The sequence below is a fragment of the Leptidea sinapis genome, chromosome 34 (genome assembly GCF_905404315.1).
Source record: "Leptidea sinapis chromosome 34, ilLepSina1.1, whole genome shotgun sequence".
Taxonomy (NCBI): domain Eukaryota; kingdom Metazoa; phylum Arthropoda; class Insecta; order Lepidoptera; family Pieridae; genus Leptidea; species Leptidea sinapis.
The window spans coordinates 11,112,771-11,180,061 of record NC_066298.1 but is presented as its reverse complement, the minus strand read 5'-3'; the positions used below and the strand labels follow the sequence as shown (position 1 = coordinate 11,180,061).

The window sequence follows — 67,291 nt, the reverse complement described above, 5'->3', positions numbered from 1 at the left end:
CTTATTGCGAACAAATTCCTTAATCTCTGGGAGGTTGGTGCGCAGGCCGCACGTATTGAATGAGACAAGTGATACGCCCTGAGGCTTCACTCGACCCGTGTTCTGTGATGAAGCGTTACGCGTTTGGGACATTAATACATACAGTTCACCAAGTCTTGGTGCTCTATCATCGCAATAAGGCGCTCGTGTGGAGACCTAGCTGCGTTGTACTTATTAGCTAGAATGTTGAATTCTCTAATGTCGAATTCTCCATTCGTCAAGAAACTCAGGGGGTTATGCACTCCTGAGTCTGGTTGAGGAGGTGTTGCCCACCTGCAGCCACTCAGGGTGACTTGCACGGGGCGGGAGTTGACATTAGATGTCTGGGAGACCGGGGCTGCTTGTCTCCAAGAAGTGGAGAGTAAAGGCCCGGTTGTCCTGTTCCTCAGTTGAGGAAATTTTGCGCCAGTGGCCGGAGGTGGCCCTGGTTTTGAAGACTGCAGTCTTCGTTATTGAGGGACGAGGGGCGTGGGGGCATCCGCGGTAGTTCGCGGGATGTCCTTCTTGCCCACAAAGGACGCAAGCGGGAGGAGTCTCCGCATCGCGGGTGCGTTTGCACTCCTTGGTGGTGTGAGGCTCTAGGCACTTGACGCACCTAGGCGGGGCTGAGCAGTTAGCCGCTGCGTGGCCATAAAGCTGGCAGCGATGGCACTGACCTGGGAAGCCCCGCTTGTGTGGAGCTTCCACCCTGATGTTTGAGAGCCCACATACGGTGAGCTCTCTTTTGAAAATATCCCTCGACTCGGGAACATTAGTTAGAATGACCAGTACCAAAGGGTATTTCCTGCCGGATCCGCTGTACATTTTGTGTACAGCCTCGGCCTTGTACCCTTGACTGGTCAGGTCCTCCAGTATGACCTCGCTGCTCGCTCATCCAGGAGCGCATAAGTATGATATGCGACACTCTTGTGAGTGAGGAGGCGAGTGAGGACTCGGAAGTCCTCCGTAGTCGGGACGACTACGCGGATAGCTTCACCCGTGTTGGTAGCACGGGTGTATTGCACCTTTTTGTCGGCGCAGAGTTGTGCGACATAAGTCCACTTCGCCTTATCTCGGATGAAGATAGGCGGTGGGGGCTTATCGCTGGGAGGATAGGCGTGCAGCGTGTGGCTGGTTTCATTGATGAGGTGACAGACCCCGGGGGCAAACTTATGTCGAGGGACATTAGAGGGACTGGGGCTGAGGCGGAGAGTACGTTCTCCGTGGAGGTGGCTGAGCGCTTGGACTGGCGCTTCTTCCTGGATTAAACCAGTTGGAATGGTTCACCAGAGGGACTACGGAAGGTGTTGACGATGGAGCCGGTAACAGTTACGTTGTCTGAGTCCTCAGAGGAGGACTGCACTGGCCGTTTTTGGCCGCGGGAGGCGGAGTCGGAGATTTCCATGTCCTCGGGAGTAGCGATGTGAGCGGAGGGCTCATCGGGGGACGCGGGGGAGTCAGCGAGGGGCCGACTTGGGGTGTTGCACGTGGAGGTGAGAACAGCGAGATGTGACGCCTCGAGTTGGACGTTAGCGGCTTTAATCAAAGCCACAAGCTGGGCTAATAGCGTGTTGATAGGATCCGCTGATGGAGCCATGCTGAGGGAGCCTCCCCGCCGAGGGCAGGGAGCAACGGGGGTCGGAAGTGACGCGGCTATCCCTAATGGTTATAGCCGCGAACCGTCATCCTTGGGAAAGCCCAAGTGCAATGGGATCGGGTCGTCCGGTTTCTCTCAGGTCAGGAGGCCTGAGAAACGCACCGGGTCAACGTTAGCCGAGTTAGTTGTCACCGTTAGGTATCCTTTAGCTCAACCGCGATGACACGCAACTCACTTATTACAATAAAAATTGCTGTAAACAAGCTGCGGGCCGGAACGAATTCGACGTAACCAGTCGAACTTGGCGTAGAATGACTTGTACCACACGTAGCGGAGCTGCGTAGCGTAGCACTGGGCGTAGCTTGGCGGCGTAGCGGGGCGTGAGCACAGGCGCGTGTAGTAGTCTGCTCAGCGCGGGGCCCAGACAAGAATGCATGAACGATATATTTTACTTCAGTTATATGATATATATACAAAATCCTTAAAACTAGTTAACCAATTACAATTGTTACTTAAAAAATATTTACAAGTTTAGAAAATACACACCAATACTTAAGCTTACATTTTGACCAATAGTAAAACGTTTCATTCAATAAGAATTGAGAATAATATTATGTGTTCTATCTCGCTCTAAAACTAGTGCTATCGCAGTAAACCGGCCAGCGAGCTTGTGTAAACTCAGGCTATGTAATAAAACCCACCTCTTACGAAGAAGCCAGTGGGAGGCTCTTTTGCACAGCATGCCGGCTAGATTATGGGTACCACAACGGCGCCTATTTCTGCCGTGAAGCAGTAATATGTAAGCATTACTGTGTTTCGGTCTGAAGGGCGCCGCAGCTAGTGAAATTACTGGGCAAATGAGACTTAACATCTTGTCTCAAGGTGACGAGCGCATTTGTAGTGCCGCTCAAAATTTTTGGGGTTTCAAGATCGGCAATCCTGAGCGGCACTGCATTGTAATGGACAGGGCGTATCAGTTGCCATCAGCTGAACGTCCTGCTCGTCTTGTCCTAAATTTTCATAAAAAAAAAAGGCTTCACTCCAAGAAGGCCCCGGGGCCCGACTCTATAAACAATAGGGTTCTTAAAATCCTACCCACGACTCTTATCACTTTATTGGTTACCATGTTTAATATTCTATTGTCTAATAGCGCGTTCCCCGAACAATGGAAGGATTCCATTGTTATCGGTATCCCAAAACCTAAAGCTAATCCGAGTAGCTATAGGCCTTATTAGCTTAATTAACTAGATCGGGAAACTTTATGAAAGATTAATTCTCGCGCGTCTTAATCATTACATCGCGGAGCTTAACCTGATACCCGACATACAGTTCGGATTCAGAACCACTCACTCGTGTCCCCAGCAGGCTCACCGACTCACCGAGTACATTCTCATACGGCGTCAATTTCACGCCACCACGGCAGCCGTGTTTTTCAATGTCGCGATGGCCTTCGACAAAGTATGGTACAACGGCTTAGTATTCAAGCTCTATCAACTGGGAGTGCCAGACAGGCTCGTACGCATCATACGAGCCTACCTTACTGATCGCTCCTTCCGATATCGAGTAAAGGGCACCCTATCCTCACCCAGACCCATCAGGTCTAGCGTGCCACAGGGTTTAGTCCTCTCTCCCACTCTTTTCTCGGTCTTCACGAGCGACATTCCCAAGTTTCCGAGTGTCCAGCTCGCTCAGTACGCTGACGACACGGCACTCTACTTTGGCTCCAACCGCTCAACCTTGAGCAAGAACATTAAAGTGCTTCAAGCCGCCGTCGATGAACTAGGCAACTGGTTCAGAAAATGGGAGATTAAAGTGTACCCCACCAAGAGTGCAGTTGTACTCTTCGGTAACGCGAATAGCATCCGCGCTAAAAAACAACCTACCGACGTTATTAAACTATATGAATCACCCATACCGTGGGTGAAGGATTACAAATACTTAGGAGTAACGTTCAACAGCAATATGAACTTCAAGAAACATATTGATACGGTATGTAATGGAGCCCGAATTGTCCTCAGTCGCCTTTATCCACTTGTGTGTGGGCGAAGCAAACTTCTGTGTCGCAACACAAAGTGACGCTGTACAAAATCACGTACGGCCCATACTGTCATACGCAAGCGTAGTTTTGGCGCACACCCGACCGAGCTACTTACGTCGTTTGCAAGTAGTTCAAAATAAATTCACGCGCATGGCAACCGGAGCCCCGTGGTTCATCCGAAACGTAGACCTTCACGGCGACCTAGAGCTTCCGACGATAGCTCAACACTTTAAAGAGATCTCGCGACGCTTCTTTGACAAGGCACCTAACCATCCCAACATCTTGGTTAGAAAGGCATGTGGGTACACCCCCCTTCACCATAGTCTCAACCCAATAAGACGTCCCAGGCACGTCACGGTAGACCCTGATGACGACATCACTATCGCGAACGCGACACCCACACAAACACCGACACTGACACGCACACACCGCCTTCGCAGGTGTAGGCGCGGTCAACCGCCGCAAACCACTGGCATTCGTCACTCTGACGATGGCCAGCGGCCCGCACCCTAGATACACCACACATTGTTTAGATACCCGACGAGACGTTAGTCCTCGACCTGTAATCGTTTCACTACACTCACTCACGGACTGACTTTTTTTTTTTATGGAATAGGAGGACAAACGAGCGTACGGGTCACCTGGTGTTAAGTGATCACCACCGCCCACATTCTCTTGCAACACCAGAGGAATCACAAGAGCGTTGCCGGCCTTTAAGGAAGGTGTACGCGCTTTTTTTGAAGGTACCCATGTCGTATCGTCCCGGAAACACCGCACAAGGAAGCTCATTCCACAGCTTTGTAGTACGAGGGAGAAAGCTTCTTGAAAACCGCACTGTGGAGGACCGCCACACATCCAGATGGTGGGGATGATATCCTAACTTGTGGCGTGTCGTGCGATGGTGAAATTCGGCGGCAGGAATCAGGTTAAACAGCTCTTCGGAACACTCCCCGTGATAAATGTGGTAGAAGACACACAATGAAGCGACGTCTCTACGCAACGCCAAGTGATCCAGCCGATCACAGAGCACTGAGTCCCCGACAATTCGAGCTGCTCTACGTTGTCAAATGGATCGAGCAGATACTGGGGTGCACCAGACCAGAGATGACAGCAATACTCCATGTGTGGCCGGACCTGCGCTTTGTAGAGCGCTAGAATGTGGGCCGGCTTGAAGTATTGCCGTGCTCTATTGATGACGCCCAGCTTCTTCGAAGCCAATTTGGCTTTGCCCTCCAGATGGCCACGGAATTGGCAATCGCTCGAGATTTCGAGACCCAGTATTCCGATACTAGGCGCGGCTTTAAGAGAAGTGTTCTCGAAGAGCGGTGATACGACAAATGGGGTTTTTTTAGTGGTAAACGCGCAAACTTGAGTCTTCTGGGGGTTAAATTGGACAAGGTTCAATTTACTCCATTCCGCGACCTTCTCGAGAGAGGACTCGATAGAAGACACAAGTTTCTCCCGGCACTGGTCGACGATTTCCCGAGAGAGACCTGCATGGCCCGTGTATACGGCATCACCAGTGCTGTCATCTGCATAGCAATGCATGTTGGAGGTGTCCAACATATCATTGGTATGCAGAAGAAACAGCGTAGGAGATAGCACACAGCCTTGGGGCACTCCAGCATTCACGGGCTTCGGGTTCGAGCAATATCCGTCGACAACGACCTGTATGCTACGCCCAGTGAGGAAGCTGGAGGTTCACTTGCACAAGCTTTCGGGAAGCCCAAATGATGGAAGTTTTGAGAGGAGCGCCTTGTGCCATACACGATAAAAGGCCTTCGCTATATCCAGGCTAACTGCCAGGCCTTCCCCCTTGCTTTCAATAGCCGCCGCCCATCTATGTGTTAGGTATACCAGAAGATCACCTGCCGACCGTCCATGGCGAAAGCCGTAATGTCGGTCGTTGATCAACTGGTGACCCTCTAGGTATACTAAAAGCTGGTGGCTAATTATGCTCTCCATGATTTTGGAGAGCAGGGAGGTGATAGCAATAGGCCTGTAGTTCGCCGGATCCGAACTGTCTCCTTTTTTTTGGATCGGATGGACAAGAGCTGACTTCCTTGAGTCAGAGACTACGTCTTTGGAATAAGAGTTCCGGAATAAACGCGATAGCACCGGCGTCAACTCAGGGGCACACGTTCTAAGCACGATTGGAGAAATGCCATCCGGCCCGCTCGACTTCCTGACGTCCAATGAAAACAGAACTCGCCTAACAGTTTTCTGTCTGAACTGTACTTCAGGCATAGAGCTCTGACACCGCGGGATGGTCGGCGGTGTTTTTCCGTTGTCGTCAAGAGTAGAGTTGGAGGCGAAAAGAGCGCACAGGAGCTCGGCTTTCTCTTTTGCCGTATGGGCCAGGGTGTCATTCCTCATGTGCAACGGCGGACTGACGGACTGACATACACCACTTACACAATCACAAACACACTCCACAAACAGATACAAACACAAACATACATGCACACAAACATTTACACTACTTACATACATACAAACATACATACATAAATCATAAACTCATACATACACACATACATACATTACACAAAACATCATCACACTCACACATCACATCACACACATATTCATTTCATCTTCATCTTCATTCTCTCTCCTTCCCACAAGCACACAGCCGGTCCGAGGTTCGAGTCTCCTTAGGAGACCCCCCGCGACTGTTGTTGCTTAGTCTTTGCGGCCTCCACGACCCACGTCCTACTTCGCTGTAAAAGCCAGGGCTAACAGCATAGAGGAGGTTTTAGTCGGTATGGGGTGTCCGCTTACGCGGACACTCGAGTCCGACTTATTATGCCCCGTTCCGGGGCGTAAATACGTAAATGTATTTCCTCCGTAGGTATTACGTTACAAGTTAGATATTAGACATTTGCATTAATTGATATTATTGGTTGTAGGTACAGCTACATATGTAAGTCTGATCGGACACAGGCGTAAGCGCCGCCGAACTAACATACGGTTATAACCTTCGTCTACCAAGTGATTTCTTCGACATAAACACACCAACATTATGTACCTCATTGGATCATACCTACGTTAATAAATTACGTACCCATATCGCAGCTAATAAACCACACTCACCTACTTCACATCGTAATAACAAACACATATTTCTGTATGTATATAATATAATTTAAATGCAAACACGCATAACAGATACCTACACAGATATATCGGAGAGGAGTTTGTGGTAGGGCGATAATCTCACTATTTTTAGGCCCAAATGGGTTACAAAATGAAAGATCATATTGAATTTCACGGAAAATTATATTATTGTCACCAAACGGGTTATATTTTATAACATTTTTTCCTCATTATAATCACACTAGAAATCGTATGTATATCGTCTGACGATGATTTCAAATGGGTGGAGTACACAATAGCACTGTTTTACATGAAAGCGATATTTAAACATATATATATAAAAACATTGCTTGCGTGTAGCGTATTACTTTGGTGTGCGGCCTGTCTTAAAGAACGAATTCGTAAAGGGAAGTATCAATACGTCAAGCTTACATAATTTAAACACAGAGCAGCAAAGACACATTTTGTGTCTTCTCTTTGATTGTGCTGTTGCCGAATCTAGCATTTTGATATTATCTTCACCGTATTTTGACTTAACGGAAGAGAAAAGGCAATATTTGATTTAATTATCAACAACTTTCTTGTTCTGTTTTCATATTATACCAAGTATAACCATCCTCAATATAGTACTGGAATAGAGTTGTTATTAAACATTTTTATTTGTAATACCGTTAGTATTTGAGGTTAATATAAACAAGTAAAAAAAAATATTTTTTTATTTATACATAAAATTGTTTGTATACCAGAAATAAAACAAAACTAAAAAAAATATTTTTTAGATTATAATGTAATAATTTTTAATTAACGATGTAAATAAATTATACATACCGACAATTAACCTCAAATCTATAAATGCACTCAAAACAGTTTATTCAAATCAGTTCTATCACTAATATTCAATATATATAGATATAATAATAAATTATTAGTAAATACTATCACCGTCGTATATGAAATTGATTTAATAAAAACACCAAAATAATATTTATTTATTTACACTTTTTAATTGTACTGTTACGAGACACGTGTTCCAAATATAAAAATACTAGAATATACAACTTGAACATAGTTATCGATTTTCATGCCACCTAGAACTAACTTCGCGATGTAGAATTCAGGTGTCGGTGTGCGCGCGCATCGTAAAAATTCACTCTCATCATTTGTCACCATTGCGCCAAAAGAAGTATAACTTCAAAAATAATTAGCTGACCGTGTAGCCTGTTCTCGAGTTATAAATAGAATAAATACTTCAATTTTAGATATTCAATCACATCAGTAACTTCCACAAATTAATAGTGAAGAATTCGACACAATAGAAGGGAACCAATAGGAAAAGGATTTTCCTATTGGTTCCCTTCTTTGGGATTTTCGTAAGTTTCTTGTTAAAAAGCAACTCTACATGTAATACACTTGCACTGGAAAGTCAGGGCTTAAACGAAGAATTTTAACATTATTTATCACAGACAGATGTGCACCTAAAGTAGGATCCTATACTTTACTGGCATGAACCAAAGAACTCTATTTATCACCATGTTCAATCAATAGCCGTGATGTATTGTGGGATCATCTGTTCCTTGTGGGAACCTTTTTTCAATTACCGGCAACATCGCAAGTGAAATAGACTTGACAGACTTTAAAAGTTATTTTTAAAAAGCTTAGATATAAAGCATTGGGAACTATAAGCTATATTATCTATTTTCTTAACTTTTTAATGTAACAAATACATTTAGAAAAAAATGTCTTCTTTTATACCTGATCTGATATTTTGATATGGTAATAAAAATAATTGTTATTATCGAATTTCCTGAACTGAAAAATCCCTCATTTTACTGATAAGTGATCCCAGAGATTATTTATTATGGTTTAGACCTCGATTCTTTTTATGAATCGATTCATCAAGATACGATTCGAATTGATTTATCTTTTTTGGAAAGAATCGCCATCCCTATTGTGATCTGTCATCCCTGTCTGAGTATTAGGTACTTTAGATTATTGACATCTAGCAGTATAAAATCGAAATTTGATAGATGCTTGTCAAATGTCACTCATTTTGATGAACTAGGTCACAGCCTACGAGTAGCCTACTATTTATAATGGGTTAAAATTGCCGACTTGAACTGAAAAATTTAAACTCATGTTTTTTTTAAATAAACATATTTATTTAATCAAAATAATTATCATTATTTTCACAATACATTGCTGCCGTCTAATACGTAATTGACAGTTGGAGTGACAGTTCTTACTTCCCAGTTAACTTGATTTTAAAATTATTTAAAACAACTAAACCATTAAAAAACTTGTAAATATTGTGAATAGTTATGGGATCTAAGTCCTGAAGTGTTATCTTTTTAAAATACTGTGTTTTTGTGAAATAAAAAGTAAATAAAGAAAATAGCAGTCGATCAGCTGATTGATACAAGTGGTCAAGTACCCTCAAGGTTTGAAAATTTAATTTCAATTAATTTAACTTCTATAAAATTTTAAAGTGTTTATCCTGGGAACTTTATTTTGTGCAAATTCATTTTGAAATATCTTTAAAAAATACAAACGAAATATTATTACTTTGATAAATTAATAATAGTGAAGTTTGCTACGTACTGCCATCTATTGAATTCTTTGCAAACTGTTTGAAATTGAATCGAGTGCTTATTCGCTTCTAATAATTAAATATAATATACATAATGACGAACAAATGCAACACGTGTGGCAAATTCTTCGCCAGCACAGATGGCGCTAGGTGTAGGAAGTGTAATGTAACGTATCACAAACAATGCAATAAATTAAGCCCAGATGCAAAAACCAATAAGCAGTGGATGTGCAAGACGTGTAAGCCCAAGCCTTGCAGACCGGTAGAAGTTGACGTGGACATCTACTTGGATACAGAGCAGCGGGAACCATCCTCGCTAGTACGAGAAATTAGACTCCTACGTACCGAAATATCGAGTTTCAGAGACGATATGACTCGACTGTCGGCAATAGTCAGTGAATTCGGTTCGAGACTCGAAAGTATCGAGGACCGTGTTACTAAACTAGAGGAGAATTCCCCCGCAATACGAGTGCAAGAATATATTGTACAGAATGAAGAGCTCACAAGTACGATAAACGAACTCAAGAAAAAAATAAATGAATCTGAGCAAGACAAATTATACGACACCGAGATAACAGGTATACCGGAGAGCAATAATGAAAATGTTACGCATATTGTTATCACCCTGGCGTAGAAAGTTGGCTTGACTTTATCTGACTGCGATATTGTTAACGCGGCGCGGCGCGGCCCTCGGCGCCCGGTGGAGGAGGGGGGCACTGCGCGATCTCGTCCGATTGTGGTCAGCCTCACTCGCCGTCACATACGAGACGAGCTGCGAGAGTGCGGAGGGGTGCTGACACGTCCGGGACCGCAATTGCAGGCCAAACGCGACGGTTTTATATTAAGGCGAGGTTTTCCCAACACTTTAGGTACAAAACACTCGAACGTATTTATCTATAGCTCTAGATATATACGTTCGACAAGGGCATGGCTGAGACACTAGCCGAGCGAAGCGGGTCAACGATCCCACCCCGGAAGGACCGCGTAATATTTTATAAAAATGGTTGCGCAAGAGTACGAAATGTTGTGATATTTTTATGCATTTTGAAGTGAAACTTCTTTAGGCGCATGAGGGTAATTTTTTTACAAATGAAACGGAAAAGAACGTTACAGAAATTTGAGACGTGTTTTTCAAGGGAGAGAGCGATTGACACCGATTGAGGAAGAGTATTTCTTACTCTCGAGCTTCCCTACTAGCCTTGTATCGTGCAGGTTTAGCGCACGGCCGCTAGTAAGTAGAACATCTTCCCTACTAGCCGTGAATCGTGCAGGTTTCGTTTTTAATTCCAAGATCGCCGCCGCGCAAAATTATGATCACAACATTACGGGGATCGTATCCGAGGTTCTGGAGGGTGCAGAGAACGATTTTGTGAACATTTTGAAATCAAAGATGGCCGACGCTCAAAATTATGATGACAAAATTATGGGTATCGTATCCGAGGTTCTGGAGGGTGCAGAGAACGATTTTGTGATCATTTTTGAAATCCAAGATGACCGCCGCTCAAAATTTTGATTACAACATTATGGGTATCGTATCCGAGGTTCTCGAGGGTGCAGAGAAGGATTTCGTGATCATTTTTGAAATCCAAGATCGCCGCCGCGCAAAATTATGATTACAACATTATGGGGATTGTATCCGAGTTTCTGGAGGGTGCAGAGAACAATTTTGTGATAATTTTTGAAATCAAAGATGGCCGACGCTCAAAATTATGATGACAACATTATGGGGATTGTATCCGAGGTTCTGGAGGGTGCAGAGAACGGTTCTGTGATTATTTTTGAAATCCAAGATGGCCGCCGCTCATAATTATGATTTCAGCAATATGGAAATCGTGTCCGAGGTTCTCGAGGGTGCAGAGAACGATTCTGGGATCATTTTTGAAATCCAAGTTGGCCGCCGCTCATAATTATGATTTCAGCAATATAGATATCGTATCCGAAGTCCTCGAGGATGCAGAAAACGAATTTGGGATCATTGTTTAAATCAAAGATGGCCGCCGCGCAAAAGTATGATTTCAGCAATATGGATATCGTGTCCGAGGTACTCGAGGGTGCAGAGAACGATTTTGTGATCAGTTTTGAAATCCAAGATGGCCGCCGCTCATAATAATGATTTCAGCAATATGATTATCGTGTCCGAGGTTCTCGAGGGTGTAGAGAACGATTCTGTGATCATTTTTGAAATCCAAGATGGCCGCCGCTCATAATTATGATTTCAGCAATATGGATATCGTGTCCGAGGTTCTCGAGGGTACAGAGAACGATTTTGGGATCATTTTTGAAATCCAAGTTGGCCGCCGCTCATAATTATGATTTCAGCAATATAGATATCGTATCCGAAATCCTCGATGATGCAGAAAACGAATTTGGGATCATTGTTTAAATCAAAGATGGCCGCCGCGCAAAAGTATGATTTCAGCAATATGGATATCGTGTCCGAGGTACTCGAGGGTGCAGAGAACGATTTTGTGATCAGTTTTGAAATCCAAGATGGCCGCCGCTCATAATAATGATTTCAGCAATATGATTATCGTGTCCGAGGTTCTCGAGGGTGCAGAGAACGATTCTGTGATCATTTTCGAAATCCAAGATGGCCGCCACTCATAATTATGATTTCAGCAATATGGATATCGTGTCCGAGGTTCTCGAGGGTGCAGAGAACGATTCTGGGATCATTTTTGAAATCCAAGTTGGCCGCCGCTCATAATTATGATTTCAGCAATATAGATATCGTGTCCGAGGTCCTCGAGAATGCAGAAAACGATTTTGGGATCATTGTTTAAATCCAAGATGGCCGCCGCGCAAAATTATGATTTCAGCAATATGGATATCGTATCCGAGGTACTCAAGGGTGCAGAGAACGATTTTGTGATCAGTTTTGAAATCCGAGATGGCCGCCGCTCATAATTATGATTTCAACAATATGGCTATCGTGTCCGAGGTTCTCAAGGGTGCAGAGAACGAATTCGGGATAATTTTTGGAATCGGAGATGGCCTCCGCGCAAAATTATGATTACAACATTATGGGTATCGTATCCGAGGTTCTCGAAGATGCAGAGAACGATTCTCAAAATTCGTCCTCGACACCCTCGCGCAAAATTATGATTACAGCCTTATGGGTATCGAATCCAAGGTTCTCGAGGTTCTCGAGGGCGTCGAGGACGAATTATGAGCGGTGGCCATCTTGGATTCCAAAAATGATCCCAAATTCGTTCTCTGCACCCTCGAGAACCTGTGACACGATATCGATATTGCTGAAATCATAATTAAGAGTGGCGGCCATCTTGGATTTCAAAACTGATCACAAAATCGTTCTCTGCACCCTCGAGTACCTCGGACACGATATCCATATTGCTGAAATCATAATTTTGCGCGGCGGCCATCTTGGATTTAAACAATGATCCCAAAATCGTTTTCTGCATCCTCGAGGACCTCGGACACGATATCTATATTGTTGAAATCATAATTATGAGCAGCGGCCAACTTGGATTTCAAAAATGATCCCAGAATCGTTCTCTGCACCCTCGAGAACCTCGGACACGATATCCATATTGCTGAAATCATAATTATGAGCGGCGGCCATCTTGGATTTCGAAAATGATCACAGAATCGTTCTCTGCACCCTCGAGAACCTCGGACACGATATCCATATTGCTGAAATCATAATTATGAGCGGCGGCCACCTTGGATTTAAACAATGATCCCAAAATCGTTTTCTGCATCCTCGAGGACCTCGGACACGATATCTATATTGCTGAAATCATAATTATGAGCGGCGGCCAACTTGGATTTCAAAAATGATCCCAGAATCGTTCTCTGCACCCTCGAGAACCTCGGACACGATTTCCATATTGCTGAAATCATAATTATGAGCGGCGGCCAAATTGGATTTCAAAAATGATCACAGAATTGTTCTCTGCACCCTCGAGAACCTCGGACACGATATCCATATTGCTGAAATCATAATTATGAGCGGCGGCCATCTTGGATTTAAACAATTATCCCAAAATCGTTTTCTGCATCCTCGAGGACCTTGGACACGATATCTATATTGCTGAAATCATAATTATGAGCGGCGGCCAACTTGGATTTCAAAAATGATCCCAGAATCGTTCTCTGCACCCTCGAGAACCTCGGACACGATTTCCATATTGCTGAAATCATAATTATGAGCGGCGGCCAACTTGGATTTCAAAAATGATCACAGAATCGTTCTCTGCACCCTCGAGAACCTCGGACACGATATCCACATTGCTGAAATCATAATTATGAGCGGCGGCCATCTTGGATTTAAACAATTATCTCAAAATCGTTTTCTGCATCCTCGAGGACCTCGGACACGATATCTATATTGCTGAAATCATAATTATGAGCGGCGGCCAACTTGGATTTCAAAAATGATCACAGAATCGTTCTCTGCACCCTCGAGAACCTCGGACACGATATCCATATTGCTGAAATCATAATTATGAGCGGCGGCCATCTTGGATTTAAACAATGATCCCAAAATCGTTTTCTGCATCCTCGAGGACCTTGGACACGATATCTATATTGCTGAAATCATAATTATGATCGGCGGCCATCTTGGATTTCAAAAATGATCACAGAATCGTTCTCTGCACCCTCAAGAACCTCGGATTCGAAACCCATAATGCTATAACCATAATTTTGCGCGGCGGCCATCTTGGATTTCAAAAATGATCCCAAAATCGTTATCTGCACCCTCGAGAACCTCGGACACGATATCCATATTGCTGAAATCATAATTTTGTGCTTCGGCCATCTTGGATTTCAAAAATGGTCACAGAATCGTTCTCTGTACCCTCGAGAACCTCGGATTCGATACCCATAATGCTGTAATCATAATTTTGCGCGGCGGCCATCTTGGATTTCAAAAATGATTACAAAATCGTTCTCTGCACCTTCGAGAACCTCGGATACGATACCCATAATGTTGTAATCATAATTTTGCGCGGCGGCCATCTTGGATTTCTAACTTCCCTAAAGTACATACATACAAATATCCCGCGTGGCATAATATTCAAAATAATATTCTGTAAATTTTATTTTAGTACTTTCCGACTTCCATTTACCTATATATTTCAACAAACACGCTGTCGCATGATCATTATTTTTTTACTATGATTCCCGCTTTGTACTTGTTTGCTAAAATCTTACGTAATGTGAGCCCGACAGACACGAACACAGTACCTTCCTTGACAGTGGTCACGGGCGTACTGCTTGTATGAGCGTGCATGCAACCAAGGCGTCGCGTTTGGTTTATAACGAAAAAAATTAATATAAAATAATCCACAAAGCGTATTGATAAAACCCACAAGGAAAATTTATTAATACTAATAAAGTATCGAATAAAATAAGTTTTGTGTTTATAGCTATCATAGTTTTATGATAATATAAACAATTCAAATAAAAAAGACTATTTTTCAAAAAATAAATCTATCGAGATTTTTTTTCGTAATCGTGTTTTCGAAACTGAGATAATTTAGATAAAGAAATGAAGATAAAAATGTCAAAAAATTGGAATCGTAGTATTTGTAGAAGTATTTAAAGTAGATTTTCAAAAAAGTTACTTTTTAGGACTATAGCGCCTTAATGAACATTTAACCTACGACAACCGCAAGCTATTCCATCTTGCGCGTGAGCAACTAGGTCGTAATAAAAAATGGCGTTTCCTTTGGACAAAGGGTGGACGAATTTTTGCTAGACGAGATAGCTCATCCAAACCGTACCTGATTCAGACTGAACAGGACTTAAAAAAGAATTTTGTCTAGTTACATTATTGGACTTTGGAAATATACTGTGTCATAAATTGTTTTTAAAAACTATTTTGTTTAGATATATATACCAACCTAATTTTTCGTATTGTAATTTTGTGAAAATCTGTTTTGTAATTGTAATTAATTTGTTTTGGTTTACTTATTTTATTTGTTTTTTCTATCGGCTAAGATGTTTGTTTGTTGACTGTTTACGATACTCTTATTTTTTTCGGTATTCTTATATATCATCACGCGGAACCAATCCGTGTAGCAATAGGACTCATTCTTATAAATGTTGTAAAATCACAAAAATATGTTATTTTACCTGTATACATCACTGCACACGTATATATATATATATATTCATAAAATGTGGCACTTATTTATTGAAAAGTATTTTATTTTAGGTTTTTCGGGATGATTATTCCTAAATGCGGCAAAATGTTCCTTTAACCTAATTTCGAGATTTCGACCTATATATACCCCGTTACAAGTGTCACAACTTAGTTTATAAACGCCGGATTTTTCGGAATTATTTAATCGATATTTGCCATTACATATTCGATTGACATTGTGATTCATTCGGAAGGACACATTATTATTGTTTTTCCTAAATATTTTAGTTATTTTATCTGATATTGGACCAATATATGTCAAACTACCCACATATTTGGTATTTGATTGTGGTGGGACGGGATAAAGTTCTGAATTAATTAAATGTTTTTGTTTATTTTTAATTAATTTGTTCACTAACTGTTTTGTATAGCCGTTGGAAACCGCGATTTGGTATATTGTATTAAGTTCTTTCGCGAAGTTGTCACGGGACAGTGGGACTGACATTAATCTGTGAACATAGCTGCTAGTTTATGTTAATGATAATCAAATAGGAACTTTTTTTTTACAAAAAAATAATATCTTAACGGAATGTCAACATGGCTTCCAGAAAAATAAAAGCACCAACACCTTATTATCAAATTTTACAGACGAAATTAATACACATATGGAAAATAAAAAAAATATTGTAGCTATTTTTTGTGATTTTAGAAAGGCTTTTGATACCCTACAGACTGAAACCCTCTTAAATGGAATGGAGGAGTGCGGCATGGGGCAGCCGCTGAACCCTTGGTTCAGCGACTATTTCAGGGCGCGCTCTTACCGTCTTAAAGTCGGCGACACGTTTAGCGAGGAGAAACAAGTAAACTGCGGCGTCCCCCAGGGTTCCGTGTGTGGGCCCGTGTGCTACCTGATGCACGTAAATAGCCTCTGTGGAGTATTACTCTGTGGAGTACACTAGTACCGACCTCGCGGAAATGTGTCGCCGGGTTCAAGAGGATGTGGATGCCGTAGTTAAATGGTCACATGATAACGGCATCATAATAAACGCTGACAAAACAAAGATGATAATTATTCACTCCCCGTATTTATGATCTATTGATAATCCACCTCCTCTGATTGCACACGGCTTTGATTGCTTCCATAATAAGAAAATTTACTGCACATGTAATCCTATCGAAAAAATTAACTGTGTCAATTACCTAGGAAAAAAAATAGATACCTCTTTTTCCTGGGATTCCCACATAGAATACGTATGTAAAAATTAAGAATATTACTAGAAAAGTTTTATCATTTAAGTATTAAAGTCCCCTTACCAATACTAAAATGTTTATATTTTGCACTAGTGGATTCTATAATAAGTTACGCTCTTGATTGCTATGGATTAACATTTAAAACATATATAGATAAAATAGAATCATTGCAAACAAGATTTTTAAATTTACTCGTAAATAAAAAGACAAAGAATCAATGTAAAGGAGATTACTCTAAACTATATAAAATATGTAAAATTTTACCGGCTAGCCTGAAAGATAAATATCTTCTACTTGTAAACAGGATCGTTTCACTAATTTGGTGCAACATAAGACTGGCACAAGGTCATTGTCTAAAGGTAAATTCGAAATACCCATGGTACAAAATTACTATGGAGATAGAACATTAAAAAAACGAGTTCCATACTTACTCAACAGTTTACCCGAGGACATAAGACGTGAGCCTACACTTGTTAAATTTAAAAGTTTACTAAAAAATACTTGTTAAGTACGTTATAACCATTTATGTAAATTAATTGCATCAATAACTTACTTAATAATTTATAAGCTATGTTTATGTAAAGCGAATTACCTGCAGTCAAACTGCGTAAGCAGTTTTGCGGGGCATGGTAAAAAATAAACTGTAACTTTCATGAATAAATATATTACATACATACATAGCAGCGGAAGGCTGCTAGTTTATGTTGTACGGTGTGGCAAGATGAGGCGGGAATAGCAATATCTGTATATGACGGCTTCCTATAGATTTGGAATTCTAATTTATTATAATGTTAAATTCAAAATATTTAGAGATTGGTTTGATTCGAATTCCAATTTAAACTTTATTTTAGGGTGGATCTCATTAATTTTATTAATGAAAAGATCGATTTGACGTTCGGTGCCTGTCCAGCAAATTATTATTTCGTCAACGTATCGGTAATAAAACAGGATATGTGGGTCTCTCACCACGTAATTACACTCAAAATTATCCATAAAAATCCCATTGCTAATCCTTCCTTTTGGCGATAGAATTGATTTTTGAATTTAAAATAATTTTGTTTCATAAATAAGCTAGTAAGATTGATGATGTCATCCTTTTCACCGGGATGTATCCTCTGTTTTTCAAAGAGGTCATCAAAGATAATTAAACTTTGATCATTTGGATCATTGGTAAATAAACTATCTACATCGAGAGACAATAATTTGGCATTTGGTGGAAGGTTGGTATTTTTTACTTTATTTATCAAATCTAGACTATTTTTCAAACTATACTGAGGATTGAATAAAGATTTGTTTTTTATTATTACATTAAGTTTTTTGGCAAGGTCGTACGTCGGGGCACCGATATAAGAAATTACTGACAGAACTAAGAAACGGACGGACAGGATTATTTTCTTTGTGAATTTTAGGTAAACCGTAAAAGATGGGGGGTCGCGGGTTCATGGGAATTACGTCTTTTAATGTACTTGGAGAAATAAATGACGAATTTTTTTTGATGGACTCGTTTAATTCTGTTAGTTCTAAGTTTTTAGTGGGGTCCGAGTTCAGACGTTCGAAATCATCGGTTTGTATTATATCATTTACTTTCTGTTCATAATCGTTTTTATTTAGAACAAGTAAAAGGAGTCCTTTTTTATGAAATAAAAAAATGCGCGGTATGAATGAAATTTTATTATTATTTTCGATTAATTACACATGATCTTGCTTACTTACAAAACAGAGTAATCTTGAAATACTGGCTGTTTATAAGGTTTCAATATGATATTGACAGACATACACAGTTACGATACAGTCTGTCAATCAATTTAAAACTTTCTGATAAACTATATTTTTTATTTTGTTTTGTGGTGCGGTTAGGTTCAGAAATTTTATTTTTTGACAAAACTTAAGATTATTCAAGCTACATAATAATAATCTGATAGAAAGTTAACAACTGTACTTAATCTACCTACTATAGTTACCTAAAAAAAGTTTATTTTTACCTCCTGAGAAAGTTAGAATATAAAAATTCTAATTAGTTATTTATTTTAAACTATTGTTTTAATTTGATTTCTGAATGACGGGAGACACATCAAAGGAAAATCAAAATCGTTGTTTTTATTTCATTTATTCACCTTTTAAACCTTTTCTGGACTTCCACAATTAATTTAAGACCAAAATTAGCCAAATCGGTCCAGCCGTTCTAGTGCGAGACTATCGAACAGCAATTCATTTTTATATATATAGATAACAATGCAATTACCTATATCGGCCTTTGAAATGACTAAATTTTCTTTGAAGTATTTTGGTTATATGTGGTACACGATGGTTTTATCAAGAGTCGAAATTTGATATCTAAAACACTTAACAAAACTCAAATCATTTGTATAATTATGGATTTCAATAAAAGCATACTTCAATAAAAGTATGCTGATTTGTAAAATTGTATTGGTATCATTCGTATATTGGTCTTTATATTATATATTTTTTTTAATTTATATATCTCTCCAACACTTTTGAGGATCGCTATAATAATTATTTATGCTGGTGATAATGGTTTGAGAGAAACTTATATTATTTCCATGTACATATTTATACCAAAACAAACATTCCTACTTTTGGGTCTAATCTTGTAAAACATAGCTCTTTTGTCTATTTTACTATGATTCCCGTTATTATAAAATTCACTATGCAATTGAAACATTTGATGTGTCTTTTTTATCGTTTCTGGACAATCATTAAATGTAATGAAGCACGGGATGTTATATTGCCCTCGTTGCGTGAACACAATATTATTCTTGCATAAGATTTAGTGGAAGTAATTGTCGTCTAAAATGTCTCAAATAAAAAACAAAATGATTCCTCATAATTTATTATCTACAACTGTTTAATATAAAGTAAAACATCAGAAAAGTAATTGTAAACGAACCTTAAGCCATGATTTAAAACAATTATCAAATGTTATACTTATCTAATGTTCTACTTAATCATCTAACAAGCAAAGTAACTTGTGTTACAATTTTAACATAAAATTACATTGGGAACGCCATTTTTCAATTTCAACTACACATTTTCGTAAAATAACATGATTATTAAATTAACAAGACCTGTCAATGTGAATGTTAGCTTGTCATCTAAATGTTATTATTATGTATAAATGACAATTGAAATCCTTAAAGCAAGATGGCTTCTTGGTTCCAATTTTGGCCACGTTCAGTGTTCATCCACAGAGAATGTACATAGTGTCTTGTGTAATAATGTCAATATTATAAGGGTGATGATATTGGTTGATTGGGTGGTGATACACAATTAGTGTAGTTGAATCATGGAAATGAGTTTATTCCGTCATCCAGTAGAAACGAGAACCGAAGCGTGCCGGTTTCTTCTCATAGTCATCTGGCAATGCTGGTGTTGCGTCGGGGTAAACTGCTTTTGGTTCTACCGGTGGCTTGGGTCTGAAACAAAAATAATAAAACTGATAAGATCTTAATTACAAGAAATGCAATTGTGTAGTTTTATGAAACTAGGATGCTAGTGAAACTTTGTTCCACAAAATAATATTTAATATCAGCATAATAACTGAAAGAAAAAAACACGAATGCTATACTTCTATATATAAAATTAAATATAATGTGATAAAAACAGTGGTTATCAGGGGTGCGGGGTTCGAGCCTTTTTTCCCTCCCGGAACCAGCGCTTAAATTTGGCGCCATACAACTTCACCCCTACTACAATTGTAGTGCGACATGAGATAGATGGGACAAAATTTTTGAGGCGATATAATAAAAACTACAGATTTCATAAGAGAGTTTACTCCCGCAGACGCCAAACCTGACGCGGCCACTTGAGATGCTATAGCCCATAGTGTTTACATTAGCCGATGTATCATTTTGCGGTTTATTTTAAGGGTTGAAAGATAAACAACCTTGGTTATTGTAAACAAAAAAAGTGATTTGTGATAGATTCATGCTGTGATAGCGCTGCTGTTTAGAGCTGTACGAGAAATTGTGACTATTTTGCTTGAACGCGTCAAAATAAAAATATTGCAATTGAATTCTTTGTATTATTTTTACTTTAGTGGACACGTTATAATATGATATTATGATATCTTTCAAAAACATATTTTTTTTTAAAGTGTTGCGCTTTGTTTTATGGCTTAAGAACCATGATCAATTATTAATAATACACCTCTGCTGTTTTTGTCTACGGATAAGTAGATATTTACAGTTTTTTGACGGCTGTCTGGCCGTGTCCACTTGTACACAGGAGAACATGGGAGGAGCAGACTTTAATTGATTTTGCGGAGTGCATCTTCTGTACCTTTACTATGATGTATTGTGTTATTACTTATAAGTCACAGTCAGATTTTATAGGACTGACAGGACTCAATAGAATATACAAGTTTCGTCCAGCTCTGGTAGAAGATTTCGGGAGAGAGACCTGGGTGGCTGGTGTATATAGCATCTCCAGTCATCTGCACAATAATCATTGTTTGAGGCATCTACCATACCATTGATACGTAGAATGAAAAGTGTACATTCGAGCAATATCTGTCAACAACGACATGTACGATGCACCCAGTCATGAAACTGGTGGTCTACTTGCATACTTGCAACTCTTGGGAAGTCCAAATGTTTCGAGATAGTCGGCTTTCTCTTTTGCTGTATGGGTCAGGGACATGTCATTTCCCATGAGAAGCGGCAGGGACCGCTCGGCGTAGAAGCCAGTCACTTGGTAACTTAAGTTACCAAAGGCACCTTTCGAGAACGCCTAGAACTTGCATTTTCCATACGGGTGACTTGAAAGCTGCTGCTGATTTTGATGACGTGCTTAGATATCGCAGGTTTAACGTCTGGAAGACGCGAAGACATCAAATAACAGTTTTTTGTCAATGACTTTTTTTTCGGAAATGGTTTCTCAAATAATCAATTCATTTGTACCGAACAGTTGCATCCCATGGTTTAAATAATTTCAATCAAGGGAGTGCCCTTGTGATCCAAAAAAAATGTCGCACGGTTTATGCACCCGTATGTGTGAAATTATATGACCACTGGTTGAGTAGTTTGGCGTGAAAGTATAACAAATAAATAATCTCAAATTAATAATACAAGCTAGGATTGTAAGTACCTATCAGCCTGCATATATATATAAGTGAACTTAACCAATACACAAGACTCTTAAGAGTACTGTGAAACAAAAAATATATTAAGATTTCTTAAGACAATAAATACATATAATACAGTAATACCTGGTAGTGGCATGAACTCTTGCTTCACAGAAGTATCCGAAGGGTGGTCGTTCCAAATTAAGTTTCTCGAGCATACAACCATCAAAAACACCTTGAGTTGTCCGGCAACTGGAAAAATAATTAAATAAGAAGTTATAAAATACTTTTCTTAAATACATTTACATGTCAATACCGGTCATCTGATGTTAAGGAATCAGGGCAATTACACTACTTTGCATTACTATTACCAGATTTTGAAGAAAGTGTAAGCACATTTTTAATAATAAAGGACAAAACGAGATCCTGATCATAAAAGGCATCATCTGTCGCTGACAATAACAGTATGATCAAATCACGCTATACACAATTTTGAATTCCAGCGCCCTTAGTTCCTTTTTAGATTCATATGGTACGGGACTATTCATTTGTGGTTTTGGTAAATCAGGTACAACATTAGCCTACCTGACAGTGCGAACAAGGACTAATAATCTGTTGTTTCATTGTTAATGTTTAGTTAACTCTTACGCTGCATTTCGTGCTCGGCCGACGGTTAGCAATGACGCCGGTCAAGCGTAGCTATAACAATGAAAATATATGAACGCGTACATTCCAGCGCTGATAGCACGTACAGCTACGTCGAGCTTACGAGGTCGTCGGTCGGGCTCATGGGTCCACTGAAGCGCTATGGCGATAAATAAGTGCGTTGAGTGCGACAGCGACTGAGCAACCGACAAATTGGCAAATATTGTATAAAATTCTCCTTCAATTAGGCCTTTTATAATAATTGGGTGAACATGATTTATCTTTTGTTTCGTAATCCTTTGTAATTTGTAAAGAGGTTATGAATTAATTTACTTTTCTTTACAACGGTACACGCTTAATCAAGTTTGCTGTCAGCTGAGCACTAATAGCACATGGTCAGCACGTACAGGTACGCAATACGCTCGACCGATGTTAGCGCTGACTGCAGTCGAGCACTAAAGCCAGCCTTAGCTTTTCAGGGATGTGTTTTTCTCAATTGTAACCAAAGACTCACTGTTGTAGTCCCATATCTCCAGAGCTCTTGTCAATGCAATGAGCGTACTGATTAAACTCTGCTAAGCAAGTTTTCTTGACCTTCTGGAAAAACTCCAATGTACAAGCAGTAACAGCTTTGCCTTCATTGATACATTTACGGGGGTCCTTCTCTTCAAGGCGACAAAGCATAAATTCCTGTAAATAACTTTAAAATGTAAGTTTATAGAAATTGTCTTTTTACATCAACATAAATGTTGTGATTATTTTAAGAACTTTATTTCTCAGAAGAATATTACAACATTCACTTATAGAGAAAATATATTCTAATTACTATATAATATAATATGTGAGCCGTGAGAATATAACAATATCTATAATATATCGATTATTTTTTCTTGTTTAACTATAAATATTAACAGAGTAAGTAAAGTGAAAAAAAAAACAGTAAACACACACTAGATGAAACACTTAAAAGGAAATAACTATACAACTTATAATCTAAAGAACATTCAAAAATAAGTAAGTATGCTAAAAAGCATAAAACGCATTTAATTTCTCAAAATTGAATCCTTTAGAATTCTTTTTGATGACATTTCTAACAGAACCACCACTTCGAAAACAAATGGTACTCTGAGAGAGAAGAAACGGAGCAAGAAACTCTCCCAGCATTCTTATTTGCACTTTTTAAAATAAAATATACAGTTGGTATGTGATTCATAAATGTTGAAGCAAAATTTAAAATCTAACTCAATACTATCTAATATATTCAGGAATTGATTGATGCAAAATAAAATTAAAAAAAAATTTAATTGAATGATTCATGCAAAAAAAAATCATGATTTATAAACAATAATATCATATTTATACAAAATAGTTCAAATTCGTTAGGAATATTCCTTTAGCTGAGTAAAGGTGAGTTAAATTCTTAACTTATATTGTACGAAATTACACCCACAAGACATTTTTAATTTTTTTTAACATGAACAGCAATGCAATAACATTAACATGAGCAGCAATGGTATATATTAGAAAATAGAATATAAAACCTACTGTTTTTTTTAATGATAACTCTGGCTTAAACAACTTCAAATGAAGTGGAAGTAACCCTTTTTGTTATTCTGTTCTTATATAAGAACAAGAGAACATCCACAGGCTCTTACTGTTGTCTCTTTCATCAATGATACCATGGTTGATGAATAACTGTTGTCAACACAATAAATAATGCAGCCTTATGAGCCTAATATTGAAATACTGTGGGTTAATTTATATTTTTAATTTGTATTTCTTAATTTTCAAAACTGTCTTACTTGCTAATAAATGGAGAGCCGGTTTTTATGTTTGGTTATACTGTGTAAACTATTGACCCAATTGAAATAATATGTAAACCGTAAGATGCAGAGTGTTTTGGAGTAGGCTTTAGTATATCATATGTTTCTGATAACTTGTGCAGAACCTATATTTTTTTGACTAAGAAATAAGTATGAATTCGTAATACTAAAGGATTCAGTCAAGCAACTGATATGAGCGGATGTGGGGTACTTAATTTATATGACAAAACAACATTTGCTGGGTCAGCTAGTAATCATACATTTATGGAAATGGAGGACAAATGAGTGTGGGGGTCACCTGGTGTTAATTGATTACCACTGCCCGCCTTCTCTTGCAACACCAGAGGAAAAACAGTAGTGTTGCTGTCATTAAATGAAGGTGTATGCACTTTTTTGGATTTTGTGTATTAAGTGAGTCAGGTTCGTTTGGATTAGAAGAGGTTCTGAATATAGAGGTCCTGCTGTATGTATGTTTTGGCATAATATTATATTAAACATATCATTGTCTGGTACTCACAATACAGGCTATGCCTAGATTGATGCTAAAAAATTTGTTTAAAGTTGCTAAATAATTACCACATTAACAGTTATCACACTTTTCATACATCTTACTTGTGTCATACAGACATTAAATTCAGAAGTTCAAATGTCTATGCTATTGTAACTAGGTCTCACATCACAAGAAAAGGAAATATGAAAAAAAAAATCATATATATTCATAGTTTGATGGAATGTGAATACCTAACTTATTGCCTACAATAATTTTGATGTAAATTATGACTCCAAGATAGGTGCGCAAGTCGGTCATGTTTTAGTATAGGCTGAGTACTTAATTATTATTATCCAAGCTTCAGCTAAATTAATAATAACATTAGGCCTTTTGTAAAGATATTCTTTTCAGTCATAACAAGATAACCTATTTGATTATGTAAGCATATAAGTTACAATATTGTGCTAGAAATCCAAATATTAATTAAGATATACTAACATAGTCAAGGACACAAATGAACCGGAAACTTTACTTACATTATTAGCGTTTTCACAATATTTTCCTAAATGAAATGAACCAGCTCGTAATGCTGGTGTTGATAATTCAATTTCTTGCACTGTGAGTTCAGATTCTTCTGGCAGCTCGACGTCGTAAGTAAGCACCATTTTTACTTTTTATTTATTAATTATTGATCTCACATATAAAGTTTTTTGTATCGATACTATTAAAAAGTAATTATTCTTCCACTGTCCGTACGCGAAAGAACTGAAATATTATGTACACGACTTCATTACATATTCTTGTTTATATGTTTATGACTGAAAAGCCCTTACGTAAACAGTAGTAGATAGAGTGAGAAAGATAGTGCAAACAGAGCACAATTAAAATTAGACGTATTATTATTTGACACTTGACAGCTACTAGAAGTTCATTGTACCAAAAAGTATTCTAACTAGAGTTTTGTAATTTGTTTTTATGTTTTGGTAATGCGCAGTGAACAACAACATAAAAACAAGGAATCGAGTTACCTATCGGAGGAATTATATTATGTATATGTACACTTCTGGACACATCTATTAGAGTTTAGCCCACCTTAGAGTTTAGGTTTCGGTTCCTACCTAAATATGATTGCTACATTGAACAAAAACTATTGATGCAGTTTTAAACCTGACACATTTTACCATCTTTTCGATCGTATCGTTTCAAATTTGAATTCAGAATACCACACGACATGGAGCTACGCCTAACAAGTCGGGTATGCGCCTTGAGTTTGAAGGCAGTTTTGAATAAAAAACATGTCTTATCAAATAAAGGTTTAATTTAATAACGCGTGTTGCCTCCAATGGTATCTACGACAGCTCTCATACGATTAGGCATAGAGTTTAGCAACCGCTCTATGAAATTTTGAGGGATCATCTACCATTCCTCTTCCATGGCAATTTTCGACTCCTGCATCGTCTGGGCAACTGGCTGACGAGCCCTAACACGTCTTTTTAGCTCTTCCCATATGTGCTCATATCATATCGGGTTCATGTCTGGGCTTCTGAATGGCCAGTCCATAGCTGTGATGTTCACATCCCGAAGATATTCCCTGACGGTGCCGGCCATATGGGCTCTTGCATTATCATATTGTATAAAAAGGAAATTTGGGCCCACATTATCCGCGTATCGCATCACGTGAGGTTCTAAGCACTCACGACTGTACCTTTCAGCATTTAATGTTTGGCAGCCGTTGTCCCGTAACAACCTCAAGTTAAATTTTGCCCCTCGCGGATATACCGCCCCAGACAGTCCATGAGCCACCGCCATAAGCAACCCTCTCTTAAACGCAGCATTGCGCAAAACGCTTTCCCTTACGTCGGTAGACCTTCTTCCTTCCATCATTGCCATGTAATGCAATTTTAGACTCATCAGAAAAGAGTACACGGCTCAAATGCTGCTTAGGTCAATTTAAATGAGTGAGCGCGAAATGAAGGCGCGCTGTTCAGTCAGCTCGCGTTAGTTTGGGGCCATAAGCTGGCTTGTGTGGTACTATATCATGTTCTTTTAACTTTCTCCGAACAGTTCGAGCGCTCACAGATACTCCGTGGAAGTCGCGAAGTTGGTTTTGTATATCAATGGAGGCAAGGTGACGATTTCTCAAGCTGTTCGTCACGCTGAATCGATCCTGCCTTTTAGTTGTGACCCGAGATCGTAGCCTTCCTTGACGACGAGCAAATTTGCCAGTCTCTAGGTACCTCCGATAAACATTTCGGACCCCAGATCGACTTAAATTAAGTTAAGCACTCACATTTCTTTGGCTGTGTCCGGCCTGGATAAGTGCCACAGCTTGGGCGGTGACTTCAGGAGAAGTATCCTTAGATTATTGATAGAACCTCACCTTAATATTAAGAATAAGTATTGTTTGTTGCAAAACCAAAGAGCACAATCACACTTTTAAGAATTAAATCCAAATAAAACAATAAAATAAAGTTTTCTTAGTATTCGATTGTTTGATATCAACCAAAAGGCTCCAAATTGTCTTTTGTTTCTTTAAATTCTGTGTTCAAAATTAAAAAAAAGCCTATTGAATAAAATTACGAATGTGCCAGGTTAAAAACTGCATAAAAACTTTTTGCTCGACCTGATATAAATTTTCTAGCTAGGACCAAACGAACTGAAAATGCAAGGTGGGCCAATAGATGTGTCCAGAAGTGTGTTGTGTCAGTTATATGAGATTAGTAGAAAAGAACTGTGCTGTATGATAACAAAATAATAAGCGTATAATAAGTTATGGGAATAAAGCCCGAAGGGAACGAGGGGAATTTAGTCTATTAAACAAAAACATTTTTAAGTAAGTTACCATTCAAAAGAAACATGAGAAAAACACAAGTTAATAGCTAATCTATTTAAACAAAGTTATCGAAATTTACATTTTGGTCGGAAATTATAAAAAAAATCTAAGGATCCCAAATGACGAATCAAACTCCTGCAAACCGGCAAATGCGCGAATTTATTTTACTCGATATATCAACCTTTTCGTTGGTAATTGATTAATCAGATTTTTTTTTGCGAATATATTTCAAATTGTTTAACAACAGTCAACACTTAGAGCACGAATTATAAGTCCGTGTGATCGATTGTAATAAATTCGTGAACATAATAAAATGTTAAGCTAAGAAGGCGGTGGCGATACCACGCAGCCTCGCGGGACACATTACGTATTTAAAGTCAGATCTTCTGAAAAGCTAGTGAACCAATTGCATAACCTCTTGAAAAGCTTAAAGGTTGGCAACTTCGCTATAAGTTGTTTGTACTTCACCCGATAAAAGGCCTTCGCTATGTCCCGACTCACCGCCGCGCTGACGCCTTCCTCTTTAACTGAACCGCTTATACCCATATATGAGTAATAGAAACAAGATACCAGCTGTGCGACCTTGATGGAAACGGTACCGACAATCGCTGATTAGTTGGTGCTCTTCTAGCTGTCCCAAGAGCTGGCGGTTGATAATCGACTCTATTACTTTGGAGAAAATGGAGGTAATGGGGCGGAGTTGGGCGGATCCGAGCGTAAACCTTTCTTACAGATCTGGTGCACTGAAGATTTTTCCGATAATTTAGGGACGACATCCGAGAATTTGCAGTTAAAATGATAGCTGCTATATGGCACATGCCACAAAAGACACCCTAATAAGCTACGAGTGAATTTAGTTGTTGAGCCAAGGTTTCTTTAAAAAAAAAATATTTACACATTTCAAAAATATATCGCAAGTCTACTATAACAATAATCTATCTACTAACTAATTACAATCAATATATACTTATTTTAATGCTTACAAATAAATATTCCCCACTCTAATGTTCTACTTAAAGCTAATTTGGGTAGGGCTGTCACTCTTAACTCCCACCTCCTTAAGCGAGAAATTATCGGAAGACTTCTTCGGCTCTCGATAATTTAGAAAAAAAATTGAATTTATACAAAACAAAAATGTAAAAAAAAGAAAATAATAACATATAAATTTAAAGTCCATATACTAACTTTGTCCATCACCACATATTCTTGAATTTTATTTTCACTAACACTATATTTAGCACTGTTTCTAAATTTCTTTCACATCACTGAAGTCGATGTTCGAAGATCAAGTTGTTTTTCTCTTGTCTTCAGTATTCCACCTAGATTTGGCATTGATATTATTGAAAGTTTATAGCTTATATCTGTAGAGTTCAAAGATGGTTCAATGGAAGTATTGCCAATTTTAGTTCTACAACATTGATCTGGTGAAATAATATCTATATTACTCAGTTTTGTTCTGTGTAGAGTAAATGATGGCTGTATACCTTTAGTAATTTTGTACTCTCGATTTTAAATAAATGATGAGAACAGTGATTGTATTTCTTTAGCATCATAATTTCTTCAATACAAGTTTGATCAGGATATGGAGCCATATTATCTTCCATGCATAGATATTTGGATTCTTCTATTTCCTCACATGGCTTTACGACAGGTCTGAACTTCAAACGATTCACCATTATGAATGGATATTTAGGAATTATTGTAAGGTTCATGTGTTTTGGATTCAAAAATGGGAATAGGAATTATTTTATAAAATATATAATTATCTTTTTCTATAAGGGGAATTTCTATTACAAAAATTAACCTATCACCATTAAAATACGACTTTAGTATAAGATTATGTTCTGACATCATTATTTTTTCTAGCTGGATAAATTAATTTCAAATGCTTCTCTATTTTTGTAAATATATCTAATAATTCTGTTGAATTAATGATTGAATGATGCAAGGTATGTAGTTTACTAAAAGCTATAGCAATTTCTACCTCTTGAATAATTTCAAATATTGTTCAAATGTTATTTAGAATACTGTAAAATTTATTCATTAATAGAATATTGTAACTAATTTTATTTGTCATATCTGATGCTAACCCGTCGCTTTGTGACTTTAGAAGTTCAATATTTGAATTGAGCTGAAAAGTTGCATTCATGAGACTCGTTGTTCCACAGAATGTTATTCGTTTTTTAATTTGCTTATTTCAAAATTGTAATATTTAGCATCCTGCTTATCCAAATTGCCTGAAATAACTGTAAGTAAAGATCCTAAAGGACTAAAAATAGCTCTTTTTACCCTTTCGTATGGTAAAATTTGATTTAATCTGTACTCTGTTAATTGTATTAATTCTAACGTCTGCTCGTATAATCCTAATAAATCATTCTTAAAATACTCTTTGATTAAACTATTAAATTGTTGCTTATTTTTATATTTTTCCGAAGTTAAATTACCTAAATCTAAGGTTTTAAATATTGTCCAATGATTACTCTTCATCACTGCTGTTCCCACTTTCAATGCTGCTATACCTGGACTGTTGTTCATATCCTGAAGTTCCAGGCTTAGGACAACATGGTTCAGTGCTATCAACACTAACCCTGACCTGTGGAGGATGTTTAATATTTTTAATTGCGACTCTCGTTTTTCTTTTATTTAACTCTACTGGTATAATATTTCTAAGAGGTTTGTCTATTACTTTTGCTTTTCCGAATCTAGGCAAAAATTTTGATTTTCTAGTTCTAGTAATTTTCATAAAAATATTATCACCTATTTTAATCTCAGGGGCTTTCTTCACCCTATTTCTTATTTGTTACTTTAATTTTATCTTTGTCTAATTTTCTGCGACATACTCACACAATAATCTTAATTCTTTTCCTATGATCTTGTAAAAGCTTTTGTATTAAATTCCGTTCCCGGTCAATATCAAACACATTTCCTGAATCGAAATGTCCAAAAACTAATTCAAATGGGGCATAATCGGTTGCCGTATGAATACTATTATTATATGCCGTGATGGCACATGTCATAACTGAACAAGCATTAGATGCATCAGATTTATCATATTTAGCTAATCTATAAGTTTCATTAATTGTTGAATGAAAACGTTCTACAATTGCCATGGAACTTGGATTGTTGGGTGTCCCAAAATGCAATTCTATTTTATATAAATTTAGTAACTCTTTTATTAATTCATTATTAAATTGTGTACCGGAGTCACAGTTTATCTTTTTTTGGTATGCCATACATGCTAAAATATTTAATTAGTACCCTAACTACGTCAGGTGTTAAATAATAGTGGCCTTCTATAAACAAAAGATCGATGAATATTTTTTGAAAAGGTGAGTTCTGATTTTGCGTTAATTGAATAAGTGGCTTTATTGGTTTTCTTTCATACTTCATTTTCTTAGTGTTCACAAGCATTTATAATAGCTGTGATAGTTTCTCGTATATTGCACCACCAATAGTGTCGATTAAGTTTAAGAAAAGTTTCATTGATAACCCTATGACATGTTTTGCCTTCATGATATTTTAACACAACGTCTCTTTGATCCTGTTCTGAATCTGTTAAGTTAACTATTCTTTCTGTACATTCCACTAACTTTACAGTACCTTTCTTAAATAGTTTAATGACAACTTTAGAAAACGTTTTTCTGAAAAGTGGACATTCAAAATAGATAAATAGATTTTTGGATTAATATGTTTTTTAAGGAAATCTTTTACTAAATTATCATTATTTGCTGGTAAATGTACCTCTAAGATTCGTTGTTTATTATTAGATATTTCATTAACCAATATTTCATTTTTAAACCATTGGAAAACTAATATTCGCCTTGGTTTTGAATCTATGGCTTCATTTAATATTAGGATACCATCATGTTTCCAATTTGATACTTAATTTGCGGTAACCTCGTCATCTGAATCCAGATTATCAACAATATTTGGCTAATATTTTCTTCTAAATTGGATATGCTCATTTTATTATTATCAAGTTCCATGTTTAATTCTTTTACAATTTCCCTAAGACGTTCATCATCGCGATATATATATATATATATATATATATATATATATATATATATTCGCAATAAAGCATCTGCGTTAGAGTTTTGCGATCCTTTGTTATATTTAATTTCAATATTGTATTCTTCTAACCTCAAACACCAACAAGTTAATTTACTATTTGGTTCTTTCAGTGAATACAACCATGCTGATGCCCTATGATCCGTATATATAACAAATTTATTACCGTATAAGTACGATCTAAAAAGTTTAACTGCCCAAACAATGGCCAATAATTCCTTTTCTGTAGTACTATATTTACTTTCAGTAAGACTCTACTAGCATATGCTTTTGGTTTATCTGATCCTACTGATCCTTGTGATAAAATCGCACCGATTGCAAAGTTGGATGCATCAGTGGTTAAAATAAAAGTTTTCTTAAAATCTGGAAACTGTAATAGTGGAGTTAGTAAGAAGCAGCTTTTTGTTTTTTTTTGTTTCTCAAAACATTCCCTAGATTCGTTGTTAATTATTATACTTTTACCCTTCTTCAAACAATTAGTTAAAGGTCTTGTTATTTTTGCAAAATCTTAAATGAACTTTCTATAATATCCGATCTAACCCAAAAAACTTTTAATTTCAGTAACGGTCTTAGGTAACGTATAATTTAAAACTGCTTCGATTTTATCATTATTAGGCTTAAGACCTACACTTGTTATAGTGTGTCCTAAGTATAATACTTCCTTTCTTAAAAAATGTGTCTTATCTAACTGTATTTTTAGATTTGTTTCACGAAGTCTAACAAAAACGTCTCTTAATTTACAAATAAGTTCCTCTAAACTTTTACAAAAGATGATTACGTCATCCAAATATACCAAACAGTGGATTCCTTGCAACCCTCTTAGCACATTATCCATTGCTCGTTGAAAAACTGTAGAAGCTGTTTTTAAACCAAATGGCATCCTATGAAATTCATAATGCCCAAAAGGTCTAAATGCTGTTTTTGGTCTATCTTATTTTTCTACCTCTATTTGATGATAACCACTACCTAAATCGAGAGTAGAGGAGTATGTACTTTTTCCTAACATGTCAATTAAATCCGTAATGTTTGGAAGTGGATATTTATCATATATTGTAATATCATTGAGCCTTCGGTAATCAATTACCATCCTCCATTTACGTTATCCTGTGGTTCATCTTTTTTGGTACGAGGTGAACTGGGGTACTCCAAGGTGAGTATTACTCTTGAATAATATTATCTTTTAACATTTTTGCAACTTGATTTTTTTATTTCTTTAGTTTGAACGGGAGGCATCCTATGAATGAGATGAGCTTTTATATTGATAGGATCTTCATTAATTGTTCTTATTTTATGTTTCACTTGATTAGTGAAAGATAATGGAATATCTTCACAATAAAATATATCATTATATTCCTTACAAATCTTTTCTATGCTTATTCTTTATTCCTTATTCATATGCTGTAAACGAATTTTTTTAAATTATTATTTAAAAGTTTTTCATAAGTTCCATTATTTCCAGTGAAATTAACTGTCTCTTTTCTATACTTATATTCATTATATGGTTCTACATAAAACTGTGATATTATTAGTAAGGTTTGTCCTAGATCAGTGCAATTTTGAATTACTGTAGAAGCAAAACCATTACTGCAACTTACTAATGCCGTTGGCATCCTAACACCTTCCGTAAATTCCTTAAATTCTAAAACGGCATCAACTTCATCAATTTACTATTGACGGGGAGTTTGACCCGCAACTCACAGCGAGGTGGTAATATAAACTTTTCCCTTTTCCTAATTTCTGAAAAATATGTTTCAAATATAATTGGACTAATAAATGACCTAGTACTGCCGGTATCTATCATAAAAATTGACCGTAGCTCTGGTATCCGTATATGTGGTAAATATAATCTTTTCGCAAAATTTAATGTTTTCTTTATCTTTAATAGAGAACTATTGGAGAGGCCAGTATGAGAAAATTTCCCGACTGATCCTTAAAAGAATAACTAGAATTATTAAACTGATTACAATTGTTATCATTTTCTGTAAAGTTTATCCGTCGAGAATTCACCGTTCGCATAGTGAACATCGGTCTTTGACCTAGTTTATCGTAAATAGCTTGTATACATTGCCTCAAGTTAGCATCTTCTATTTGTTCATTTATCTTTGAAAATAATATACTACGTTGTTGTTTCTAATTCACTAGCTAAACTATCCTCAGACCTAGCGTTTCCGAAATGTTGAATTAATAGACTTTTTAAGTCTGCCCAGGAATTAATTTGGTTTCTTTCGCCTACTAAATTCGGGGCATTACCCGTTAATCAACCGGTATTCACATGATATAAATATTCATTTTGTACCTGGCTTCCTCTATACATATTAAGAATATACTCACAGTTTTTCAAGAATAAGAACAATAGCCTTGCATCACCATCGAAAATTGGAATGATGTTAATTAGTTCTACTGGTATTCTAACAATATTTTCCATTTTAAAATGCTTTAGTTATTATTATGCAAAAAAAAATATATAAAATGATTTTAAAATTTTGTTTAAAAATTAGACGTTTAATTTTAAAAATTTTGATTCAAAACTAAACAAGCGTTATAAAGTCGTTTTCTAATCCCTATTAACACAAAATGAATACACATTAATTAAGAAAATGGCAGGAAATATACAGGATTGGTGAAAAGTTTTACTCACAGTCCTTCCGTCCATGGATCTTGCAGTATTATTGTATGTCTTGTCGATACCTTTGGCTCTACTTAATAAATTTATTTGTACGGAGGTCCCCGTTTAAACGTTGAAATGTACTTTGCAAAAAAAATTTCGTGCCGAAAGAGTTTGAATTCAACACAAAAAAAAAAATCACAATTACAGGGATCCTACTGGCTGCGCCAATTAAGTTGTTCAGCCAAGGTTTATTTAAAAAAAAATATTTATTTCAAAAATACGTCGCAAGTCTATTATAACAATAATCTAACTTATTATATATCCTATCCCATAGTGCAACAGAGCCTTAAGCTCTCACGCTGCGGTAGAGCCTAACGCAGCACTTCTCTTATCATTCGGCCCTTCCGGGCGACTTGTTATTATAACAGTAGCTGGTAAGATAGTTTTAAGTTATATTCTGCATTTGTATTTTAGTTATTAAGATCAGTGTTGCATCAAACTCTGTAAGCTCGGGTCGTAAATAATAAACTCTTATTTCGATTCTAAAATATTAATTTTAATTTCTATTTTTAAAAACCCAATCGCTCGCTCCCGAAAACTAACTGGCGCAGCCGGTAGGATTGCTGGTTGTTGCCTTCGCGAAAGTTATGCGTGTGAAAACTGTGAAAAGTGGAAAGCTCGTGTAGAATAGTGTTTTGCGAGTGGTGACTATACATAGAGTTGTTGTTACTTAACATCAGTACGGCGCTCTATCAAGGCAATCCTCGAACCAAATAAATTAGTTAAGATATCGCGTAAAATAACGCAAGTGAGTTTATAAGGCGGTTGGACAGTGAGTACCCTTCTACTTCCTTCCCCATTTCCCCTACACATTTTTGTTAATAGAATTAAAATTAATAAAACGAAATAAAACTCGTGTGTGTTCTTGTTTAATATTTAAGATTAAAGTGAATAGCATTACGTTAGTAACATTCTACATTTTCTTATAAGTTTTTCATATGATTAGTAGTTAACCTTGGAATTTTATATTATTTTGAGATTGAAATTTTAATTAATTAATTACATTATTAATAATTAACTTTATCGTATATTTTATTTTATTATAAATAAAAAAAATTGTCAAGGTCGTACTACGGCGGAGGCGGCATCAGCTGTGCCTGTTTGCTCCTCCTTGCTAATGTCTCAGGCGGAGACAGCAATACCCCGGGACGTGGTAAATTTAATGATAAAATTCCTGATTATAGCGGTGAAACTAATTTACTAAGCTTATTCTTACGAAAGTGCAAATATGCTATTGAACGATATCAAGGAACCGTAGAGCGGAATGAATTTTTAATGCAAATAATTACGAGTAAATTAAAAGGAAAAGCGGCAGCCCTTATAAGTGAAAGAGGCGACTTTGATACTTATAATGAATTAAAATCCTTATTGATTCAACATTTCGGAGATCCCAGGAGTGAGGAGTGCGTGGCGATAGAATTGGAAACCTTAAAAATTAAACAAAATGAGTCCTATTTAGAATTTTGCAGTCGCATACAGGATATTCGTGCGATATTAATGTCGAAAGTTAATCAGAATAGTTCCACGACATTAAGAGAAGCTAAACATGTTATTTATAATAATACTTCGCTATATGTTTTCATGTATAATTAACCAGAACATATGGTACGGCTTGTTCGAATTAAAAACCCAGATTCATTGGAGGAGGCGCTAAAATATGTCCTTGAAGAGGTTAATTTTCAGGAACAATACAATTTACACTGTAAGATGTTGCAACACCGTTCGCAAAGTACGTTATTGCCATCACACAATAAAGACTTTGCTTTTAATTTATCGAATTCAAAACCTATTTTAACACAGCCTCCATTGCAATAAAATAATAATTCGCAAATCAACCTCAATTTAAATTCAGCATACCTAATCAAAATTTTGTGCGCCCAAATATTATTCCAAATCAGCAGAATGGTTTCCGACCTCAGTTGAATCAATTTGGATACAGGCCTCCGGTTCAATTCGGGTATAGACACCCCCAACAACCTCAACAATTTGGCTTTACACCCCAGGTGGGACAGTTTGGTTACAGACACCCTCAACCTTTAGGATACCAGCCACAATAGGCTATTTTGAACGATCGCGACGTGACCATGAGAACTGCCCCAGCACCGGCAAAGCCACAACAAGGATTCCCTGTAAACGAGCTTTATTTAGGTGATGAGCAACAATATTATAATCCATACAATCTACGACTATGACTACTATTACGATTATACGAACATGTATTCTAGCGATGGTTGTGCAGATCAGTGCCCCGACGCAGAATACAGCGAAAAGATAGATGTTCCACAATCTACTGAAAATAAAGAGGATTCAAACGATGTGCAAAATTTTCAAATAAATTCGATCCAAATACCAGAGATGATAGAGCTTAATTATGACGCTAACTTAAGACATCCTTATATATATGTCCCTGATATAAATGGTAAATTTATGCTAGATATAGGAAGCACAAGGTCTTTCATAAGCCCCAAAAAAGTGGAAGCATATTTCGCTGATGCAAAACAATATGAACCATTTACAGTCACAAGTACACATGCTTCTAGTGTTCACTATGAAGTGGCTAATATTCTTCTTTTTTCAATTTTTAACGATAGTGGCTATCATATATTTTATATATACATCGTTGACCATAGGTATGACGGACTGATTAGAATGGAACTTATGTCTCGACTTAGCTCTGACATATGTTTGAAGGATAAGACACTAAAAACTAACAGCGCAAACATTCCCATAGTTTACAATACTAACCATGAACTTCTATTAGATCCACTTACGGAACATCGAGTGAGACTTCCTGTAAATCAAAAAGATGGCCTTGCAATTTTAGATTACAAGCAGTTTAAAGATGGGGTCCGAATGCCAACTGCAATAGTTCGCATGCGAAAACTATTTTGCACCTTCAAATGAAGTTGATCATTACAGCCCCTTTTAAGGTTACTGAATTCTATAACGACGAGTGTTTCGTAAATACTACAACTAACTTGACAGACGTTGAGATTGACTCACTATTGATAGATAACTTATCGAAATTACGACTAGAACATTTAAACCACGAGGAACGTGACCTTACAAAAATTATGTATAGAATACAAAGACATATTTTATTGTGAAGAGTTACCCTTGACCTTTACAAATCAGGTTAAACATCATATTAGGACCACAAACGAAGACCCAATTTATATTAAGCCATATAGACAACCACCAGCACACGCTGAGGAAATTCAGGAGTCATATTCGCCATGGAGTGCCCCTGTTCATTTGGTTCCCAAAAAGGCAGATGCTTCCCGTAAGGTAAAATATAGAATGATAATAGACTATCGCCGACTAAATGACATAACGATTGACGGCAAGTACCCACTTCCCAATATATGCGATTTGTTTGACAAACTTAGGAAAAACAATTATTTTACAACGTTAGATTTAGCTTCCGGTTTCCACCAAATTGAAATTTTTGACATTGAGAATTCTCTACCCAAAATGGTCATTACGAATTTCTCCGAATGCCTTTTGGTCTAAAACAGTACCAGCGACCTTCAGACGCACGATGGATAACGTGTTGAGAGGGTTGCAAGGTATACACTCTCTAGTATACCTAGACGATATACTTATATATTCAAACGGATTAGTAAAGCATATTCAAAAGTTACGTACCGTGTTTGACAGACTTCGTCAAACGAATTTAAAAGTTCAATTGGACAAGTCTGAATTTTTACGTAGAGAAGTGCAGTACTTAGGACATACATTGACCAAGGACGGACTTCGACCTAACAGCGACAAAAAACAAGCAGTTCTCAAGTATCCCATGCCACAAACACACACAGAAATAAAACGATTCCTGGGTTTTATTGGATACTACAGACGATTTATCAAGGACTTTTCCAAAATTACACAACCATTGACAGTGTGTCTAAAAAAAGGTAAGACAGTAATTATAGATCAAAGGTATACGGAATCTTTCGAAAAATTAAGAGAACTTCTTATTAATGCCCTAACCTTACAATACCCTGACATGACTAAACCATTCGTACTAACGACCGACGCATCCGAAGTTGCAATTGGCGCTGTATTATCACAAGGCCCCATAGGTGGTAACAAGCCGATAGCCTATGCCAGCAGGACTTTGACAGATACTGAAAGAAAATATAGTACCATTGAACGCGAGTTGTTAGCAATCATATGGGCCATAAAACAATTTCGACCGTATTTGTATGGACATAAATTCGACATTTACACTGACCACAGACCGTTAGTTTGGCTATACCAACTTAAAGAACCTAATAGTAAGTTAACGCGTTGGCGCTTGCGCTTGCAAGATTATGACTTTTGTGTAATATATAAAAATGGGAAACAAAACGCAAACGCAGACGCGTTATCTCGTATTAGACTTAACGCACTAGGAGCCGACGAAGCCGACGATACCTCAATGATTGTTAACGTAGACGAGAAAGAAAAACGACTCCAAAGCTATTTGGAAGACGTGACTAAACAAATTACCGACATTTGTATGGACATAAATTCGACATTTACACTGACCACAGACCGTTAGTTTGGCTATACCAACTTAAAGAACCTAATAGTAAGTTAACGCGTTGGCGCTTGCGCTTGCAAGATTATGACTTCTGTGTAATATATAAAAATGGGAAACAAAACGCAAACGCAGACGCGTTATCTCGTATCAGACTTAACGCACTAGGAGCCGACGAAGCCGACGATACCTCAATGATTGTTAACGTAGACGAGAAAGAAAAACGACTCCAAAGCTATTTGGAAGACGTGACTAAACAAATTACCGACATTTCAAAAAGAAGAAATACTGACGACTCTAAGACCATTTCAATATCTAACTCCGACAGAACAGCGACAGCCAGTCCTGCAACGATTTCAGACATTGATATGGTTGAACAACCATCAACTTATCCCATACCATCTGAATCTACTTCCACTCAAACAGTTCATACGGCTAAGGATCTTGAGTCTCACGGAATACATATTCTAAACGAAGTAATAGATACCAAACCAAACCAGATACTTGTATTTAGCTGGTTTCGTAATGAAACCCAAGTGAAACATATATCTAGGGACAAACAAAAAGTGTTAGAGGTATTTCTACCCCTACACAACCTTGAACTTATTATATCATTTTTAAAGAATTATATAAAGCCGTAAACGAAATATTTTATTTACTTTGAGAATCCTGAACATAGAAAAGATTTCAGCAATATAATTGTTTCATTATTTAAAAAGGGTACGGTTAACTATTACGAATGTACTGAGCGTGTGGTTTATGTTGAGGATGAACAGGAACAAAGAGCTATTGTGATTAAATTACACATGGGCAAAACTTGCCACCGCGGTATTACAGAAACTATCAAACGAATACGACGTACTTATTATTGGCAAAATATGAATGAAACCGTTTCCGCCATATAACAACAAATTCTTGCGAACACTATAAAATTTCTAAATATGATAGAAAACCGATCAACTGGCTCTTCAACTAACACAAACGCAAAATGCACCTTTTCAAGAAATCTTCATCGATCTGTTTAGCATAGAATCAAAATATTACTTGACTATAATTGACGCCTTCAGCAAACTGGGACAAGCTATAGAAAATCCATCAAGGTCAACACGAGAAGTAGTTAGAGCACCTATCAAATACTTTTCTTTTTACGGTATTCCCGAGAAAATAAGTTCGGATCCTGGAACCGAGTTCAATAACGAATTATTCAGAGAACTGTCAGAATTATATAAAATTAAGCTACACACACTGAATTAAACTCCACATTCGACTATGACTTTGACAAAGCCTACAGACAACAATTAATTAAAGACCATAAGAAAAGAACTCAAACACTTTACAAATATCTTTCAGAAAAACTAAAAACCATCGTTAGTATCAGGACAAACAATTTTTTTGTAAAGCCGTCAACAAAAGACAAGCTAAAGATAAACCTAGGCTCCAAAAAGCTGTCGTAATTGGTCAAGTAGATTGCAATGTTGTTCCAATAAAACTAAGAGATAGAATCACAAACGTTCCAATTAAAAATATAAAACGTCCTCCACAGGTGGTGTCTACTCCTGGCGATATGGATAACGACGAATCAGACCCTTTCAAACCAGCATCCCCCAAACCAGGCCCTTCAAGCAGTAAAGATTAATCAAAACCCTGGTATTCTACCGGTGAAGTTAGGTCAAGCGTATATACAGCACGATAAATGGTCAATAGTTAATCAACCTTACAGGCATTAGTACCGATCTTTCTTTCAATGTCCAAAAATATTCTGAATTCAGTAAAAAGATACACCCGAATAAATCATATGCAGATGAGTTTGTAGCTGTACCTACAACCAATAATATCAATTAACACAAATGTCTAATATCTAACTTGTAACGTAGCATTATAGATCGTAGAAATAGTAATCGTGCATAATAACTGTAATAAGCGTATGCCGAAAGATTCGTTCTGACAAGAACATTTTATTTTATATTACGTAGTATTAGCTCTGATAAGAACATTTTATTTTGTATAACGTAATATTAGCTCTGATAAGAACCATTTCATAATGCTGTACATCAACTCATAGAATCATACAGATCACCAGTTTAGTCATCTCAGTGAAGTTTCAAGCATCGTACTTTCTCTCGACGATCGCAGATATACTCACGTGATCAGTCATATGCTCCGCGTTACACAACCGCACAGCAAGGCCGAGCGTCCTCGAATGAAGCGTCGGGACTCGGGGGTCGATCGCTATTCATGCAATTTTAATCAATGAGCAACAGCCGTAGGTGCGGAATGCTCATTGACATCGTATGATCGAGGTTCGACGCGAGTTTACACAAACTCCCGGTTACACATGTTACAGACGTGACGGATAGACAGACAACCGCGCTCGAGGTGGCGTCGCAATTTTTTTCAAGTCAAATATATTGCATCATTCACTTCCACCGGTGGAGCATGATATATGCGATATAATTGCAATTAGATTAGAGTCTCACCGCGGACAGACACCCATCACAATAGTTAACTTTTATTGCCCTAAGCAAGACAGTAGAATCACGACAACCATCGCAAAAGCTCTCTCTCTCGGCAACACCGTCATCTGTTCCGGAGATTTTAACGCCCGCCATAGACACTGGGATTGCAATCGAGCAAATTCCAATGGATCGCGTCTTTTTAATCACTTTGCAGGTCACGAATATAATATTTTAATTCCGGACAAAGCGACCCACCTCCCCTCCAACCCTAGGCACTCTGCCGCTAAATTACAACTCACCCTTGCCAAAAATATCACAAACGTTACAGACCCACTGACTTATGACGTTATCTCGGACCATTGTCCCATTATTTTCGAAATTAATAGCCTCATCCCGCGCATCTCGCGACCTATCTTTAAATACGGTAATGCTAAATGGGACACTTATAAAAAACATATTAACGAAGCCCTCCCCTCCCCCGGCTCCTTAAAATTACACCGACCCGAATTAGTGGACAACGCCATACAAACACTGACTGACGCTATAATCAAAGCCCGTAACGCGAACATCCCGACGTTCACACTGAAACAAACAAACTTCCACACGACATAACAAGACTTATCAAACTAAAAAACCAATACCGACATCACGCACAGAGACTTCATACGCGTCGGTTTAACACGATTATTAATTCACTCCAAAACCAAATATCTTTTAAAATAAAATCTCTCACTTCCAACGAATGGAACAAAAAGCTCGAATCGCTTGACACCCGCGACAATTCCCTCTGGCAGTTTTTTTTTTTTTTTGCGCCCAAGCAAGGGAATGGGCTACCCTCCGGGATAACAACGGGAGGGAGGTGGTGAATGCTCATGCATACCAACGCAGCCTAAGTCTGCGTTGGTTATGTGGGACTCACGTGAAACCTAGGTGCCTACCCACTAAACACCACCTGCAGTTGGCTTTGGGCAGGTGCCCCCTAAGCCTTCATCGAAGGCGACCTTCTCATGGGGAGAGAGAGGCGCAAGCGGCACTCCCTATGGAGTTTCCGCTGGGATATTGCACAGAGGGTGCTATCTAATTGGGACTAGTCACATCAGAAGGATGATCACAAAATAGAGGTGAATGCGTCTGATTGTCCCCGGATGCCAAGAGGCGTTCCAGGTCAGACGAGAGTTTGTTAGGGGGATCGGAGAGGGCGTGTCTGGGCCTCCTGACTTGATGACGTGAAGGAGGGGAGGCGGTATAATCCGCTGCCTCCTTAATCAGGGGATTTGGGTGATTGTCTGAGGACTTAAAGAAAGTTTCAGACAAGCACTTAAGGTGTTGTTGGATGGTGGGGAGCTCTAAGTCCCGGTGAAGGTCTGCGTTTCGAACACACCAGTGGGCATTGAACGCCTTACGGCAGAAAATGGATTGAACTGTTTGTAATTTGTCTATAATATTGGGTTTCGCATGAGCGAAAACTGGAGCGGCGTAAGTCAAAACCGGTCGAATGCAAACCTTGAAGAGTGTTCGCTTGTTCCTAAAAGACATTTTACTGTGCCTACCTAACATACTGTTTAGGCGGTACAGATAGAAGCGGGCGGTACCGGTCACCTTCTTGACGTGAGGCCTGAAGGTGAGTTGGGAGTCGAGGGTCACACCCAAGTACTTGGTTGTGGACCTGAAGGGGATAGGGGAGCCTAATAGATGAATGGGTCGATCGCGGCAGAAGCGTCTGCGCTTAAAATCAAAACGGACTGCGGAGCTTTTATCCGGGTTGACCTCAATACGCCATTTCCTAAACCAGTCACCTAGCTCATTAACTGAGCGTTGGAGCCTGGAGAGGACTGAAGATATCTGTTGGGACTGGACGTAGAGAGCAGTATCGTCAGCGAAAAGAGAGAGTTGGACTCCATTTCTAGGGATGGGAATATCGTTGGTATACGATATGTATAGAAGTGGTGAGAGCACTGAGCCCTGTGGTACCCCAGCCGTGAGCAGGCGAGGGGAGGAGAGGACACCTTCGTGTCTGAAACGAAAGGTACGTTTGTGAAGATAAGAAGCTACTATGCGGACTAATCGGGATGGGAGGCCTAGAGCGTGGAGTTTATATATTAGGCCTTCGTGCCAGACTTTGTCAAAAGCCTTGGCGACGTCGAAGAAGACAGCGATTGTCTTCTTACGTTTGGGATAGAACCCGCTGTAGATGTACTCTACAATGCGGTGGACTTGCTGAGGACAAGAGTGTTTAGCACGAAAGCCGAATTGTTGATTTATTATTAAGGGAGGGCCGTCCGTTGGAAAGAGATGCTTTCTCATACGGAACAGAATAACCCGTTCAAAGACTTTCCCCATAGCCTTGAGGAGGCTGATGGGGCGATGGTTGGAGGGGATACTGAGGGGTTTTCCTGGTTTAGGGATCCCTATAACTATGGCCTCTTTCCAAGCGGTTGGAAAGAAGCAGTGGTCGAGGCAGGCGTTGAAGAGGAGGACAAGAAAGAAGATCACCTGCTCGGGGAAGTGTTTGAGCGCCAGGTTGGAAATACCGTCGGCTCCTGGAGCTTTGCGAGGTTTTAATCCACGGATGATGGATTTAACCTCCTCTACAGAAGTTGAAATGGGATCGTCGGTGAGAGGCATTGAGTTCAGACGGCTGACCTCATTCTCCACCGACGCTACGTGGAGGGGTTCGAAAGAAGAAGTGCTGGGTGAGCATTGTGAAGCAATGCTTTCAGCAAAACACTCCGCTTTATCCCTGTCCTCGAAAGCTGTACTGCCGTCGGGGCGTATCAAAGGCGGAGTGTGGAATATTGCGTCAGTACGAAGGGCTTTCGCCACTTTGTAATACGCCTGGTGTGAAGGGGATATGTTCTCCATGAGTGAATCCCAATTGGAATTCCTCAATTTGGAGAGACGTAACCTAACTTGGCTCTGGAGGAAGTTAGCGCGTGACCTATAGTTCGGCGTTGGGTACTTGGCGGCTCTTCTGAGAGCTGCATTCTTGGCTCTAATGAGGTTCATGACATCAAGCGGGAGCTTATGGCTGTTAACCTTAACCACCCGCTCGTTGTCATGGAGAGCGGACTGCACTGTTTGAGTAAGTGCTTTTACCGTGATGTCAATCTTATCCGTACTATCGAAATAGTTGGACGAGATTGCATACGGTGAATTGTGGGCATCAAAAGTTGATGCAAGAGACTCCCTATAACCCTCCCAGTTGGTGAGGGTTTTAGGGTGTATGGTGGTAGGAGTGGGGGCATGGGGCCCGAGCTTGAGGGAGACTGGACGATGGTCGGAGCCCAGGTCATCGAGTGGTTCAATCGCCCTTAAATTAAGAGCGACACCCTTGACCAAGGCGATGTCTAAAATATCGGGGGAGTGTGCTACGTTATCCGGGTAGTGCGTTGGAGAGGTGGGACTTAGGACGTCTAAGTCCATAGACCTAACTAGACGGCGGAGCTTGATGCCATTCCCGTTTGTGGATAGGCACTTCCAGTCAGTGTGTTTGGAGTTGAAATCCCCAAACAAGATGACTGAGTCACCTAGAGAGAGGAGAGTCTCAAGGTCGCTCTGGAGAGGGATCTTGAGAGTAGGGAGGTAGATTGAGGCTATGATCAGGGACGGATGGCCTGACATGCCCAACTGACAGACGGTTGCTTCCATGTTGGTAAGCACTGGAGTAGCGATTTGCGAGCAATGAAGGGATTTCGTCGGCTCTGCCATTGTGTACAAGAGAGTAGGAAGGGATCGATAATCCCTTTGAAGCGTCGGGTTTAAGGAATGTTTCTTGGATAAGCAATAGGTCGATGTCCTTATTGCGAACAAATTCCTTAATCTCTGGGAGGTTGGTGCGCAGGCCGCGCGTATTGAATGAGACAAGTGATAAGCCTTGAGGCTTCACTCGCCCCATGTTCGGTGATGAAGCGTTACGCGATTGGGACATTAGTACAAAGAATTCACCAGGTCTTGGTGCTCTATCATTGCAACCAGGCGCTCAGCAGGAGACCTAGCTGATTTAAATTTGTTGGCGAGAATGTTGAATTCTTTAATATCGAATTCTCCATTCTTCAAGAAACTCAGGGGGTTTTTCACTCCTGAGTCTGGTTGGGTAGGTGTTGCCCATCTGCGGCCACTCGGGGTGACTTGCACAGGGCGGGAATTGACATTGGATGTCTGGGAGATCGGGGCTGCTTGTCTCCAAGAAGTGGAGAGTAAAGGCCCGGTTGTCCTCTTCCTCAGTTGAGGGAAGTTCGTGCCAGTGGCCGGAGGTGGCCCTGGTTTTGAAGACTGCTTCTTAGCAGGCTTCGATGTTGAGGGACGAGGGGCGCGGGGACATCCGCGGTAGTTCGCGGGATGTCCTTCCTGCCCACAAAGGACGCAAGCTGGAGGAGTCTCCGCATCGCGGGTGCGTTTGCACTCCTTGGTTGTGTGTGGCTCTAGGCACTTGACGCACCTAGGCGGGGCTGAGCAGTTTGCAGCTGCGTGGCCATAAAGCTGGCAGCGATGGCACTGCCCTGGGAAGCCCCGTCTGTGTGGAGCTTCAACACGGATGTTTGAGAGCCCACATACGATGAGCTCTCTCTTGAAGATTTCCCTCGACTCGGGGACATTGGTGAGGATGACCAGAGCCAGTGGGTATTTCCTGCCGGATCGGCTGTACATTTTGTGTACAGCCTCGGCCTTGAACCCTTGCTTGGTCAGATCCACTAGGATGATCTCACTGGGGAGTTCATATGGGACGCCACGTAGAATGGCTTTCACTTTGCGCTCTTCCGGGAGCGCATAGGTGTGGTAAGCAACACTCTTATGCGTGAGGAGGCGAGTGAGGACTCGGAAGTCCTCCGTAGTCGGGACGACTACGCGGATGGCTTCACCCGTGTTTGTAGCTCGGGTGTATTGCACCTTTTTATCGGCGCAGAGCTGTGCAACATAAGTCCACTTTGCCTTGTCTCGTATGAAGAAAGGCGGTGGGGGCTTGTTTGCAGGGAGGACAGGCGTGCAGCGCGTGGCTGGCTTCATAGAAGAGGTGACAGAGACCTCGGGCAAGCTAATGTCGAGAGACATTAGAGGGACAGGGGTTACCGCAGAGAGTACGTAATCCGACGTGGTTGCTGAGCGCTTGGACTGGCGCTTCTTCCTGGATTGAACCAGTTTGAAAGGTTCTCCAGAGGGACAACGGGAGGTGTTGACAACGGAGCCAGTGACGGTTCCGTTGTCAGAGTCCTCAGAGGAGGACTGGACTGGCCGCTTTCGGCCGCAGGAGGCGGAGTCGGAGAACTCCATGTCCTCGGACGCGGGTTTGTGAGCGGAGGGCTCATCGGGGGACGCGGTAGAGTCAGCAAGGGGCTGACTTGGAGTGTTGAAGACGGAGGTGACGGTATCGACTAGCGACTGGTCGAATTTGGCATTTGCGGCTTTAACCAAAGCCGCAATCTGGACTGCGAGGGCGTTGAGATGGTCCGCTGATGGAGCCATACTGATGAAGCCTCTCCGCCGGGGGCAGGGAGCAACGGGGGTTGGAAGAGGCGCGGCTATCCCTACTGGTTATAGCCGCGAACCGTCACCCTTGGGAAAGCCCAAGTGCAATGGGATCGGGTCGTCCGGTTTCTCTCAGGTCAGGAGGCCTGAGAAACGCACCGGGTCAACGTTAGCCGAGTTAGTTGTCACCGTTAGGTATCCTTCAGCTCAACCGCGATGGCACGCAACTCACTTACTACAACAAAAATTGTTGTAAACAAGCTGCGGGCCGGAATGAATTCGACGTAACCAGTCGAACTTGGCGTAGCGTATACCTCGTACCACACGTAGCGGAGCTGCGTAGCGTAGCACTGGGCGTAGCGTGGCGGCGTAGCGGAGCGTGAGCACAGGCGCGTGTAGTAGTCTGCTCGGCGCGGGGGCCGAGACAAGAATGCCCTCTGGCAGTTCGCTAGACGCGTTAAAAACGTACACACCCCTCTTCCCTGCTTCAGCACCCCTTCGGGCCCCGCCCGGTCGGACGCTGAAAAGGCCGAGGCCCTAGGTACACACTTCGAGCGACAGCATAGACTCACCGTGGATCTGAGCGACCCCGACACCGAACGCGAGGTGTCGCGGTCTCTAGACCACCTTTACAAAATAAACGGACCGACCGCACCTACGCCAGTTGTACCTCGCGAAGTCAAATTAATTTTAAAAATCTGTAAACCGCGAAAAGCCCGGGCACGACGACATACAGAACATACTTCTAAAACACCTCCCTTCAAAAGCAATAGACACCTTAGTTAATATATTTAATGCGTGCCTTCGTCTTACCTATTTACCCTCGTCCTGGAAAATAGCAGTAATCCACCTCCCCCGCGAACTACAGACCAATTAGTTTACTTTGCACACAAAGTAAAATATTAGAAATTTTAATTAATAATAGAATAAACTCACTTATAGAATCAAACCTACCTGAGGAACAATTCGGTTTCCGAAGGTCACATGCGACTACTCACCAACTGGCGCGCGTAGTCGAACATATAACATACCAATTTAACTTGAGACACCAGACTGGTATGGTTCTACTCGACCTTGAGAAAGCCTTCGATACCGTCTGGCATGATGCCTTAGTTCACAAATTATTCGAAGCACAAGTCCCCTTTGAATATTGTAGAATAATAAAATCATTCCTTACGAATAGATTTCTTAGAGTTAGAGTCAAAAATAGTTTATCCCCCCCACATCCAGTAGTAGCAGGTGTTCCACAGGGCTCCATCATCTCACCGAGGGCATTTTTACTCTATATGAGAGACATCCCAAAACCTCCGTATACGGTCCTCGCCCTGTATACGCTGATGACACAGCTTATCTGTGCAGCAGTAAGAACATCAAATCTATAGTCTCCCACCTTAATACAGCCCTACATTGTGTAAGCAACTACTTCTCTCTTTCTTTTCTACAAAGTGGAAGCTTAAAATCAATGACACAAAGACCGAGGCGGTTCTTTTCTCATACAAAACTTCCCGTAAACTCATTATCTCTTTAAAGCCACATATTAATAACCACCCGGTCGAATGGCAGTCACAGGCTAAATACCTAGGACTTATCCTCGACCGGAAACTTTCCTTCACGCCTCATATTAATTACGCCCGCTCTAAGGCACTTACTGCCTTGAGCCTGTTGAGACCCATTTTCTATAGGAATTCCACTCTCTCAACTAGTAACAAGCGTCTACTATACCAGTCGTACATACGCCCGGTCATGACATACGCAAGTCCGGTATGGATTAACACAAATCAAAAACAATTATCGTAAACTACAAACTGTGCAAAATAGATCCCTTAAAACCATCTACCGGACCCACCCGCGTACAAATCTTAAACGACTTCATGTAAAGAAAAACATCCCAACACTAGAACAACACATACAAGAGATATCTCATAGCTTCTACAGAGGGCTACGCCGACTGAAGGACGGAATAAACCCCGCCCTCCGGTCGACTTGTAGTCGTAAGTCACTCACAGAGTACTGCCTCAGCATAAAACGTTATAAACATGCATTACCACATCACAACTGGTTAGAGCTCACAGAACACTAGCGTATACACAAACACACACTCACGCACACAGAGTTCCTCCTATTCCCTCTCCCTCCTTCCCTTCCCCAAGATCCCCCCCCCACCCCACACCCGTCTTATATTTATATTTATTTACCTTAGTTTTTAAGTTCTAGTCATTAGTCTTAAGTGAGGTTAAGTGATAGGTTTATATTACGTTATATCAATAGCAAATAGCCAGGTTTTCCCAGTTTCCTGGATTCCCCCCCCCCCCACAAACCTCATGTATTAGTTTTTTAAGCATAATAAAGTTTTATCCCTCAATACGTAGATAGGGTTGTAGAAATAAGTTTTCTGATACCTACATATATAAGGCTTAATTGTAAATTGCTTTAATAAGTAGGTTTAAGTAATTTAGTATATATAATTTAATACCAAATATAGAAATTTTGAATTTGATTTTTTTTTTTTTAATAAATGATATCTTCCACATATTCCTCACAGTCAAGCAGTTGTTTTATTTAATCGCCAAACGCTCAGTCTCTAAAAGTTCATGAGCCTTAAAACACAGGTAGAATATATTCAAAATGAGACTCTAGAAAAATTACGAGAATTAGTCCCTTCCAAAAGATACAAACGTGGGTTAATAAATCCCTTAGGCTCTATAATCAAAGTTATTACCGGAAACCTTAATGACGAAGATGCAGTTAGGTACGACGACATAATTAGTAATATTCAAACCAGAGAACAAGCAATCGCTAACAAATTTACTGTGATATCTGAAATGTTGGATCACTTTCTGAACTCTACCAAGACAATTAATGAACACACTAAGAAAATGAATGCACGCATAAAACTAATTGAAAATCTTGTAAAAGATCTTACAGGCAAGGACAATCATTCCATCTATATGACTCTTGTATCTGTCTATTACTTAATCAGTTTATAGTAAACTTTAGAACCATCTATGTAAAACTTAGTGAAATAGAAACAGCCTTAGCATTCAGTAAAGTGTCTGTTTTTCACAAGTCTGTCATTAATTCTGCTGAATTATTAGAACTGTTGAAACATATTAGGAAATATGATTATACAAATCGGCATCAAAGGCATCCTCAGGATCCTCTTCCAGTCTCGTGCCAGATTTTGGCGAGACAGCACGTCCTGAGGATGCCTCGTGTAGAGCGAAACACGTGTCGAATTGTTTTAGAAACAAATATTGGCGGAATTAACACTAAATAAAACTTAAATCATTTGGCACCAATTCTCTTTCATAATCTCGTGTACGGAAAAGCTGACAAAGATTAGCTTTTACCGATTGGTGGTGTAAATAGCACTAGTTTGTTCACATTCTTGTAAGCCGTTCACATTCACCGGCAATTATTGGCAATATTGTATTGCCAAAAATTCTTCACTGGGCCTTAAAAAAAAGAGCGACTCTATAGTTTTCATTTCTTATGACTACGTGTGCTGGTGACGTCCTTTCATCTGTCTCATTCTGACAAGTGGAAGAGAAAGGGATGTGAATACTTGTCAATAATTGTACCATATTTAATGAAAAAATATTTGTTCCACTAAATTATTCACGCTTTTTGCCAGCTCGTCTTATATAAATAAAATAGACTTACCGGTGGTAAGTCACACCATCTTTATTATACAACATATTATTTGAGCACTTTTTCATAGCACACTAAGACTTGGTGATTGACAGAGAGTTGACACACGACTAAGGAGAAAAGTGTGCTTACATTGTCTTTAAGCACACTTTTACCGTTCCGCTTTCAGACTACATATATATTATGTCCATATGAACATAGAACGTCATTGGTCAAAATAAAACAAAACATAATTATGCTGTATATATTTTAAAAATTATCACGGTGACTAGAATAAAATGATCGGTCCATAAGCTCATCCTTCTTGAAGATACGAAGTTATTTGCTTTCGAAGAATCTCTCTTCTTGGTTTGATTCGGCGTTGTCTGAAAATATTCAATATTCGACTATAAATAACAACATGAACTGACGATGTTAAAAAGCGTTGGTGCCGCGATAGGTATAACCATTGACTTTCACCTTGTTGCCTACGGATTTGATCCTCATCCGATACGTATCGACATGCGTTCTGTTTTTAAATTCATTTGTATGCCTAGTTGATCCTTGGTAAGGTCGGCTTCGCTCTTGTGTTTCCCATGGTGTACAAGAGAATGTGGGCTGCGGTGATCACATACCATCAGGTGACCCGTAATTTATCGTCGCTTGTCCTCTTCTTAGTTAGTTTATGAATTTTCTGACTATTAGGTTTAATTATTATTTTCATAAAAACCCCTTTTAGTAGAGGAAATGTCGTTGTGTTATTTCTGTCTTGTCAACAGTAACTACATAATATTTGGCGCCACTATTGCACCGCGTTGCACGCTGTACGGTTGTTGACATTAACCGAAGGTTTACCAACTTTTTTAAAAGTTATGATATATTGAATGCTGACCACTTGAATGATTTTGTAAGGTCGATTCTTAGTACAGCACGTAAACAAATTACAGCTGAAAAAATGGAAACCATTAGGGCTTAGATCAATTAGATCCTCTATCTGTCTCCCCACAAAGTGATACTGCAGTATATCAACTTCTGCATCATTCAACTAATCACCCCAAAAAATGGCTTGTGTATGTCGATTTTTTCCTTTTCCTCTCGGCTTTCCACCAGGTAAAGCTGCAGTATGCTATTTTTGTTATGGAAAAGGAGGCCAAACGAGCGTATGGGTCACCTGGTGTTAAGAGATTACCGCCCCCCACATTATCTTGCAACACCAGAGGAATCACAGGAGTGTTGCCGCTATTAAGGAAGGTGTACGCGCTTTTTTTAAAGTACCCATGTCGTATCGTCCCGGAAACACTGCACAAGGAAGCTCACTCCACAGCTTTGCAGTATGTGGAAGAAAGCTCATGGAAAACCGCCCTGTGCTGTGCTCCTTGAAAAACGCAAATACTAATTTCTTTATCGGTTAACTGATCCCTGTGAAAATTGGTATCCCACTATACTTGAACACAGAGTACCTAAGTAGGTATTTGTTGTATTCATAGCTATAAGGCCAAATAATTTTTCTACTATTTTTATAAAATTAATCTAATAATTTCGCTGGTATCCCAAAATTTTGAATTGCCAATTGAGTGCGATACTAATTTTATGCAGACAATGTCGCGAGCAGAGCTTGTATAATATAGAAATGCCCCTATTGTATACAATGAATAGGTAAGTTAATGCAAAATAGTATTTACCATCAAACAGTTGTTGATCACTTGGTGACAGTTGATACAATTTCGGAATGTCGTACCGGTTCCCCTATTAAAAAAGACAAAAAAAAATTAAATATTAAAAGTAAATAAGCATTTTAAATACTACGATTGTTTTTGGTACAGAGGTAGGACTGGTCACAAAACACCATTATATACTTGTTATATGGCTTCAGACAAAAATAATCTTTAAAATATTTCAGTATGATAGTAAACCTCGACCACTCTTTGAAATATCGAAATTCGAAAATCGGGAGATGTACTACAAATCCACATCAAGAAAACCAGAAACTACAGAAACCTTTCGTGAAAAATAATTTCATCGAAAATACTTACGGAATCGTAGTTCCTTCGCCCCATGCGCGGTATATTTTTACTTGGGATTGTTTTTATAACATATCCCATCATACTTTGGTCAAATGGACCATCAGCTTCATTACTTCTTCCAACCCTTGGCACATTATTGGGTTTTATGAACGAACTGTTTACATCTACAAGAAAATAGACACAGAACGCAACCATAACGTATGTCATTTTGCCGGCCATTTTTGAAAAAAAAATATCAATGCTGCAAATGTTTAGGGCGGGAAACGGCAAGCGACTGTGGTGAATGTTGGATCAACTGCCTTTTTATGTAGAGTTTTCGTTCAAAGTACCCATATTGATGATTTTATCTCACACCCGTATCATCTCCCCCAGAATACTAATTATAAGGATGATATGAATCTGTTACTATAAGAGCGCGGTAAAACTAATTTATTTTCTTAAAATAGGTTTCGATAATATTTTAAATATGTACATTGATGCATATGAAAAAAAAAGTGACAAGTTTTCGACACCACTTCATCATCATCATGCTGGACAAAGGCCTCCCCCAAAGATTTCCACGACGATCGGTCCTGCGCAGCCCAGGACACTAATAAAGGACACATTATATTATTTTATATTTATATATTTTATTATATTTATATATTTACATACATTTATTTCGACACCACTTAAAAACAAATTTTTATATTTATATAAACACACTACATCGATCATTACAGGTTTAACCTAATGCCACAGAGTAATGAACAAATAAAGTTATAACAATATTATCATTGAAAAACATATTTCGTAAAAGAAAAACTTAATTAACTAGATAATATTACTCTAATTCAATACAAACTATAGAATACGCAGCTCTAGTGAGTTTACATTTTTTTTATTATAACATTCATGTTCGAAAGAAAAAATATAAAAGTAATATTAAGCTTATTAAATGGTTAAGCAATTTAAAAATGGTTCATGGGTACTGCTTGTGGCGGGGACGCGGGGCTTGTAGTTCCCTTCACAAAAATATGGTCAAGGCGATGGCGATGGCTGATCCGACATGCTCGTGAACGGGCAGTACTAGCGGTGGCTAGATGATCCTGAGTCCAACAGATAATCTCTAATAATATCTATCTATTATATATATATAAAATTGGAGGTGTGTGTCCCTATATTTCACCTTGCAGCCAAAAGTACGCATCGCAGACCAAAAGTGTTTGTATGTGGCAATAGGTACAAGGTTCCCATTGTGCACTATGGTGGTTGCAAGTCGATAATTATAAGGGTGTAAAAGATACGGGGGTTGAAAGATGTTAACTTTGAAAATGTGACTATTATTGATCTAAAATGGTCTGGATTGTTCAGGAAATTTCTGGAATGTTCTAGAAAGCTTTAATATGTATACCAATGTTCTGATCGATCGAAAATGTTCTAGAAGATTCTAGAATGATCTAGAAAATTCTAGAATGATCTAGAAAATTCCAAAATGATCTGGGAAGTTCTAAAATGATATGGGAAGTTCTAAAATCGACGTTTAGATTCTGATCGAATCAGAATGTTTTAGAAAATTCTAGAATGATCCAGAAATGTTTAGAATGATCTGGGAAATTCTGGAATGATGTAGGGAGTTCTAAAATCTACGTTTAGATTCTGATTAAATAAGAATGTTCTAGAAAATTCTAAAATGATCTGGGAAGTTCTAAAATCTACATTTAGATTCTAATCGAATGAGAATGTTCTAGAAAATTCTAGAATGATCCAGAAATGTCTAGAATGATCTGGAAAATTCTAGAATTATATAAAGAGTTCTAAAATCTACGTTTAGATTCTGATTGAATAAAAATGATTTAGAAAATTCTAGAATGTTCTAGAAATTTATCGAATAATCTAGAACATCCAAGAATAATTTGGATATCTTTGGAATGTATTCCAAGGCTCTGATTGATCAAATATATTTGAAATGTTCGAAAAAATTCTAGAATCACCTAGAAATTTCTAGAATGATCTAGAATATTCCAGAATGTTTTAGAAATGATTTATATGCCACGGTTTTGAACGATTAAGAATGTTCTATATATTACTAGATTGATCTAGATTGTATGCTAATTTTCTGATCAATATAGAATGTTCTGGAAATTCCTCCAATGATCTAGAAAGCTCCAAAATGTATCTCAACTTTTTGATAGATTAGAAATATGCTGGATCGTTCTAGAAACTTTTAAAATTTCTTGAGATACTTAAAAGTCGAAATTATTAGAACAATCCGGAAAATTTGGTCGGTAGTGGGGATAATTTTTGCGACTATATAAGCCGAAATGTCAAACCCGTGCTTCAGTCGATTTTTTATAAGAATTGTGTAACGAAAAAATAAATATTAAAAATTAAATAATCATAAATAACAGCGTATAGTGTTTTTTAAAGTGAAGAATCAAAAGTTTTAACGTGCAGTGTAATACACAATATTGTTTCTTTTTTTTAGTTAGTTAGTTAGTTAGTTAGTTAGTTAGTTATTAGTGTGAAAAAGGTGAAAAAAAAAATTAAAATATTACTAACGATGCCGAAACGTAAATGCGTATTCTCACGTTCTCGAATTGTATCGAAAAGGCAAAAAATGTCACGGAGAAATGAAACTACAGACGAAAGAGAACAACGTCTCACATTACTTCGAGAAAATTATCATCAAAGTCGAAATAATCAGACTGAAGAGCAGCTTAATGATTCTAAAGAAACGGACCGAATCAGAAAAAGATTGCAAAGAAAAAGAAAGACAAATGAACAGGCAGATGATAGAAGAATACAAAATGCAATAAGAATGCGTGATCTTCGACAAAATGAACAAATGGAGGCTCAAGTTTCTAAAACAACTGTATATTCTGTTCGTCAAAAACGTCGGGAAAAATACAGTCTTGAACAAGAGGCGTTTCATTATAATCCTACTAGAAATTATTTTGAACATTCAAGTATAGTGATCGGAAGAATGAATGAAGTATGCAAATTTTGTGAAGCTAAAAAATTCAAAGGAGAAACGCAAAGTATATGCTGTTCAAGTGGCAAAATTAAATTACCAGAGTTAAAATCACTGCCACCGGAATTTCTAGAATATATGAAAGGAGAAACACAAAATTCTAAAGAATTCTTACAACAAATTAGAAATTACAATGCATGCTTTCAAATGACTTCATTTGGAGCAACTGCAGTAATTGAAGAAAAAGGACTTAATCCAGTATTTAAAATACAGGGACAAGTATATCATAAAATTGGATTATTATTGTCACTCCCAAATAATACTCCGAAGTTTTTACAAATTTAATTTGTAGGAAATGAAGAAGACGAACTGGATCAAAGGCTTTCAAATTTTACAGAATTGTGTCGAGATATAATTCTTCATTTAGAGCGCTTTCTACATGAAAATAATGAGTTGATAAAGATATTTAAGACTGCGATGGAAAAAATGGTTTCGGATAATTATAAAATAATAATTCGGCCAGATAAAAAGTCATGGTGAAGACGGTTACCATTTTAATATTCAGCATGTTGATCCACAAACAAGTAGCCCTACAAACAAAAAAGTTTCTTCCAAGGAATTTTACGCATATCGGATAATGGAGAGAGTGAATAAATACAATCATATACTCAATAGTCGGAAATTGTTTTTACAGTTTATTGTTGATATGCAAGCAAAAATAGAAGCAGAAAGATTGTTATTTATTCGTCTTAATCAAAATAAATTACGAACGGATGAATATATTCACTTACGAGATGCGGTAGCCAATGATGGGGATGTTGAAAATTTGGGACGATTAGTAATTTTGCCTTCTACATTCATTGGTAGCGCTAGGCATATGCTTCAATATTTATTTATTTATTTATTTAATGGATCACCAACATAAGAAATAGTAGTTACAGTTTTAATAATTACATTGCATTTACTTATAAACTTTAACTTTTCCTACAATTAAAGGTAATCACAGCATGCTTTGTGTTACAAAAATTATTAGTAAGGAGAAATCAAAAGAAACAAAAAATATTAATTAAAATTAGTAAATTACGAGCTATTTATATTAATTACAAATCTGTGAATGCAGTATTCCAATCAATTTATTATATAAGACTATCTAGGTATTACATTCTGAGGCTGTAGATAGGTCACACTTAATAAGCTTTAATTTAAAGTTGTTAAGACTATCAAAATTAATGTCGATATTTGGACTTTTCTTTGTATAGTCATTATAGCGACGAGAAATGCGTACCACAGGTGAATCACGTCCTAGATTGGTTTTACAGAAACTTGGCTCAAACAAGTGACATAGATGTCGTGGTATTCTGGCAGGAAATTTAAATTTAAATTTAAGTAACAGAGCTGGACAATCAATGCCGCCGTTTATTAACCTATGGAGAAATAACATGTCGAGATGAGATCGGCGCGAGGATAGCTGCTGTAATTGAAAGTGCTTCAGTTTGTCTGCATATGTCCTGACTGTATTTGGAGTCTTGAATCGGTACGATAGACTACCAATTAACTTTTTCTGTACCCTTTCCAGTCTATCTATATGCACCTTATAAGTCGGGTTCCAAGCTGTACTACAATACTCAAGCTTGCTCCTAACGTAACAGTTATATAATTTAATTACTGTAGCTGGTTTTTGAAGCCCTTTGTACTTCTTAAAATAAAGCCCAGAGATCGATTTGCTTCAGCCGAGATTTTATCAATATGATCCGAAAAACGTAGCTTGCTGTCTACTTGGATACCGAGGTCTCGAATACTTGGTACTTCATGTAGCTTTTGTCCGTCAATGAAGTATTCGGATTGCAAAGTGCATCGCTTTCTAACATACTTTATATGTTGACATTTTCAGGTATTTAGAAACATTTTGTTCTTTGTGCACCAATCATGAATTTTCTCAATGTCATTCTGAAGGCATTTCACGTCAGAGCTGTTTCTCACTGTTTTGACCAACTTGAGGTCGTCTGCAAAAAGATAAACGTCGCTGTGATTTACAGATCGTATTATGTCATTGATGAAGATATTGAAAAATAGAGGCCCCAGAATGGACTCCTGAGGTATACCAGAAGACGCAACAAATGGTTGAGATTCTTTTCCATCCATTACTACTCTCGCCCATCGCTCAGAAAGGTAGGAAGCACACCATTTAAGAAGGTTATCAGTTATCCCAAATCTATGTAATTTTCCAATGAGAATTTTATGGTTAACCTTGTCAAACGCTTTTGAAAAGTCAGTATAGACCGCGTCTACCTGTATGTTTTGATCTACAGTTTCTTTCAATTCGGACATAAAAAGTGTAAGATTTGTATTGGTCGATCTCTTAGCCATAAATCCATGTTGTTTAGTGGTAATATATTTTTGTACATGTGAATAAATAACGTTATGCACCAGTGATTCAAATACTTTAGATATTGAAGATAGGATAGAGATTGGGCGGTAATTAGTTATATGGTCTTTCTTTCCGTTTTTGTATATAGGAACTACTCTTGCTTCCTTCCAGACATATGGGAATGTTCCTGACAGCAGGGATTCTTTGAACAAATATGCGAGGGGAAAGCCTAGCATATTAGCACAATTAACTAAGAATAGTGGATGTATATTATTTGGACCTCTGCCTTTAGTGGTATCAATCATTTTAAGCTTCTTTGCGACTTCTTCAGGTGTGAATTCAAAATGTCCTATGACGTCTAGTGGTTCAGTCCATGATTCTGGATTTTTTAAGTCGTTGTTGTTATCGCTAATATCATTTTCATATACCGAAGATAAATGTATTCCAAACATGTCTGGTATATCGTTAGGATTTGATGATACATTATAGTTTAGGGTCATAGTGTCTGGATAAAACGAACTATTCTTTCTCATGTTTTTAATATGTGTCCAAAATTTTTTCGGATTCTTCATAAGTTCATATTCGAGTCCATTGATGTATTTGACGTAACAGTCCTTTATCAGTCTTTTGCAATCATCTCTTAGGTATTCAAATTCTATTTTGTCCAAAGGATTATTGTATTTCTTAATTTTGTTAAAATAATTATTTTTTTGCTTTAGCAGATATATTAAGTGCTGAGAAAACCAGACAGGGTAAGAACAATTTCCAGATTTAGTCATTGGAACGTACTTTTTAATAGTCTTTCGTAATATTTCGTAAAATTTCTTTACCATTTCATTTACGCATATACACGATTTAAATTCATCACTCCATTGTACAGATTCTAAGTATTTATTAATTGCTTTATAATCGGCTTTAAAAAAATTATGTCGACTGGTGAGTGGTATGGTATTTCTTTTCGTTTTAACTTTTAACAAGATGTCAAGAGGAGGATGTAATTTATCAACATTTCTTACAGGGTGCAAACATTCAGAAGCTTGTAGAAGATCTTCATTACATAGTACCAAATCAAGAATTTTATGTTGCTTGTTTGTCACATAGTTAAATTGTTTGAGGTCATTGAGCATCATAAAGTCTACGAATTTGTAAAGCAGTTCACGGTTTTCATATCCTGAAGGTTTTGTATAATTCAATATTTCGTCATTTTGATTTGATAGCCATGTAATTCCACTCATGTTAAAATCACCTAAAATCAAACTGCATTCGTAATTGGTGCAGGTTTCCAGATTTACATTGACTTTGCCAACGAAAATTTTTAGACTCTCATTGGTGATTGGCGGTGGCAGATATACAGCACATAATAAAATTGTATAGCACTTTTGCCTGGTCGAGCTCCAGCAGTAGTAACTGACACCCAGAGATCCTCACAATTGCTTTCATACTGTCTAAGTTAGTGAGAAATGATTGCTTTGTAATCAATAAAATTCCTAAAATTTCCGAGAGATGGCGCTGTGCCCAAAGGGTACAAAATTACATCGCACTATCATGTGTTCTTTACTATTCATGTAGGTCAAGGTCTTATACTCATGTTTAATTTTTGTTCAATATAGTGTTTGAGAAGAATAAAGGTGTAAGTGCAAGAGTGTGTTTTATTGTGAGCCATATGGTAAGAGTGTTGAGTAAAGTGCTAAACATAATGGTGCCGAAACCGGGAGAACTTAAGTAAATATCAGTGAAAAAGACTTAGTGCAATCGCGGTTATAAATTAACTTTAACTATTTCGAGTGTTAAAAAAAAAAGACTTAGTAAAATTCAGTGTTTGTTTAGACTTAGAAAAATTTCGCGTTGTAGACGATAATATCATCCATATAGGCTTTGAAAAATTTTGTATGAGAATAACTTGTACAAATATTTGATGAAATAGTGACTTAGTTAATGCGGCTTATATGAACTTTGTTGTTGCCAATAGGACATTTATATTGATAAGTTTATGATTGAACTTTAGATATATTGGACATTTGAAATTGTTTATGTTCTACTACTGAACTTTTGGTTTATCGAACTTTTGTTTTAAATTAATTAGTTTTCAAATAAAGATGCAGTCGTTAATTTTGGTACAAGAAGATCGTTTTGAAAACTTAATGAAAGCGGAGAGAAATTATAAAAAATCACCGAAAGAGAGAGTAACCAAAGGTTATACTGAATCTAGATTGGAGACTTTACATTGAACATTATGGACCGAATTGATCATCGAGAAATTGTGGCGCAAGCTACTAAAGATATAAGAAAAGAATTACCATACTTTTCTGAGGATTTATACGAGCAATTTGAAGAATTTTATACTGCCTACAAATCACTATTAAAAAGTAAACTTGAACAGCTTCAATCTTTAATAGAAAAGGAAAATATTATTGTTTCTATGCCCAATTCTGGAACATGTTCTATGCATAATGAAGTAAATTTGCCGTTAATTAAACTACCCTCATTTACTGGAAAATATAATGAATGGCAATCTTTTAATGATTTATTTGAGAGCTTAATTCACAACAATAAGAAGTTAAAGAGTGTACAGAAGCTTCATTATTTGAAGAGTTGTTTAAGCGGAGAACCTGAAGATTTGCTACGCAATTTAACTATTACTGATGCAAACTATGAGGAGGCCTGGTTATTATTAAAAAGGCGATACGACAATAAAAGATTTAATTGCAACGCTGTTCTTAAGACATTATTTTCCATTAAACAAATCAATCATGAGTCAGCCAGCGCACTTAAACTAATCCTTGATACAACACTAAGTTGTCTGAAACCGTTGAAAAATTTGGGTATTGACATAGCATCGTGGGATGAAATCGTGGTGTATATAGTTGTTTCCAAGTTAGATTCTGAATCTCATAAGCAGTGGGAAATACAAATGAGTAATACTGCACCAGAAGAAATGCCTAAATGGAGTCAACTTGCTGAATTCTTAGAAGCTAGATTCCGAGCGCTAGAAATGATTGATACAAGTAGAAGTAAAGCTTCTGTGCAGATTCATCACATTCCGAGAACCAAATCCTTTCATACTTCAGTTTTTGACCAAAGCAATTCGGTTAAGGATCCTGTTTGTACATTATGTGGAGAGAATCATTATCTGTTTACGTGTAAAAAATTTAGTACACAACAACCAAAAGAGAGACAAGAGTTTGTACAAACCAAAGGATTGTGTTTTAACTGCTTAGCTCCGACCCATTCGGTTAAAAACTGTAGGCTATCAAAATCCTGCCAGAAATGTGGCAGACGTCATCACACTCTCTTGCACTATAACAAAGAATCGAACAATACTGAGAATATTGCGCAACTATCAACTTCGTTGGGATCAGAGACGAGAATTATATCTAACTTCGCAACAGAGAAGCTTCAACCCAGCGAGGTCCTACTTGCAACTGTGCTTTTAAAGACAAAAGAACGAAACGGCTGTGAGCACCATATCAGAGCACTTTTAGATCAGGGCTCACAGGCGTCATTCATCACGGAAGCTACAACTCAACTGCTTGGACTTAAGCGCTCACCAGTTAATGTTTGGGTGTCAGGTCTGGGTCCTGGTGAAACGAGAGTCAGACACATGGTTTCTATACATGTCGAATCACGCCAGAATCCCAAAAATTCAATCCAAGTAGATGCGTATGTGCTGAGATCATTTCCATGGGTACTTCCGTCAACTAATGTTTTACCACCTGGTGGTAAAGAAATTGAAAATCTATTGCTAGCTGATCCAGGCTACGCAACTCCTAGTAAAATCGATCTTTTACTTGGAGCTGAAGCTTATAGTGAAATATTGACAGAGGGCATGATCAAACATCCAAAAGGCAATTTAATTGCCCAAAACACTATTTTTGGATGAATTATATCGGGAAAGCTGTCAAATGACACAAATACGCGAGTCAAAAGAGTAGTTAACATGCATCTTCAAATCAGAGAAGACAATCTACTAAAACAATTTTGGGAACTAGAGACGGAACCTAATAATATTTTCAAAGAGAAGTTGACCAAAGAAGAAATTCAATGTAATAACCTATTTGAAACTATAACTACGAGAGATAACGATGGGCGGTACGTGGTATTACGACCGTTCAAAAAATACAAATCCAAATGTAAAGAAGAACGGCTTAAAGAGTTAGCTTCAAAAATATTTTATTCAACTAAAAAAAAAACTGTTAATGAAGTTTAGACACGATGAAGAATATCAAAAGGGTCTGGAAAAGTACGTAACGTTAAATCATATGAAGGCAAATGATACTTTAAAAATTTTGGGAATAAGCTGTACTCGAACTACATACAATTTTGAAGATACAGTAAATTTTGACGTTAGAGATAAAATAACTAAGAGAAAAGTTCTTTCAGATATTGTAAGGCTGTATCATCCTATGATTTGCATAGCACCGTTTGGGGTCAAGGCCAACATATATATACAAAAATTGCGGCGAGCAAATTTAGAATGGGACGATATACTACCAGAATATCTTTTAAAGGAATGGTTAAGTTTCAGAACAGATTTAGTAAACCTAAAAAATGTAAGATTTCCGAGATGGATGCCACTGACAAATAATTCTCGTACAGATTTGCATGCCTTTTCGGATGCATCTAAATCAGATTATGCAGCAGTTATTCACTTTAGAGCGGATAATACTAATGGAAATGTTAATGTTAGTTTGGATATAGCCAAGACAAAGGTTGCCCCAACTGAGAAAGAGGTAACTATTCCAAGATTAGAGCTTTGCGGTGGAGTTCTGGCCACAAAATCGTTATATGAGGTTTCCCAAATCTTAAACATACCCAAAGAACTTTCTGAAACATTTAACAAAATTAAATATGACCAATGGAGCTATGTATCGATGTATATAAATCCCGCTGACTGCGTTTCCAGAGGTCTGCAGCCATCAGAATTGTCAGGCCACCATCTTTGGTGGAACCGGCTGCGAGGTAGTGGGATTAACTCTGACAAAATAGAATTTTCTACACACGAAGAAGAGAAGGCTATCAAAACTTGTATTGCCTTAAAGAAAACAGAAAATACATTTTTATGGACAAGATTTTCATCGCTATCAAAAGCCCTTCGAATTATATCACGATGTAGAAGATTTTGCACTTTGACCAAATTATGTAAAGAAGAAAGAAATAAAATCAAAGATGTTATAACTACAGAAGAAATGGATAAAATATTACTAATTTGCGTTAAACAAGCTCAAGAAGTCGAATTTAGTGATGGCATAAAAGAGATCAGGAAACGAGGCAGAGATCAAGTAAAGAAATACTATAGAGAATGTTTGCGATATTCAAAAATTAATAAAAAACCGTGGAGGGGACAGTTACCTGAGGTTAGACTAAGACCGAGTAAGCCTTTTAAATCTACAGGTGTGGATTATGCTGGTCCAATTAATGTTCGAGCATCACCTGGCAGAGGAATAAGATCTTATAAAGGCTACATTGCTCTGTTCATTTGCATGGTGACACGCGCTCTTCACCTGGAACTGGTGTCTGAGTTGTCAGCTAAAGGTTTTATAGCGGCTTTTAGGAGATTCGTGTCGAGGCGAGGCTTTTGTCAAGATATATTTAGTGACAATGGCACTAATTTTGTGGGCGCTGATAAAACACTGAGAGAAATGTTTGACGCAGCAAAATCTAACATGCCTGAAGAAATTGCCAGAGTACTGAACATTGAAGGCACGAAGTGGCACTTCATTCCGCCACATTCGCCCAATTTTGGTGGTATCTGGGAAGCTGGAGTACGTTCCGCAAAGATGCACTTAAGAAACGTCATTGGTGACAGTACTCTTACATATGAGGAATTGTCCACTGTGTTGACACAAGTTGAAGCGTGCTTAAATTCACGGCCAATCACTCAACCTGACGACCAACGACCTGGTGTCAATGGTAGACAATCATCAGCGATGATCCTGATGATTGTCTACCATTGACACCAGGTCATTTCCTTGTCGGCGAGCCACTTATTACTATACCAGATAAAGACTATTCCGAAGATAAATTTACTGGATTAGATAGATGGAGGCTGATGCAAAAGATGGTAAATGATTTTTGGAAGAGATGGTCAAAGGAATATTTAGTTACTTTAAGTCAGCGATATAAATGGAATAAAGAAACAAACGAACCTGAAGTAAATGATATTGTCATTGTTAAGGAAGATAACATTCCTCCAGCCAAGTGGGTACTGGGAAAGATTATTGAGAAGCATACCGGTAAAGACAATATCACAAGAGTTGTAACTATAAAGTGTAAAAATACATTTTTGAAAAGACCTGTTAGTAAATTATGTTTTTTGCCTAGATCAAGTTAGAATTTTCATTATTTAAAATAGTTGTCACGGTGGGCGGTTGCCACCCAATCAAATAGTGGTTGTAAAATGTTTTCATAAATTTATAACGGTTTAGATTTATACTAATTTTTATTGTGTTTTCTTGTATTAAGTATTAGATTCAAAAGTTTAATTTTGTTTACTTTGCTTTATTTGAGTTGTTACTTTCAGTTTATTTTTTGTTAACGAGTTTGATATTTATTTGAAGGACAAGTCCTTGATGGGCGGAATGTCTAAGTTAGTGAGAAATGATTGCTTTGTAATCAATAAAATTTCTAAAATTTCCGAGAGATGGCGCTGTGCCCAAAGGGTACAAAATTACATCGCACTATCATGTGTTCTTTACTATTCCTGTAGGTCAAGGTCTTATACTCATGTTTAATTTTTGTTCAATATAGTGTTTGAGAAGAATAAAGGTGTAAGTGCAAGAGTGTGTTTTATTGTGAGCCATATGGTAAGAGTGTTGAGTAAAGTGCTAAACACATACTCATTGATTCGCTTACAACTCAGTTGATTGGATACTGCTATCAGCACCCCCCCTCCTCTTATGGAACTAGTAACTGAAGAAGTTTCGCGGTCCCGCCTATATACTAAATAACCTTTTTCAAAAATTTCAGCATCAAAACATCCACTATTAAGCCAAGTTTCTGTAAATATATAAATATCATAGTTATTATTTAGCATTTGTTGACGTACCTCAGCTGCATTAGAATTCAATCCTCTTACATTCTGATAGTAAATTTTAATGTTATCAGTTGACATACAAATTGGTAAGGATAATTTGTGTATGTATTTAATAATAAATATGTAATTGACCAAGACAAAGATTGACGAAAATTGAAACAATTAGCAATACTTAATTATTATAATTAGTAAGAATTACTATTTAGGTTATTAAATTGAGATAAGGAATAAGGTCTAAGTTAGTTGGGTTAGATCTTCAGCACTTTTAATTAATTTGTATTCTGATGTTTCGGTTTTACGCATGAAAATCCTTCCTGACTTTACCCAGACAAACTTGTAACCAAGCTCCTTTGCTTTATTACGGGACGCTGCGTGGAGTGCTTTTTGTGATGGTGAGAGAAGTTCAACAACGAATACGGGTTTTTTTGTACCACTGATACCAATGTGAGATGTGTTAAGCTTATCAATTGCGTTGCTTGCTTTTTTATTAAATCTGAGTGTCGCTGCAAGAAAATCGTCTCTAATTCTAGGAGAACTGAATTTTACAATTACGGATCTAGGACGGGGACTTCCACTGTTTATTTTAGCAACTCTTGTGCATAGATGGTTGTCCGCCTCGTTCAACTTATAATTAGTAACAGAAGCAAGTTGCTTAGCAATAGTAATTAGGTTCTCAGATTTGTGCTCGGGAATGTTCTGTATTTCTAGATTACTGGCTCGAGCGTGTTGTTCCATGCGAGTGATCCTTGAGATAAGGTCTGAGACCGTATTCCGTAACGTCTCGTTCTCGGATTTTAACTGTTTTATTTCTGAAGTGTTGATCTCTTGTTGTTTCTTAATTGTATTTAAGGAATCTGATACCCGTTTAAAACTGTCCAGTAGTCCTTTGGTTTGTACTTCAAATTGTGTTAATATATTCGTTTTAAAATTGTCTGATATAGTTTGGAGTTCTTCGCGGATAATTTGTCGAACACTTTCTATTGATATTTCTGACGTATTGTTTTGTACTATTTGTCCTCCTCTTCTACAATTTATATTACTAAATGACTCCGGTGATTGGTGATTTACGGCTGGTCGAATTGGTGTGTTGGTATTATCCGATTTTGGCTGCTTACTATGACAACCTGGGCATATCCACTTTGACTTAAATTCCTCCGATAAGTGATTTAATCCCTTGTTAATGTTGACACAGTTTAAATGAAATTTGAATCTGCAGGAAACACAGTTTAAAATGTTTGATGAAGTTGTTGGCGAAGCAAACAGCGGACTGTAGTTAAATGTTTATTGGCAGCACAAAGTAACTGGTTATCGTATGCGGAAATATTGTAAATAGGTAGATGCGCGTGCGCGGGTGTCGTGCTGATAGGGTTTGACGCGACTGCGGGACGTGGCACTGCCGAGTGGGTCGACGACCGTTGCCTCCCCTCTCCGGCGGCTCCCCTCTGGCGTCCGGCTACACAACCGGTTCATCAGCCGCAGTTAAGGCGGCTCCAACATGCTCCCCCTGTTGAAGAGCCGTGGTCTTCAAGGTAGAGTCACTGTAGAGGCAGGGGGCAAATAGTGTTGAATGCCCGTCTGAGCACACCCTTGCGTGTGTATGAGAGCTGCTAAAAAAGCTTCTTTTGTCATGTCTGAAACAAGCTCAAGGTGAACTGCTCTTGTGGCCAAACACACCAATACACATATAAAGCTCTTAACGAGCCTGCAACCTCTGCCCTTGCGGTCAGCTATCATGATAGGACCGGCGTAGTCGACACCTGTATCTAAAAAGGGAAATTCTAGATGTAAACGCTGCACTGGAAGGTTGCCCATGATAGGTTGGATTGTGTTAGCCTTGATTCTAGAGCATTTTACACATTGATGTGTTGTCTTCCTGGCTAGATTTCTACCACCGATTGGCCAGTAGTGATGACGAATGGAGGCAAGTAACAGTTGAGGCCCTGCATGAAATAATTTATGATGAAACATTTGAAATATTAAATTACAGATTCGATTCGAGCTACAAAGAAGAACAGGATGTTTAACATTGTAGTCATAAAAGGAACTATGAAGCCTGCCCCCTACTCGAATAATTTTATTATCGTCAAGAAAAGGCGATAATGATAAGAGTTTGTTTTTAGGAGGTAATAGTTTACCTGATGTGAGAAGATTGTACTCCTCAGGGAATGATTCTTGTTGACAGATTTTTAAAATTAAATTTAATGAATTATTTAATTCGCATGTTGTTAGTGGACCAAATGTACGATTTTGATTTTGTAATTTGCAATTTTTAAGAAACCGTGACATAAAGGCTACGATGCGTTGCAATGCGTTAAAGTTTGAACACCGATTGAAAAGTGTAGAAATTACATTTTCACCGTCGACGTTGACATGAAAAATTCTAACTGTCTCTGGTAACGTAGACTTGTCATGCGATCGTGGAAATTGCGGCCAAATTGATTGGTCTTGTTGTAGAAACTGTGGCCCTGACCACCATAAAGAAGAGTGAGCTAACTTGTCAGCTGAGAGTCCTCGTGAGACGAGGTCT

General features: G+C 38.1%; 1 protein-coding gene and 1 pseudogene across 1 annotated transcript; one reads left to right on the top strand and one right to left on the bottom strand.

Moving 5' to 3' along the window:
* The first annotated feature begins 16,203 nt into the window (after positions 1-16,203).
* LOC126974851 (uncharacterized) lies at positions 16,204-17,568 on the top strand (annotated as a pseudogene).
* Positions 17,569-19,537: 1,969 nt separating this feature from the next.
* Positions 19,538-25,524, bottom strand: LOC126975105 (NADH dehydrogenase [ubiquinone] 1 alpha subcomplex subunit 8). Its single transcript, XM_050822931.1, has 4 exons — positions 25,280-25,524; positions 22,945-23,120; positions 21,930-22,037; positions 19,538-20,136 (listed from the first exon to the last, which is right to left on the bottom strand). Exons 1-4 carry the CDS (start codon positions 25,406-25,408, stop codon positions 20,019-20,021), a joined length of 531 nt encoding a protein of 176 aa, XP_050678888.1. The 5' UTR covers positions 25,409-25,524; the 3' UTR covers positions 19,538-20,018.
* Between the last annotated feature and the right edge of the window lie 41,767 nt (positions 25,525-67,291).

What these genes read in the sequence shown, in the direction of transcription:
- LOC126975105 (XM_050822931.1), bottom strand. Translation starts at nt 25,408, where the DNA reads ATGGTGCTTACTTACGACGTCGAGCTGCCAGAAGAATCTGAACTCACA. An exon ending in ATTGTGAAAACGCTAATAAT is followed by an intron (nt 23,121 to 25,279) that starts GTAAGTAAAGTT and finishes AGTTATTTACAG; the next exon opens with GAATTTATGCTTTGTCGCCT. An exon ending in AGAGTTCATGCCACTACCAG is followed by an intron (nt 20,137 to 21,929) that starts GTATTACTGTAT and finishes TTTTTGTTTCAG; the next exon opens with ACCCAAGCCACCGGTAGAAC.